Source organism: Camellia sinensis, chromosome 2 (assembly GCF_055761805.1).
Source record: "Camellia sinensis isolate YWXY chromosome 2, ASM5576180v1, whole genome shotgun sequence".
In the NCBI taxonomy this organism is placed as follows: Eukaryota; Viridiplantae; Streptophyta; class Magnoliopsida; order Ericales; family Theaceae; genus Camellia; species Camellia sinensis.
Genome location: NC_138962.1, coordinates 73,682,950 through 73,755,038, shown reverse-complemented (window position 1 = coordinate 73,755,038; position 72,089 = coordinate 73,682,950). Strand labels below are relative to the sequence as shown.

Here is a 72,089-nt window from a genome sequence, read left to right as displayed (position 1 = left end):
TATTGCTCATATTATGTTTAGCATATCTCTACTGGGCGTTGGCTCACCCTATATGGGACATCATTTTCAGGTACAGGTGGGAGGCTTGAGATATAGACTCTTTTGTTGTTTTTGTTGTATTACATGTATATCAAGCCAATGGCTTATTTGTGTAGAGTTACTACTCTCTTTTTGTAACCAAGTGTTGACTTGGAAAGTTGTAAGCCTATAGGGCGTTTACTTTTATTGTCAACATGTAATACCTTTTGTAAGAATACTCTGATGATTATAATATGAAAACTCTTTTATTTCTCGTGAATGTCTGCTATAATGGGTTTATTTTTTAGGGCGTTACAACTTGGTATCAGAGCGTACCGGGTTCGAATATTTTGGATACGCGGGAAGTGGTTAGTACCACAATGGGTTTGTCTCGCTTGATAGAGACTTAGATGTAGTGTTATATGCTTATGTGATAACATGTTTATGTGACTATTTGGGTATAGGATTTAGTTTCTAGGATGTTGATTGGATCCTTGGGTTTCTATGAGTCTTGTTGGAAAAGCACTTGATCAATGCTGTTTCTAACCGGAACTCTAGTAACGCTTCGGGACTATCATTATCCGGAAGTGAAATTCGTAGGTGCCTATGTGATTATGTGCTTACGTGGAGTGAATTACAGTTGTCCATTGCATTAGGACGCGAGTGTTATAGCTTTGGCACATTTGTGAATGTGCTAATGTTCTTCATTACCTTTATTAGGATGTCAGGACGAAGACGTGGTGGTAGGCGAGGCAGGCCTAGGAGGCAGGAAATGCCTATACCGGATGATATTCTAACGCAGCAGGAGGGGGTTGGTCAGGCCAATGTGGCCGAGCCAGCAGGCCAACAGGCTATGGGCGCTTTAGCTCGTGGGATAGCAGATGCTTTGAGAGAATCCATGGGCATTCTTAGAGCTGAGAATCCAGTTCAGGCCCCAATTGCTGATGCAGGGCTTTCCTTTCAAAAGAGGGAGTTCTTCCGGTCTAATCCGGATGAATTTGTTGGGGATCCAAAGGAGCCACTTAAGGCTGATGAGTGGTTAGAGCAGATGACCAAGACATTTGAGATGATTGGCATCGAGGACGTGGTATTAAAGGTGACCTTGGCATCTTTCCAGCTTAAAGGGGATGCGGGTCAATGGTGGAAGTTCACGAGGGGCCGTATTAGTGACACTTGGGAGGCTTTTATAGATGCTTTCCAAGAGAAGTACTTAGCCCCAGCTATCAGGGAAAAGTTGAGGAACCAGTTTTGCCAGCTCAAGCAGCTAGGTTTGTCAGTGGTCGAGTTTGAGGCCGCCTTTACCAGTTTATCCAGGTTCGCATCTGAGCTCGTGGCGTCAGAGGAACGCCGTTGTATTGAGTTCGAGAGGAAGTTGAGGCATGGCCTCAAGACGAGGGTTAAGGGATCCATGATCTGGGAGTATGGGCGTCTTATGGATGCCGCGACCCATATGAAGTCTATGATGGAGGAGGAGGAGAGGATGAGGGGCTCCAAGAGGAGTCAGGAAGGCCAGGGGGATGGTAGGAGGCAGAGGGGTTCTAACCCTCAGTAATCCTAGAGTGCTTTAGCGAGATCTACCTTTCCAGTACCGGGTTCGGGTTTTAGGAGAGGTAGCCAGGGGAACTTTACCTGTTTCAAATGTGGTTAGCTGGGCCACAAGTCTACAGCTTGCCCGCAGAGAGGAGGAGGTCAGGGAGCTGCTTCATCTTCAGCTCGAACTCAAAGCCAGAGTCAGGGCAGAGGCCGATCGTCCTCTTGTTATCAGCGTGGTCAGGCAGGACACCTGAAGAGGTTCCGCCCACAGTTGGGTGGTACACCCGGTGCGTCTAGTTTGAGACAGACACAGAGTTCGTAGCCAACATAGTCTGTTCAGGCCTCGAGGGCCAATCAGGGGGCTTCATCGTTTCAGTCTGTGCATCAGTCCTTTGCTCCGACAGGTGAACAGGTAGATCAGGGGCCTACAGGGTGCGTATGTGCTGTTACTGCGCAGGATCTTGTACCGGCTCCATCTGTTGTGAGAGGTACCTTTTTGTTTTGCAACTCAGTTGCCAATGTGTTAATTGATACGGGTGCATCTCATTCCTTTATATCTGCTGCATTCGCATCTGTTTTGGGATTAGAGTTGGTACAGCTAGCATCTCCTATTTGTGTTATATCTCCTGCTGGGGGTGAATTGATTTTGAAACACGGATGTAGAGGTTGTGACATAGAGGTCGCCGACCGCCGACTTCTATGTCCTTTTGTAGTTGTGCCCATGTCGGGTTTAGATGTTATTTTGGGTATGGACTAGTTATCGTCATACCGGGTAGTTATTGATTGTTACCGCCAGAGGGTCACAGTTTGTACCGTGAGCGGGGAGTGTTTCCATTTCTTGGGAGATCGGGTTGGTAGTGTGTTGCCACCGGTGTATGATCTGCGAGGGCAGAGTGAGCTTAGTGGTCTTCTCGCTAGCCTTATGAGTAGTGAGTGTAATGAGACTAGGGTTGAGTTACCAAGAGTTGTTTGCGAGTATTTGGATGTTTTTCCAGAGGATCTTGTTAGTTTGTCACCACATCGAGAGATAGAGTTCTCTATTGATTTAGTGCCGGGCACAACGCCGATTTCTCTGGTACCTTACCGTTTTGCCCTAGCCGAGTTGAGTGAGTTGAAGGTTCAACTCCAGGAGTTGCTAGATAAAGGTTTTGTTCGCCCTAGTGTTTCACCGTGGGGAGCACCGACCCTCTTTGCTAAAAAGAAAGATGGTGCCTTGAGACTTTGTATCGACTACCGGAAGTTGAATCGGGCTACGGTTAAGAATAAGTACCCTATGCCCTGTATAGATGACTTGTTTGACCAGTTAAAAGGGTCCCATTGTTTCTCTAAGATAGACTTGAGATCGGGTTACCATCAGTTGAGGGTTAGGGAGGAGGATATTCCGAAAATGGCATTCCGTACGCGGTATGGCCACTATGAGTTTCTGGTGATGCCTTTTGGGCTCACCAATGCACCGGCAGTGTTTATGGATTTGATGAATCGAATATTTCGGGAATTCTTAGATCGTTTTGTAGTCGTTTTCATGGACGACATTCTAATTTATTCGCCTTCGGAGGAGGAGCACGAGGAACACTTGAGAGTGGTGCTCGAGTTGCTTAGAGCCTATACCTGCAGCTTTTATGGACCTAATGAATAGGGTTTTCAAACAATACCTTGATGAATTCATTGTTGTGTTTATTGATGACATTCTGATTTATTCTAAAGACAGGGAAGAACATGGGAACCATCTGAAAAGAAACTGTATGCTAAATTGTCCAAATGTGAATTCTGGCTTGATAATGTAGCATTTTTGGGACATGTGATCAATGAGGATGGTGTTTCTGTTGACCCTCAGAAGTTTGAAGCTATTGTGGATTGGCCTAGACCGATGAACGTAACGGAAGTTAGAAGTTTTTTGGGACTTGCAGGTTACTACCGAAGATTTATGAAAGGCTTTTCCAAGCTTGCCATGCCATTGACCCAGTTAACTCAGAAAAATGTGCCATTTGACTGGAACAAACAAAGAGAGGCAGCCTTTCAAGAACTGAAAACCAGGTTAGTCACCGCACCAATCTTAACTTTGCCTAATGGTATTGATGGGTTTCAAGTGTACAGTGGTGCTTCCTACAAAGGTTTGGGGTGTGTATTAATGCAAAACAGAAAAGTGATTGCCTATGCTTCTAGACAACTCCGACCGCATAAAAAGAATTACCCAACGCATGATCTTGAGTTAGCAACTGTGGTGTTTGCTTTGAAAATCTGGCGTCACTACTTGTATGGGGTAACTTGTGAGGTGTACACCGACCATAAGAGCTTGAAATACTTCTTCGACCAAAAAGAATTGAACATGAGACAGAGGCGATGGTTAGAGTTAATCAAAGATTACGATTTGCAGATCTTGTACCACCCAGGGAAAGCTAATACCGTAGCGGATGCCTTGAGCCGAAAATCAATGAGAAGTTTGTCATGTCTGTTATCCAACCGGAAAGAATTGCCGAATGACCTAGAACAAGTTGGGCTGTTAACCGCTATCTTCGCTCAACCTATAATTCTTGATGAGATCAAACAGAAACAGTGCGAGGATGAATACTTGAAAAAGATCACGGAGGAATTTGATTCAAAGCCAAGGCCATGATTTGTGTCTGAGAATGATATGCTAAAATTTCAGAACCGTCTTTGTGTACCCGATTGTGGTGATTTGAGGAAACGTGTTATGACCGAAGCTCACAGTGGTAAGTTTGCTATGCACTTGGGGAACACGAAAATGTACCATAATTTGAAACAGAATTTTTGGTGGCCTGGAATGAAAAAGAGTATTGCAGACTTTGTGGTTAGATGTCTACATTGCCAACAGGTTAAAGCTGAACATCAACGACCCGCTGGTTTGCTACAACCACTCCCAATACCGGAATGGAAATGGGAGCACATTACCATGGACTTCATTGTGGGATTGCCTCGCTCTTCTCGAGGTATGGACTTTATCTGGGTTATAGTTGATCGTTTAACTAAGTCTGCCCATTTCCTGCCTGTCAAAACTATTTATAACGCTGATAAATTGGCCAATATCTATATGACTGAAATTGTGAGACTGCATGGAGTGCCAGTATCTATTGTGTCTGACAGGGATTCAAAGTTTGTATCGAGATTTTGGCAGAGTTTGCAACAGGCTTTGGGGACTGAATTGAGACTGAGCAGTGCCTATCACCCACAGACAGATGGCCAAACTGAACGAATGAACCAAACTCTAGAGGATATGCTCAGAATGTGTGTGTTAGATTTCCAAGGGAATTAGGAGACCTACTTGCCATTAGCCGAATTTGTGTACAACAACAGTTACCATTCAAGTATTGGAATGGCTCCTTACGAAGCTTTGTATGGAAGAAAATATCGTTCTCCGATATGTTGGGCTGAAGTAGGTGATAGACCTTTGTTGGGACCGGAACTTGTGCAAGAAACAATCAAGAAAGTGAAACTGATCCAGCAACGCCTGAAAACTGCACAGAGTCGGCAGAAAAGCTACGCTGATGTCCGAAGAAGAGATAGAGAATACGAAGTTGGGGACCATGTGCTCATAAAGGTGACCCCGATGAAGGGTCAAACTTGGTTTGGTGTTAAGGGCAAGTTGGCGCCAAGGTATGTTGGACCTTATGAGGTCCTTGAAAAGATCAATCCAGTGTCGTATCGGGTAGCCTTGCCTCCAATAATGAAACATATGCACAACGTCTTTCATGTATCGATACTTCGGGAATATTTGAGAGATCCACTCTACGTCATTGAACCGACACATGTGCTTTTGAAAGATGACTACACCTACGAGGAAAGACCTATTCAAATTGTGAACCGCAGGATCAAGAGATTGAGAAACAAAGAAATACCGTTGGTAAAAGTGGATTGGCAAAACCATGGAGGAACCTATGCGACCTGGGAAACAGAAGAAGATATGATGAAAAGATATCTGGAATTGTTTCCATTGAACCCGATGTTCTTCCAGAATGAAGGTAATTCGAGTTTGGGAACCAAACTCTTTTAAGGAGGGGAGACTGTAATAACCCCGACCCCAGATTAACGTTAATTCGTGCTTAGTTAAGCCTAACAATAATTTAGGAAGGATTTGGAACTAATTTGCATGAGTATTGCATCATCTTTGTATTTCTATCTGTTAGGCGTAGAAAGATCTGTTCATATTTTAATTTCGGTTCACGAATTGAGAGCCTTATCGGCGTCCGAATCAGGAATCGGCTTGTGTTATGTGCTAGTTAGGATTTATAGAATTTTATGGCAGATTTAATTAAAGTTCGGTTCGAAACGATTAAACTAGATTAAAATAATGCTATTTATTTACTTTTTGATCAATTACCACTTATGGACTATTTTAGACTCCACTAGCTCACATTTTCATTCCACTCCTCCATTCCTCTAATGCAAAACGTGAGAGAGAGAGAGAGAGAGAGAGAGAGAGAGAGAGTTGAAGGGAAGTTGGATTCAACAAGGGATTTGCTTGGAGTTTAGGAGGAATAGAAGGATTTTCATATTAGAGCCTTCACATTGAGGAATTCAAGACTTAAGGTAGGCATTCACCCTATTAATTATGGAATTGATTTGTTAATGTAAGAATTCTAGTGAATTAAAGGGACTCATGTTAGGTTTAAGCTAAGCTTGGTGAATTGAAGCTCAATACATACATGCATGTGTAATTCATAGCACTTGAGTTGTCCTTCTAAGGAATCCATGCATGCATGCACAAATTTCCATGTTTTGAGTTGGAATTCTAAGATTTTTTCCATGCATGTGTCAATTTCACTCATATTATAGCCATTCAACTTATTTTCCATCAAATTATTAAGTTTGGTTATGTTTTGGAAGGTTTGAATTCAAAGAGGTTGTTGCATGTTGAATTAATAGCATATTCATAAAGTTCATGTTGATTTTGCACAATTTGGTTTACTCTTGGGCCATGATTTCTCGAATTGAAGCTTTAAACATGTTGTTTTATGGGTTACCAAGTGTTTTCCAAAGTTTTGGCCCAGGAAATTGAGTTTTGGATGGTTGAATGTTGAATTTCATGTTTGGAGATCAATCTGGATTTTCCAGAAATTTGACCCACGCTCGAGCGGGGACTTTCAAGCTCGAGCGGGGAGCGTGAAGCTTGAGTACATGCTTTTCCGCTCGAGTGGCGAGAGTCACGCTCGAGCGTGAAATGCGTATACCCAGAAGTTTGTGTGTTTTGCAGTCCGCTCGAGCGGGGGAAGCCACGCTCGAGCGAGGGTCTGTGTCACACGCTCGAGCGGGGGTCGAGCGCCCGTCGAGCGTGAATTTCATGCATCCAGTACTTTTGTCGATTTTATAGTATGCTTGAGCAAAGAAGTTTACACTCGAGCGGAGACCCAATATCTGCATGTCCGCTCGAGTGGGGTAATCCACGCTCGAGCGTGGACCTTATCTTCAGCAAAGTTTAAGAAATGGTTTTCAATGCATTTTGCATCCTCAATCCATCCTAGGCATTCCTAAGCTATGTTTAAGACCCCATAATGAGGATAAGAGATTAGAGACACACTAGGAGCCAACGAAATAAGTTTTGTACAATTAGAACGTGTATTTCAAGTGTGCATTTGTTATGTGTTGTGTAGGTCATGTGCCACGTATCGTTGACCAAGTTGACTCCGTCTGTCCGTCTTAAGGCCCACTGTGAGTAATAACTTTGTAAAGTTATGTTTAACTTAAGCATTTTCTGACTGGTATAGTATGATCTGTTTTCTGAAATGCTATTTTACGAGTTATGAATGAGTGTCCAATTTTCTCAAATGCTATCTTATGAGTTATGAATGAATGTCCAATTTTCTGAAAAGTATTTGTGGCACCCTTAGTTCACGTGGCCCTCGCCCGGGGGTAACAATACCGTGGCCAATCTGTACGTGGCCCTTGCTTGGGGGTAACAATACCATGGCTACTTACGCGCAAGATATGGACCTTTATGGTCGTTGGTACCAACTATGCATGTGGGTCTCTGGACCAAATTCATCTGATAGCTAATAGGTGTACCACGTATGATCTTATGCAAAATCTGAATATGAACATGAGTGTGTATCTAAATCTATTTCTGTTTTGATGTCTGAATATGTTCTGATTTAATTACTGGATCCTAACTTGTGCTGGACATTTTTCATAAAACCCTTTTACTCTGTTATTATTCACTGGGCTTTCGCTCACAGTTTATATTATGTATGTAGGTAAGCCGGCGTGTGACTAGGGCCAGAGTTGACGGCCTTCTGTACTATTTTGTCAGCCAACCATTGTGCCTCCCGAGGAGGTTCCGATCGAAGTCCAGTGCCACAGCTGTTTTTGTTTCCATGCTAGTCTTTGTAACTGTTTTGTTAAGTCAGGTCTTGGGAAGTTCACTTCTGTGAATATCTTGTATATATTGGGTATCTGGACTGGCATGGTTATATAAATAAGTTTTTGAAATGTTCTGTCCCATGTACGTTATCACAGCTCATGGGACGTTATCTATTTTGTATTGTTGCTTCTGCGGCCCCTTATTATTTGCTAATCTCTTCAGAGGCCTTTGGTAATCCACAGATTACTGGCCAGTTACGGTGCTAAACCTACAGGGGCGGGTATGGGTCGTGACAGGTGTTATGCCACCTCCAAGGACGTAGCTTGGGAGGCTTGAGACTGTTAGACTCTTTTTTTTTTTGTTTTTGTTTTTGTTGTATTACATGTATATCAAGCCAAGGGCTTATTTTGTGTAGAATTAGTACTCTCATTTTTGTAAACAAGTGTTGACTTGGAAAGTTATAAGCCTATAAGGGCATTTACTTTTGTTGTCAACATGTAATACCTTTTGTAAAAATACTCGGATGATTGTAATACGAAATCTCTTCTCTTTATCGTGAATGTATGTTATGATGGGTTTATTTTTTTGAGGGCGTTACAAATCTTAATATAATTTTTCATATATATTAAAGTTAATTTGTTACAGCTATAGTTGTATATAATAGCATATTATACAGAGATAATCTCTAAATATAATTTTTATTTTTTTATGTGGTTAAATAGTCCATCTTAAATAGTATATAGAAAAGTTAGATGACTTCTTTTATCTCTAAAAAATCCAATCTATTTTTTTTTACTTTCTAATTTTTTAAATTGAAACATCATTGTTTATGTCCATAAAACAAAACTGATAAACACATATCCAAAAGTTACACATTTTTTTTCTTCTTTTTTTAATATATAGGATATTTACAAATGGAAGTGTTTGACACCTCAAAATTTTTCCATAATCTGACTTATAATGATGTAGTCGTGAGTGTCGATTTTTATACAAATATGAGAAAAGAATTAATTAAATTATACATGTCAACCAACCACATACTCGAACCTTGATTATTTCAAGATGTTATTTCACTATAATTCCAATTAAGAGAATCTTCAACCCTTAATATTTTTTTAATCAAATTATAATTTGACAAAAATTTAAAAAGATAAAATCAAAATTGGTGACAAGAAAAAAAAAATTGGGATAAGAATGAAAGTTTCTTTAAAAATTGATAAAAATTTAATGAAAAAGTTAAAGTAATTCATATTAAATTAAATTTTTTATTCAAATTTAAAATCGAATTAGATAAAATAAATTAAAAGAAAATGATGAAAGTTTGAAAATATTTTAAAATTTTCTTATTCTTAAAGACTAGAAAATCAGTATGTGTATTATATTCATATTTATAGCGATCCCGGTTTCCCTTTCTTTATTTGTTGTATCCGAACTTAGGCTCCGTGAAGTTGGTTGTTGTATGTGTCTTGTTTGCATCCTTTACTCTTTATATTTGAGTCTTGGGTTGTGTTGGGCAGGTTTGAAAGAGGTTAGTTGAGCTTAGAAACCAAAAGTAGTTGCCCAGAATTTAGCCTTTACGCTCGAGCGGAGATTTTGATGCTCGAGCTAAGCCTTTTTTGTTCCTTCTACGCTCGAGCGGGGGTTTTGGCGCTCGAGTGGAAATATCCATCTCCTAGTATTTTCCTCTGCAGTGTTGACGGTCGAGCGGGCGTTTCGACGCTTGAGCGTGAGTTTGTATGTGACGCTCGAGCAGGGAGTTTTACGCTCGAGCGGGGACCTAGTTCTGCAAAAGTTCTGGAAGCGTGTATCCGGCGCTCGAGTGGGTATTTGGACGCTCGAGCGTGAGTCTGTGTCTGACGCTCGAGCGGGCAGTTCCACGCTCGAGCGGGAAGACGTGTATATCACTCCGAGATTTAGCTTTTTGGATCACTTTTTCAATTCCATTTCTCTCTCTTACTTTTCAAAACAGCCATTGGAGAGCTTCTCTCACTAAAACCTCCACTTCTCTCTAAGGTTTGATCTAGTTAGAGTAATCTCTCAACCTTTGGCCTTTGTAAAAATTGTGTTGATCGTCGAGGGCTACATTTTGATCCGAGAGTTTTGGGATTTGGAGCATCTTCGTTTTCTTCATCTCCGTCGTTGGGTTTCATCTTTTGAGGTAGGGATTCCTACTCACTTTTATGGGATTTGACCTAGATTTTTAGCATGTTGTTTAAATGGTTTGATTTTGGGACTTAGGGTTTCAAAAGGTATAAAAGGGGGTTTTGTTATTTTGATTCTTAAAGATGCATTTTGGGTCTCAAAATGATGTTATTGTTGTTGGTTGTTGATATTTGAACCATTGGGTTAATATTGAGAGATGGGGGAGAAAGCCTTAATTTGTGTATAAATTAATTAGTATAATTAATTTGAGAAAGTTATGTGTTTATGAAATTGAGTCGAATATAATGAAATTTGCTCATTATGAAATAGAATGGTGGAGTTGGATTTATAAATCGCTCACTTTTGAAAATGTCAATTATATATCTGTTGAGGCATTTATTATCTGTTTAGAAATAACTGCTTTGGGCTATCGGTGGAGGATAGTTTTGATTGTTGTAGACACTGCATGATGATTAAGTAAATTGAAACTAATCAAGTTATGTATTTGAATACATGGGTGCCGAATCCCGCGGATGAAATTTCCGTAAAATGGCCATCTGAATATCTATACATGGGTGTCGAATCCCACGAACGCAATTTCCGTAAAATGGCAATCCAAATATATCTATACATGGGTGCCGAGTCCCGCGGATGAAATATCCGTAAAATGGCCATAAGAGAATGAAAATACATAGGTGCCGAATCCCGCGGACGCAATTTCCGTAAAATGACAGTTTGCAGTATTATTGGCATGAGATGTAGTCTCCCTTCAGTTATTTGGCCAGGTTCTGAGCCATGCTTTTTAAGTTGAGTTTTGTTGAGTTAGACATTTATCAAGTGCTAATGTTTTAGTTATTGCTCATACTATGTTTAGTATATCTCTACTGGGCGTTGGCTCACCCTATATGGGACATCATTTTCAGGTACAGGTAGCATGCCACCTCCAAGGACGTAGCTTGGGAGGCTTGAGACTGTTGGGCTGTTTTGTGTTTTTTGTTGTATTACATGTATAGCAAATCGAGGGCTTATTTTTGTGTAGAGTTAGTGCTCTCTTGTCCTAACCAAGTGTTGGCTTGGAAAGTTGTAAGCCCATAGGGCATTTACTTTTGATGTCAACATGTAATACTTTTTGTAAGAATACTCTGATTTTGTAATATGATATCTCATTTCAGTATCTTGAATGTATGAAATTATGGGTTTATTTTGAGGGCATTACAATATTATATTTTTAGTTATGAAATTGAAATCAAAAGAAATGTAATGTAAATTATTGGATTAATAATAGAAATATCATATTAATTATTGTTAAATATCACTTCACTTCTCATTTAATAATAAAATTGTATATTTGTCTTAATTATAAATTTTAAATTTGTGTTTTTTCATAATAAAAAGAGATATGCTATAACTCATTTAATCGCATTTAATCAGGTTTAACTTTTTTTTAATACAAATTGTCAAAATTGTACTAAATATATATATATATATATATATATATATATATATATATATATAATTTTTTTAAACTAATAATTTGAAAAGTTATAAACATAAAAGTTAACTTATAAATTTAATGTATATCATAGGACAAAATATAAAATTCCTTCAAGATAATTATAATAATTTTTTTTTAAAATTTATAAAGTCCCGTATATAACACGGGTTACCACTAGTATTATATAAGAAAAAGAGAGTTTTTAACCCACAAGTCTTGTGAGAGTTCCAATATCTCAATCTTAATTTTTTAATTTTTTTTATTTAAAAAAAAATTCAGCATTTATTGACTTCTTTCAACCTGCATGCCTTTTTGACTTCTTCTATACCTACTACTACACCATTTTCAACTTGGCTCATATACTATGATTAGTGATAAGATTGTTAAACTATTTTTATAAAAAATATATAAAAATAATTTGTATATTAAAAAAATATCTAAAACAAATACAAATATAAATTCCATTTTATTGAGTGTATAGCACATCATTGTGGGTACAATCATGTGTGTTTTTTTATGGATCACAAACAGTTTTCTTATTGTTCGTCTAGATTTTTTTAGCATTTGCGAAACATAGTGGATCCGGTTCTTATTTTTTTTTTAAAATATCAATTGTCAATTAAACAAACTAAAATAAAAAATGATTTTTTCTTTTTGCTCAAATTGCTAAAAAGTAAAATTTGTTGAAACAAATAGAAATAAATGTTTTGTTTTTTAATATTAAAATTGATGGTTTGTGAAATATCTTTTTTTATTAAAAAAATAAGGGTTATAGGCGATAATTTATTGGTCATCTAAAATTATTTTCAGATCAAATGAGAATACCACTCTAAATTTTTTTTATCCAAATACTTTTATTTTGTAAGAACTTTAATTTGATTATACTTAAATTATTTTATGCCATTATAAAATGTAATTTTTTCAATTAAACAAATTAAAATAAAAAAATGGCTTAAATAGTTAAGAAGTGACTTTTGCTAAATAAAAAAAAATAAACATTATTTTTTTTTATTAAAAGCGATAGCTGGGGAAGCTAGGAGCTATACGTGATAATTTACTGTTCTAACAATGAATACAGATACACACTTTCACCTATAATGATGTGGCAAGAGAGTTGAACCCATTTTATTGAATGTATAGCAAATCAAGAGTTGACACATATGGCACACTACATCTTTGTGGGTACAATTTTGTGTTTTTTTTATGGGTCTCATACATTTTCTTTATTGTTCATCTAGGCTTTTTTAGCAATTGCAAAACATGGTGGATCCTGTTTGTGTTTGTGTTTGTGTTTTTTTATTTTTTTATTTTTAAAAACTCAATTGTCAATTAAACAAACTAAAATAAAAAAATAATTTTTTTTGGCTCAAATTGCTAAAAAGTTACTTTTGCTAAAACAAATAGAAATAAATGCTATTTTTTTATTAAAATTGATAGTTCGTGAAATATCTTTTTTTATTAAAAAAATGAGGGTTATAAGTGATAATTTATTGGTCATCTAGCATTATTTTTAGATCAAATGAGAATATCATTCTAAATTTTCTTCTTCTCCAAATACTTTTATTTTTTAAAATTTTATTATATTTAAATTATTTTATGCCATTATAAAATGTAATTTTTTTAGTATCAACTCATTCGGTGATCCCTTTCTAAAATGTGTATTTTTTTTAAACATAATAAAAAATTTCAATTGAAAAAACTTAAGCATATTGCTTTTGCTTTTGTTCATTAATATTAAAATATTAATTAATCTTATTTATTATTAAAAAAATAAATTGGCAAATAATTATATATATTTATATATATAATTTTGTTTCAATTACTTAGGTTATTTAGTGTCTCTACCTAAGCCCACTAAAATTTATTTGAATTTCTGAATTTTACATATATCCTTACCAAATTAAAAATTATGTTACTAATATTTAAAAAAATCCAGACTTGACTGGAGTTGTTTGAATTGAGCTCGCCAAATTTTACAACTCTAGCGAGATGGTTGAAAGTTACATTATTTGAATTGTGACAAATTAAAATTGATATATAAATTGTGATAAAATTATAAAACTTAATTAGTTTCAATATTTTTTTATTTTCATAATTTACATACAAAATTTAACTATTTATATAAATTTTTTTTATTAATTTTGCACATCCCGTGCATATCACGAATTTTCAATAGTACATTAAAAAAAGAAAAACACAAATCTCATCTCATAATAAAGTAATTATATATTAAAAAGAACATAAAATCACAATTGTTAATTTTTGTAATTTTAAAAATATTTAAAAATAGTACTATTGGCTAACAAAGTAACTATAAGATTCGTTTGGGAAGTGGATTGGTTTTTGACTTTTTTGGCTATTTTAGCCTAAGGCTAAAAAACCTCTTTTGGAAAAGGGCTTTTGACTTTTTTTTTATTTTTGTAGCTTTTTTTGTGGGAGAAAGAATGTAATGATTATGGATTAGATGTGATGTTTTATTTTTTGTGACTATTTTAGCCAAAAAAAAAAAAACCCAACCTTTGGTTTCCCAAACAAAACCTATAGTTTTAAAATAAAATAAAATAAAACATTACAACCTAAAATTGTTAATTTTTGTAATTTTAAAAATATTTAAAAATAATACTATTGACTAATAAAGTAACTATAGATTTAATAAAAATAATAATAATTGAATTACAAGTTCCTAAATCTCTCCCCTAATATTTATCTCTTTAATTGAATTACAAGTTCCTAAAATTTCTCCCTTAATATTTATCTCTTTCCTAAATCTCATAATCTATTTATCTATACTATATATTATACCAAAGTACTTTTCATCTTAGAGGTGTTTCAAAACCTTAAATCTAATTTTTTTAATTTTTGATTTTTATAAAAGAAAATTAAAACATCTATTAGCAATTTCAAGGACATAAATATTAATCTTCAAAATTATTTAATACAAATTTATTGCCGGTCAATACCAAAAAAAAAAAAAAAAAAAAAGAAAGAAAGAAAGAAAAAAGCACACAATTCTCAACCCCCCTTTTCCCTCTCAAAAATAATCAAACCTTTATTTAAAAAGAATATAAATCTCATATAATTTTCTCTCTCTTAAAAATCTAATGAAAAGGAAACATTCTCACCTCTCATGAAATATATACTATTAATATCTTTTCACAACTGTCTGATCTATATAACCTAAAATTAAGCCTAACATAAAATAAAAATTAAACTTTATATTTAGATTCTTGCTCTATTTCGTAATTAAAGATAATTTTATTCCCAAATAAATTTTAGAATATCTATACCATATATATATATATATATATATATTATTTTTTATAATGATTCCATGATTTGTAATTTAGAAAAGAAAAGATAAAAAAAATTATTCTTGTGCACTATTTCTCTAACCAATTCTTTATTCTATCCAAAAACCTTTGCCATCATACATTATACTTTTTCCAAGCCATTTATATATTCCTCCCCTATAACTATTACATTCATGGAATGATGAAACTCATTGTTTTTTAATTTTCTTCATAAAACAATTTGGAGGTTATTTATGTTTAGTTTATTGTATTCTTTAAATACACTCTTTCATCTTTAGGGACATCATTTTTTCTTCTTCTTTTTTATCAATGACCATTCTTTATTTTTGTATTTCATATTTTGTGTGTCATTTCTCTCTCCTCTCCCTCCTCTCAAAAACCATTATCTGTTTTTTTTTAATTTTTATTTATAACTATTTTTTATTGGTTAATATTGTTTTACTAGAATTTTCATACTAAAATTGTGTGATAGGATCATTTGTATAATAAAAAATATGTCACTCATTATAAAGTGATAGATCAAAATACAAACAAAATCATTATTAATAAATTTTTTGTATTGATTTTATGTTTGGATGTCATTACTTTTTTTTTTTAATTTTTTTTACTTTTAACATTTTTTGATATCATGATATGTGTTAATTGATATTTGATGCAGAGCATTACTTCAAAGGCATATAATAATTTTTCAAAGCTATAAAAAGAAAATATTATTTTTATTCTATTTTTTCAAAACTATTAAAGGTTAGTCAATTATTTAATCATTTATCTTTAACATGTGCAGCTCCTCTTTTCCTTTATAGTACTTTTCTCTATACTCTACTTTGATTTCATATGCTTTTAGAAAAAAATCATATGTAATTTAAAATTTTGAATATTTTTATATAGGAAGTTAAAAAATAAATTTTGAAATTTAAAATATAACTATACAAAACCATATCCTTTTAAATATAGCTATATTTATAATTAATTTTAATCTATCTATTACCTATTTTTATTTATATTATTATATAAATAATAATGTTGTATGATAATTGAAGTTGAAAGTCCTAATTTATTTATTTTTTTCAAAATTTAAAATTGTTAAAATACATATGTTCAAATTATAAATTTTATTTTAAAGAATAATGCTATATGTATCAATTAATGTACAGACTAGTGTACTAACAGATGATGTGGCATCATTTGTATGGTTTTTGATATTTGTAACTTGTATAATAAATGTGATCAAGAATAATATCATAACATTAATTGGTACACTAGTGTGTATACTGATTGGTACATGTAACACTACCGTATTTTAAATCTTATAAAATTTGTTCAATGACTAATATTCAATTTTTGTAAAAAAAATCCAATATATTCCTTCCAAAAGTTAATATATCAAGTCTACAAAATCATATTTTAAGACTCAAAATTATTAATATTTTTATTTGTTTTTATTTTTGTTTTGAATAAGCATTTAAAGTATGAATAGATATCCAAATAAAATTATACTTATTAATAAATATGACATTATTTTTAATTGTAATCACATCTTTTTAAAGTCTTAATTCATTTTTTAAAATAATACTTATTTTCTTTTGAAACAAAATTCTAAATTTATATATAACATTTTATTTACGAGAAACAAAATATAAAAAAAAATTAAATGTAATTATTGTATTTATAATAAATAATATATTATTTTATTCTATTTATAACACATGGGTGATATACTAGTATAATATTATCACAAAAAGAAGCGGGAACAGTACAAAAATTCTGAAGGGCGGCATGACAGTTGGTCACAGCTTATCAGAGTTTGCCACGTGTCACTGGAATGGGAAGCGTTACAGTCGCTGTGATTGAGGAGACGTTTTGACCGGACATAGTGATACCCGAGGTAAACTTAGTTCGGCTGGAAAGGCTAAAAGGGTTTTTTAGCTCGGCTGAAAAAGCGTAACAAACTCTAGCTCGGCCAGAAGGCTGGTAATCCCAATCATGTTGCACAGATGGAATTAAGGGGCAATTGAGAGGGTAATTTTTGGGAAAATTGGGCCGAGCTTCGAGTTGGGTTTTGAGGCCCAAAACGCAGAGGACTAGGTAAAAAGGCCGTACTGAATACTCCGGCCTAGAGGGCAAGGTTACTCCGGCCTTGGGGAGACAAAGTTACTTCGGCCCAAGGAGGTGAGTTTATTCCGGCTCAAGAAGAGATAGTTGCTTCGGCCCAAGGAAGAGTAAGGCTACTCCGGTCCAGAGACAACTCGGAGTAGGGCCGGTCTTAGAGTTAGTCCGGTCGCAGTATGTTCTGGGAAGACCGGTTTCAGAATTAGTCCGGTCGTGACACAATCTGGTTAGGTCGGTCAAAACTTGTTACTTGGAAGTTTGATCTAAGCACACCAAGGTTGAACAGGGGCAGCCGAAGTAATGAGTTAAAGGAGAAGACCGAGCTAAGGATAGTTCGGCCTTCTCTGTGGCTCAGCATAGCCAGTGTTATTTCGGCCGTGTGGTAGTTCGGCTAGGGAGAAAACCATCCCACTTGGTTTAAGCAGTGGGTGAGGGTGTGAAAGGATAAGCATTATCCTTAAGAGTATGAATCCTAGGAGGACTCTACATGGAGAAATACAAGTCCTACTAGGATTGTGCCATATGAAACTTATAAAAGCTCACAAGCATCACCTTGGAGGAGGTAATTGAACACAATCTTTCTGAGAACTTAGAGCTTTGTCTATTTGTCAAGTTTTCTGACTTAGGCATCGGAGAGGTTTCCGGCACACACCCGCCGGCTAGCTCACGTTTGTGTTTTCAGGTGACAAAGCGACGTCGTACGGAGAAGCGTGGACTTGGTCAACAGGATTATACGAGGAGAATTATTTCCTCCCCGTACAATTGGCGCCGTCTGTGGGAAGAACAGACAAGAACAAAAACCTCTTGACTAAGCTTCTCCTTTTCTCATTCAATGGCACACATTGAAGACTTGCCGCAGTCCGCCGTCGACGGACTAACTCCAGAGGGGGGCGCAAGGCGCGAAGGATTACCCTCTGTCCCTCGTATGGCGGATCTGGAGCCCCAACAACATAACTCCAGGAGGAGTAGCAGGGGAAGGCGGAATAGCAGCCCTCGTCACTCTCAGAGTCCTGACAGGCAAAGGAGGAGGATTGATCCTCAAGCCCTAGAAGATCGCGTGAAGGAACAAGATGCACTAATTCGAAGGATGGCGGCGGACATGGAGGCTTTAAAACGCCAGATGAAGACTAAAGATGTGGCGACAGGAGAGGGGCACAAGCATAAGACGCCCCCTCGCCACTCAGAGAATCGTAGTAGGAATACTACGCCCTCCCAAGGAGAGAGCAGAAGCCTCAGGACAGGCGACACTCACTCCTTGTCCTCAAGGACTCGTCACTCTAGGTCTGAGAGGACGAGATCCGAAAGATCATACACTGAAGGAAGCACGTATTGGCCTTCACATTCACACCAAACTAGATCCAGACAAACCGAGCTACCCAGGTCATCCGACTTACGAACCGTGCTAGAAGAAAAAGCACGATGCAAGGAGGATGCCAGGGCAAGGGATCCACACCGAGTTTCGGCCTTACAACGGTTGGCTCCTCGGACGCACGGAAGCGTCGAGGTTGGAATGCCAATACCGCGACCGGCCTACGAACCAACGGACAAGGCATTGGCAAGACTACAGACTTCGCCGTTTGTCCCAGCGATCGAAAATGCACCCCTACCATCAGGCTTCCTTCAGCCGAAGTTCAATACATATGAAGGGAAGACGGATCCGTATTCTCACCTGAGCCACTTTCGCCAAGTCATGGCTGTGTACAGGCGAAACGAGGCCCTAATGTGCATACTCTTCCCATCAAGTCTGGGCGACTTAGGCTTGACTTGGTTCGAAAAGCTCCCAGAGGGCAGCATAGCCTCCTGGGCCCAATTGGCAGAAGCGTTCGTAACAAGGTTTCGGACAAATACTAAAACACCGGTGGAGATAGACCAGTTACTCTCCATCGACATGGGTGAGAAAGAAACCCTCAGATCTTACAACAGTCGCTACTGGGAGACATTCAACCAGATTGGAGACTGCCCCACCAATCTAGCCATTGCGCAATATAAAAGAGGCCTACCAGTAGGGAACCGACTAAGGGATTCAATTACCATGACGCCACCCCTCACCATGGAGGCCCTGATGGAGAGAGTGCATCAGCACATCAGGGTAGAAGAGGATGGCGCACGTGCAAAGGCGAAATCTAGCGCTACCATAGTACCAGAAAAGAAGACCTCAGCAAAGGTCAATACAGTAGATAGACAGAACAAAAACGGGCGTGGCAGACGAGATAACGGAGAAGACCCAGACAAAAGATGGTTGAGAATCCGCACTGCCATAACAACGGTGTTCAAAAAACCAATATATCGGATTCTGAGCGAAATAAAAGACGAGCCATTCGTCAAGTGGCCAGCCAAGCTAGGGGAAGCTCAGAAGAATTACGACGACAGATCTCGGTGCACCTTCCACAAAGAAAAAGGACACCGAACTGAGAATTGCACGCCACTGAGGCAGCATTTGGAAGAATTGGTGGCAGCAGGCCACTTGGACGAATACATTGAAGGAGGAGCACAACCGGCCCCCCAAGATCATAATGACCAACCCAACAGAATGCCAAACGATGCACCACCACAAGGCATTATCAATGTAATTCATGGAGTTTTTGAACCTGAGCGCGTATGCGAGCTTAGAGGTTCGATCAAGAAGGCTGAGCACTTTAGGGAAGTATTAAGTGCCCAACCCGCCATCAAGAAGGGGAGGACAGAGGCAACAAACGTCATGTCCTTTTCGGATAAGGACTTGGAACGAATTTACTGCCCCCATAATGATGCCCTGGTTGTCACTCTCCGAGTCAAGGATTTTGACGTCAAGCGGATTCTGATTGACCAGGGTAGTTCATGTGAGATCATGTATTACGACACATTCAAACAACTAAAGCTGCAAGACAAAGACTTGGCACCTGCAGTTTCTCCCCTGATTGGATTCAACTCCATGCCAGAGTGGCCTGTCGGCAAAATAATCCTTCCAGTCAGAGCAGGAAGTGTATCAAAACAGGTGGAGTTCTGGGTATTGAAGGTCCCCTCCACCTACAACATCATCCTGGGCAGAACATGGCTGCATGCCATGCGTTCGGTAGCGTCATCATACCATCAGGTAATGCGGTTCCCCAATGACGCCGGTATAATCGAAGAAGTCTATGGCGATCAGATCATGCCAAAACAGTGCTTCGCCACAGCAAATGGAAGCCGAGCTGCCAAAGGATACGTTCATTCGGTGGAGGAGCCAGAAAGTAATGAACTATTCACTGACGTCGGCAAAAAGGCTGATCAGAAAGCGGTGGAAGACTTGGTGGAGGTAAAAATAGATGAGAAGAACCTGGATAAGTTCTTCTTGCTTGGCTCATCATTGTCCAGCGCTGAGAGATTAGAGGTATTGGAATTCTTGACCTCTAATATCGAAGTGTTTGCCTGGACACCTTACGACATGCCAGGCATTGATCCAAACTTCATCAGTCACCAACTCAATGTCCACCCTTCTGCCAGACCAGTCATTCAACGCACACGCAGATCGGCACTCCACCACGCCGAAATAGTGGCAGAAGAGGTAGGCAACCTGCTGGAGGCAGGAGCGATAAGGGAAGTGCACTACCCAAGATGGATCTCCAACACCGTTGTAGTGCCAAAAAAGAACGGTAAATGGCGTGTCTGCGTCGACTACAAAACGGTCAACAAGGCGTGCCCAAAAGATAGCTTCCCTCTACCAAGGATAGATCAACTGGTGGACCTAACGGCAGGGCATAACCGTCTCAGCTTCCTGGATGCATACAGAGGCTACCACCAGATCGCCATGCATGAACCAGACCAGGAGGTCACATCCTTCACAACACCAAGGGGGTTATATTGCTACAAGGTCATGCCCTTTGGCCTAAAGAACGCAGGGGCGACATTCCAAAGGATGGTCACCAAGATGTTTGAACCATTGTTAGGCAGAACAATGGAGGCTTACATCGACGACATGGTGGTCAAAAGCAAGGATAAGAATGACCATCTGAAAGATTTGGGCGAGATGTTCCAGATCCTGAAGAAACACAAGTTGCGCCTCAACGCGTCCAAATGCGCATTCGGAGTTGGATCTGGCAAATTCTTGGGCTTCCTGGTGACCAACCGAGGTATAGAAGCAGACCCCTCTCAGATCAAAGCAATCCAGGAGTTGGAGAGACCAAACTCAGTCAAAGAAGTGCAGCATCTCACTGGAATGGCGGCTGCACTCAACCGGTTCATAAGCAGGTCATTAGACAGGCTACGACCATTCTTCCAAGCTTTAAAGGCCAAGTTTGAGTGGGATGAAGAATGTGACCGAGCTCTGGAAAGCTTGAAAGAGTACATGTCTTCCCCACCACTACTTGTTACTCCAGTACCTGGTGAAGAACTCTTTTTGTACCTGGCAGTCTCTCAGCACTCAGTCAGCGCGGTATTGGTTCGTGCAGAAGGAATACAACACTTGCCCATCTTTTATGTCAGCAAGACATTATTGGGAGCCGAAACAAGGTACTTGCCATTAGAGAAACTAGCATTAGCATTAATGATGGCATCCAGAAAATTAGCGCACTACTTTCACGCCCACACCATAGTCGTCCTCACAGCCTTTCCACTAAAAGCTCTGTTTGAAAGGGCGAACTTCAGTGGGCGAATTTTGAAATGGGCAGTAGAGTTGGGACAATTCGACATCAAGTTCCAACCCAAGACTGCAATAAAAGCTCAATCTTTGGCAGACTTCGTCGCAGAGTTTACTCCTGGAAGTCATCATATCTGCCCAGTCGACCTGACTGACTCAACCGAACTAGGGACGGAAGTTGACGCCGGAATAGCGCAACCCCTAGTGGAAGGTAGTCCATCAACCGAACTAGGGACGGAAGTTGACGCCGGAATAGCGCAACCCCTAGTGGAAGGTAGTCCATCAAGCACAAAGGCAGACCATACTAAGGACAACAAGGAGGAGCCAAACAAAGGCTCACCAGCAGTTCAAACAGAGGACGAAGGGCAGACAGACAACCTGGACTTTGAAGAAAACACCATTCTTGACCTCATGACATCGTCTGATCCTTCCACTTGCTGGAAACTATTCGTTGGAGAGATGTGGAAGCTCTTTGTGGATGGAGCATCCAACCGACATGGTGCAGGGCTTGGCATAGTCCTCATCTCTCCAGATGGCATGGTTATAGAGCAAGCAATCAACCTTGACTTCCCAGCATCCAACAACGAAGCAGAGTATGAGGCGCTTCTCGCAGGACTCAAGTCGGCACACTTCATGAAAGCAACCGAACTAATGGTGTACAGTGACTCACTGCTGGTGGTAAACCAAATTTCTGGCGAATACGAAGCAAAGGATGACAGAATGGCCAAGTACCAAGAGCTAGTCAGAACGGAGATCAAGAAGTTTGATGTGGTAAGGATAGAACAAATTGGCAGGGAGGAAAACAGCCGAGCGGACGAGCTAGCAGGCCTTGCCTCAATGGCAGGTACATCAATCCCTCATCCATTACTCATCGACTTCTTACCAAAACCAAGCATAGAAGACCCCGAAGCAGAAGAAGTGTATTGCGCAGAATTAGGGCCCTCTTGGATGGATCCCATCATCCTGTTCCTAAAAGACGGCATCCTACCAGAAGAGAAAAAAGAAGCCAACAGAATAAGGGCGAAGTCGCAGCGGTTTTGGCTATCTCCATCTTTGGCATTATATAAGAAGTCGTTCTCTGGGCCTTACCTCAAGTGCGTTCATCCCAGCAAAGTAGAAGCATTCCTGTTCGAAATACATGAAGGGGTATGTGGAAGTCATCAAGGGGGAAGGTCGCTCGCTTACAGGGCTATTTCACAAGGATATTGGTGGCCATATATGCAATCAGACTCAGAGAAATACGTGAAGAAGTGTGAAAAATGCCAGAAATTCGCGCACCAAATACATCAACCAGCAAGAGAACTCCTACCTTTAACTAGCCCATGGCCTTTCGCAATGTGGGGCTTAGACATAGTAGGACCACTTCCAACAGCACCCGGAGACAAAAAATTCTTTCTCGCAGCAACAGACTACTTCACAAAATGGGTGGAAGCAGAAGCATTGACATCAATCAAAGAAAAAGATGTGAAGAAGTTTGTTTGGCAAAATATTATCACTCGGTTTGGCATACCAAAAGCACTGATCTCAGACAATGGAACTCAGTTCGACGGCAGAATCTTCAGAAGCTTTTGTGAAGAATACAAGATAGAGTTCTACAATTCCACACCGGCGTATCCTCAAGCAAATGGGCAGGCTGAAGCATCAAATAAAGTCGTCTTGGATGGACTAAAGAAAAGGCTAGAGAAAGCAAAAGGCAAGTGGGCGGATGAACTTCCTCATGTTTTATGGGCTTACCGCACCACACCTCGGCGATCAACTGGAGAAACACCATTTTCCCTAGCCTATGGCATGGAAGCAGTGATCCCACTAGAAGTTGGCCTCCCCACAATTCGAAGCGAAAATTTTGATCCAGACTTAAATGGAGAAGCCATAGCCTTAGAACTCAACCTTGCAGAAGAAAGAAGAGAAAGAGCGTTGGTCCACATCGCCTCATACCAACGAGAGTTAATCAAAAAATACAGCAAAAAGGTTCATCCAAGACAATTCAAAATTGGCGATTGGGTATTGCGCAAAGTAATGGGAAACACCTTGGTCCCAGGAGACGGCAAGTTAGGCCCAAATTGGGAAGGTCCTTATAAGGTGGTTGGGTTAGCCGGCAAAGGGGCATACCACCTAGAAGACAAGGATGGCAAGGCAATCCCTAGGCCATGGAATACGGCCAATCTCAAGATATTTTACTTTTAGCTTTTCTCTTTCAAACATTATGTAATTTTCTCTTCCTTCAATAAAATGAGATTCTTTTTAGCACGGATTACTCTTTGTAAAAGTTAGCTTTCAAGACTTAAGTATATTACAAGCATTCCATTCTAAGTTAGCCGGAAAAACAAACTTAGAGGTTGGCTGGATTAAACCAACACCCTTCCTAAGCCCAGGATAAGGATCCAGGCTGCAGGACATTTGGTCGGAATAACCAAATACTAGAAGTTAGCTGGAAAAACTAACTTCAATAGTTGGCTGGAATAAACCAACACTTTGTACTCCTTAGCCGAAGTAAGTGTAAGGCTGAAGAGTGGTTGGCTGGAATAAACCAACTCTTGTTACTCTTCAGCCGAAGTAAGTGTGAGGCTGAAGAGTGGTTGGCTGGAATAAACCAACACTTGTTACTCTTCAGCCGAAGTAAGTGCAAGGCTGAAGAGTGGTTGGCTGGAATAAACCAACTCTTGTTACTCTTCAGCCGAAGTAAGTGTGAGGCTAAAGAGTGGTTGGCTGGAATAAACCAACACTTTGTACTCCTTAGCCGAAGTAAGTGCATGACTAAGGAGTGGTTGGCTGGAATAAACCAACTCTTGTTACTCTTCAGCCGAAGTAAGTGTAAGGCTGAAGAGTGGTTGGCTGGATTAAGCCAACACTTAATACTCCTCAGCCGAAGTAATTATGTCGGCTAAGGAGTGGTTGGCTGGCAAGTATAGTTTAACCAACCAAAAACCGAAATAACACTTAATAGAAGACATTACAAATACAAGCATACACACAATAACCGGAACAAGAGAAGTAAAATTTTCATTCAAAAGAGAAGTCATTACAAGGGGGCTTAGTTCGGTTACAAAGAAAAGAGTACAAAATTAAGAGAAAAGTTCATCTATTTCGGCATCGAAGGCAGCATCGGCGTCAACCCGAAGACCGATTTCGGACGCAACAACATTTTCAGAAGGAAGAATGGGTTCGGCTGGAGCCACGGTTTCACTTGGTTGATCAAGAGTCAGATCTTCCACCATGGGCTCCGACCGAACTACCTGATCTGCATTCACAACCGAAGTATCCTCAGGGGCAGAGTCTTCATCAGAGTCTTCATCATCTGAGCCCTCAAGGAACTGCTGTTGCATGGCCGTGGCATATTCCATCAGGGAGTTCGGTATAAAGTAGGCTGGAGGGTTGAAAACCTCGGTCTGAGGATCATGACCGAGCTTCTCAACGGCTCTCCTCCAGCCGCACTTAAAGAAAAGCTCCTTGGCAGCATTGCATTGTTGGGCGTAAGCATCTTCTGCCCTCTTGAAACCTTGTTTCTCAGCCTCCTTCGCCTTCTCCTTCATTTCGGCGTCTTTCTTTCTTTTAAGCTTTACCAGCTCACGCAAGTACTTGTCCTTCAGCACAATGGCATTCTTTTGTTTTTCGGCCTCGGCCGAACTAACCATTCCGGTCAAACGACCGACCTCACCTCGTAGTTCGGCCATTTCCTTTCTGGCTTCTTCGAGTTCGGCCGATTTTCGCCTCTGCCTCGGCCGCTGCTTGCCTAGTCACTTTCCTCAGCTCCAGTACCTTCCTGTGGGTGATTTGGTTTTTCTGAATAGCCTGCCAAAGCAAACAACTTCCCTTTAACCGAAGAAAGAGTTAAAAAGAAAAAGAAACATAAACAGAAAAGCAACCGAAGTCACTAACCAGAATCATGGATTTAGTAGCAGACCGGATGGACTTCAGCTCGGTGGTTAACTGTTTTTGGTGATGTTCCATGTCTTTGGGCAGACACACGCTCTTGGCCAGGTTGATGGCCAACAGGTGGTCTTTCTCAGCAACGACCGAGTCTGTGTCTTGAATGTCTCGGTCGTTAAAGGTTAATTTCGGTGCCCAGCAGCCGATGGTTCGGTCGGAAGACTCCGGTTGGGGGCTCGGTGGTAAGCTCGGCTGAATAGGAGTTTCTTCATCAATCAAAACTCGTTCGGGTTCGGAAGTTCGGGCACGTTTGGTTCGGCGGGAAGAGGATGGCTGTTGGGAAGGAAGGGCGACAACAGCAGGCTGCGGTTGGCTGGGAGGCGCCACTTCGGGCCTAGCTGTTTCGGTGAGAAGGGCCCTGACTCTGCTCCTTTTCGCCATCTCTTCTTCTGCGGTTAGAGGGACAAGTCTTATCTCGGGCAAAGTTGGGTCCGGCTCCGGTGCCTCTTCAAGAAGGAGGTCAGTCACCCTTGCTTTTCGGCGACCGCTGTAGCGATAGGTCGGCTCAAAGTTTAGAAGCTTGGCCCAATCTCTTTCTTTAATCCGAAATGCGGCTCGCAAGACTCCGAGGTTGGGATAGCTATACAAGGAATGGAGATGGGCGAAATCTGCACAAAAGAGAGAAGTGTTAGTTCGGCTAATAGACTAAACAACCGAGATAACACGAAAAGCAGGAGACCGAAGTAAAATTACCAGGCTCTCCCATTTTCCAATTTATAGGTCGGCCAGGAATTTGAGCTTGAAAATCCTCAAAGTTCCCAGAGACCCAAAAGAAATCATCATCGTTAAGATCCTTGTCCGGAGTGTGCTTAATTATCTTCTCTCGGCGGCGGCGAATTCTAAGGTAGTAGACCCACCCAGCATTCTTTGAGCCAATAGAGTATTGGTGAAAGATCTCGGCCAGACCAAGATTTAGTCCGGTTTGGTGGTTTAATGCGGCTATCCCCATTATAATACGATATGTATTGGTGGATAGTTGGGTGGGACATAACCTAGTCTGTCTAAGAAATTCGCAGATTAGCGGTTGGACAGGAAACCGTAGTCCGGTTTCTATTATGGATTGAAGGGTAAAGGGGACGAAGCCTTCATTGTTCCAGGGGGTAGCATCTTTTTCGGCCAACGTCAGATGGACATCATTAGGAATCTGGTAATCTTGCCTAAATTCGGCCATGCCACCAGGGGTTTCGACTAAATATCTATACTTACCCATTTGTTGTATAATTTATGAATAAATTATTTCGGTACAAAAACTAGGCTCAGTAGCTCGGTTGAGCACACGCAGGAGTGCCTGGGCAACCTAAGTCTGCAAAGTAGAAAACAAAGGGGTTAAGCACAGATCGTTGGACCGCGCTACAAATTATAAGTAAGATATACAAATCCTACTTCGGCTTAGTGGGCTGGTTCTACCTCGGCTCATCAGAAGGTTTCTTAGCTCGGTTTTGAGCAGTTTAGACCGGTTTAACGTCTGGGGGCAGCTTTCTGAGTTCGGTCTAAAAAACTAAGAAAGCTGGTTTAGTCCCAAGGCCTAAATCGGTTGCGGTGTGAGGAAAGTTACTCCGGCTGAGCCCCTAGGGGCGGCTTTCCGAGTTCGGTTTCAGAACTAAGAAAGCCGGCTTGGCCCCAAGGTCTTAGCTCGGTTGGAGACCGAAGTACCTAGTTCGGTAAGTGCAAGCTTGTTCGGTGAACTTATCTTGGCTCGAGTGGGTCAGAAGAAACTACTGACATTCCTACAAGTTCTAGTTCGGTCATTCTCTGAATCTATCTACATACATAACACAAACAGTATCCTAGTCCGGTTGCTAGGTGATTTTGGATCTAAGACTATTTTCCTACAAAATAGTTCATACATGCATGGAGTTCTACTGGTTTCTTCATAAAAAGTACAAAAGCAAAGCAGATAAATGGAGAAAGATGTTTGCAAAAAACATACAAGGCATGGAAAGTAAAATACGAAAACATAGAGAGCAAGATGATTAGATTTTCTTACCAGAAAAGAGAGAAAGGAGACTGGAGTCGGAAACGGTGGCAGCAAGAACACAAGCTTGAGTATGGAAGTAGAGGCACAGAAAGAAGATGAAGACAGAGAGAGAAGGTAGATGCAGGTAAATGATTCAAAAGAGTAAAAAGGTTGTTTTGTGAAAGAAGGGAGAGAAAAAGGCGGCAAAAAGAAGCGGGAACAGTACAAAAATTCTGAAGGGCGGCATGACAGTTGGTCACAGCTTATCAGAGTTTGCCACGTGTCACTGGAATGGGAAGCGTTATAGTCGCTGTGATTGAAGAGACGTTTTGACCGGACATAGTGATACCCGAGGTAAACTTACTTCGGCTGGAAAGGCTAAAAGGGTTTTTTAGCTCGGCTGAAAAAGCGTAACAAACTCTAGCTCGGCCAGAAGGCTGGTAATCCCAATCATGTTGCACAGATGGAATTAAGGGGCAATTGAGAGGGTAATTTTTGGGAAAATTGGGCCGAGCTTCGAGTTGGGTTTTGAGGCCCAAAACGCAGAGGACTAGGTAAAAAGGCCGTACTGAATACTCCGGCCTAGAGGGCAAGGTTACTCCGGCCTTGGGGAGACAAAGTTACTTCGGCCCAAGGAGGTGAGTTTATTCCGGCTCAAGAAGAGATAGTTGCTTCGGCCCAAGGAAGAGTAAGGCTACTCCGGTCCAGAGACAACTCGGAGTAGGGCCGGTCTTAGAGTTAGTCCGGTCGCAGTATGTTCTGGGAAGACCGGTTTCAGAATTAGTCCGGTCGTGACACAATCTGGTTAGGTCGGTCAAAACTTGTTACTTGGAAGTTTGATCTAAGCACACCAAGGTTGAACAGGGGCAGCCGAAGTAATGAGTTAAAGGAGAAGACCGAGCTAAGGATAGTTCGGCCTTCTCTGTGGCTCAGCATAGCCAGTGTTATTTCGGCCGTGTGGTAGTTCGGCTATGGAGAAAACCATCCCACTTGGTTTAAGCAGTGGGGGAGGGTGTGAAAGGATAAGCATTATCCTTAAGAGTATGAATCCTAGGAGGACTCTACATGGAGAAATACAAGTCCTACTAGGATTGTGCCATATGAAACTTATAAAAGCTCACAAGCATCACCTTGGAGGAGGTAATTGAACACAATCTTTCTGAGAACTTAGAGCTTTGTCTATTTGTCAAGTTATCTGACTTAGGCATCGGAGAGGTTTCCGGCACACACCCGCCGGCTAGCTCACGTTTGTGTTTTCAGGTGACAAAGCGACGTCGTACGGAGAAGCGTGGACTTGGTCAACAGGATTATACGAGGAGAATTATTTCCTCCCCGTACAATATATAACATTTTATTTACGAGAAACAAAATATAAAAAAAAATTAAATGTAATTATTGTATTTATAATAAATAATATATTATTTTATTCTATTTATAACACATGGGTGATATACTAGTATAATATTATCACAAAAATTTCTAAACCACCTCCAAACTGCTGCTAGTTGCCCACCACCTTTTTTAGGATCCTTATTTCTTTGAACTTTTACCATTCAAAATATTTTCTAAAATATCATTTTCTATCACAATTTATCCTCTAACGTATATTTACTCCCGCCACACCCACCTCCAACGGCCCTCCCCATCACTCCCCCGCTACCCCAGGCCCCTCTTTAGCCACTTTTTTGCATCTTTGTTGTTGCTCAATAGCAACCATCCATCCCTTATCCCAGCAACCCTATTGAGACCTTTTTTTTTTTTTTTTTTTCTACATTCAAATTTTGGTCGAAAAACTAAGGTTTGTTCGACTCTAGCCAGCCTTAGGGGACAAAATTGGTGAAATTAACATCGTTTGACCTTACTAATTCAAACAGCCTTAAAATATTCGGATACCAAAGACCAAACAATCTTAGATTGCGTTTGGTAGAGTTTTGTAAATATGATTTGAGAGTATGAGTTGTATTTTGAGTTGGTGAGTTGTGAAATTATGATTTGAGTGTAGAAAATTTATTTGGTGAATTTGTGAGTTGTGGAACTATATTTTGAAATCTAAACCAAACATAACCTTAATTTTTTTAACAAATTAGAGTGGAATGGAGCTTCAAATTTTTTTTTTTTTTTTTCAAATTGCACAAAACACATTGAAATGATAACCAGTCATACTTAAACATTTCTTAAACACCAAAATCTTATGTATAATTTATTACAAGTATCATATTTTGAACTATGAGTTTTTTTTTTTTGGCATTCTGTATTATTATTATTATTATTATTATTATTATTATTTGTTCTTTATGGTGATTGCCTTTTGGAGAAGAAGAGGGATGGAGTGATAGGTCACTAGAAGAGAGGTAGCAGGGAGACGGAGAGAGGCTATGGAGGGAGGGCAGCCGTATGTGGTTAGGGTGGGGTTAAGATTTGAGGGGTTAGGGATGATAATATTAATATGGATAAATTACATTTACCTCCCTTGAGGTTTTTGACAAATATAGAGACTTTTTTTGTAATTTGAATAATTACAGTAACATCACCTGCTTTACTTGACAATGTTAAGATTCCTTCCTTCTGTCAAATTGTTCCAAATGATGTTACTTTTGAGGGCTGCTATTAGCACCTACCTTTTTCCTTTGGAACCCCACCTCTTCTATTTTATTTTTTTTTCCAATTTTATCCCAACATAAAATTTCACTTTTACCCTCATCCCTCATCTTCTAACCCTCATTTTCCAAACCCTAACCCTAACCCCTTTCAACTCCGGCTACCACCTTCATGGGCCGCTGGCTAGCCCCTCACCGCCAGTTGCCACCTTCATCTCCATTGCAATCGCGATCTCCACCCCTACCAATCGCGAACCCTACTACTACTACAATCTCTCTCTCTCTCTCTCTCTCTCTCTCTCTCTCTCTCTGCGCATGGTTGGGTCGATAGGGTTTGAAGGCGCGATGGCTACGGGAACGACGATCCATGACCTCAAACCCTAGACATCTCCATCGCCGTTGCAATCTAAGATCTCAACCCCAGTCGCCGTCGCGATCTGCAACCTCAAACCTTAGCTGCCGTCGTGATCTTCGGCCTCAAACCGTAGTCACCTTCGTTGCCGTCGCGATTTGAGTTGGGATGAGTAGCGACTGACAATGGTGGCTAGGCGATAGGCGTACGCGAGAAAGAGAGAGAGAAAGAGAGAGAGGGGGCTCGTGGCGGTGGCTCGCGGCAGCGGCTCTGGACTGAGGTTGTCTGAAGCTGCTGGGGGTGGTCGTCTATGGAGGTCGCGGTGACGTTGACCGAAAAGTGATGGCCAGAGCTGGCAATTGTTGGTTTGGGAAGGTGGGTTAAAGTAAGGGTGTAGTTGGAATTAAGGTGGGGCTTCAAAGAGAAAATAGAGGGGTCTCATTTAACTGGGTAGGGGTTCAAAGAAGTGGGGGGTCCAAAGAAGAAAGGAAGGTGCTAATAGCAGCACTCGTTACTTTTTTCTGTAGTAAATTACCTTATTGCCATTCCTTTTAAAATATCAAAAAATGTTTTTGGATTGGAGGACAAGTTTAGAAGAAACAAACAGTGTTTAAAACAGTATTTTTGGATATATTTTTTTAAAATATTAAAAAATTTTATTTTTTATTTTTTATATATAATTTTTATTAAATATTTTTAAATATTTTATTCTATTTTGTAAATATTTTAATTTTTTTAATTTTAATATTTTAAACTCAAAACACAACTTCACACTCAATTCAAAATTATTTTCAAACACCATAACAAAACACATAACTTGACACTCTACACTACTTTTAAAATTCTACACTCAAATCGTAACCAAACGCATAACAAAAATTAAAATATTTAAAATAAAAACTATATATTTAAAATAAAAAATAAAATTTAAAAAATTTAAAAAATATATTTAAAATATTAAAAAAAAAATACAACACATAGATGTATGAAATATAATGCACATTAAAATAAATAAATAAATAAATATTTAAAATATAAAATATTTACCCTAAAAAAATAATTTCAAAAAATTTCAAAATTTATAGCCAAACAAATTTTTTCTTTTCAAAACTTATAACTCAAAATATGACTCCACACTCAAATCATGATGCTAAAAATAATTTTAAAAAATAAAATAAATTTTTTTTGAAGAAATTTTTCTTTTAAAATAGAGTTTTGAAAAAGTTTGGTTTTGAATTTTGAAAAGAGTTTTGAATTGAGTTTTAAGTTTGTGTTTGGTTATGAGTTTAGAAAATAATTTTTGAATTGAGTTTTGACTAAAAACATGTTCCGAAAAAAGATTTTTTTTAGAAACATGTCTAGTTCTCTTTTAGAATCACAATTCCAATTAGAAATTTTCAAAAATCTTTTCAAAACTCATTGAGTCTTAACCAAATACACAACTCAAAACTCAATTTAAAAATTATTTTCAAAACTCATAACTAAACACAAACTTAAAAAAACACAAACTTATGTTAAATATATTTTTTAAATATTAAATTTTTTTTAAATATATTATTTTATTTTATAAATATATTTTTAAATATTTTAATTTTTTTTGTTATGTGTTTGGTTACGATTTAAATGTAGAATTTTGAAAGTAGTGTGGGGTGTGAATTATGTGTTTGGTTATGCAGTTTGAATATAATTTTTGAATTGAGTTTTGAGTTATGTGTTTGGTTACGATTTAAGTGTGAAGTTGTATTTTGAGTTTAAAATATTAAAATTAAAAAAATAAAAATATTTACAAAATAAAATAAAATATTTAAAAATATTTAAATAAAAATTATATATTTAAAATAAAAAGAAAAATTTTAAAAACATTTTTTAACATTTAAAAAAAATAAATCCAAAAATACTATTCCAAACACTGTTTGTTCCTTCCAAATCTCAATCCAAAAATATTTTTTAATATTTTAAAAGGAAGGGCAATATGGTAATTTACTATAGAAAAAGTAGCACCGTTTGGAACAATTTGACAGAAGGGGAAAATTTTGACATTGTCAGGTAAAGCAGAAAATGTTACTGTAATTATTCAAACTACAGAGGAGGTAAATGTAATTTACCCTATTAATATTTATGTTAGGATAAATTTATAATAAAAATAAATAAATAAAGTCGGGGCCCTAAGATAAATTGTAAGTATAGCGATTTTAGTTTAGACCTGACCTATTATACGTTCTGGATTTGGGTCTCTGTATTTTGTATTGTTGTTCATGCCTCATTTTCCCTTATTCCTCTTGAGTTTAGCTTTTGAGATGTGTTGGTTGTGTTTGGAATATGTTGGTACCGTTGTTTTTAAAAAACCTTATTGCCTAGAATTTGGCTTCTACGCTCGAGTGTAGCTTATTGCGCTTGAGCGATCTTTGACAACTCCTAGTATTTTGGCAGGCTTGCAAAACTTCTCAAAATTTGTATTTTCTGTTCGAGCATCACTTCTTGCATTCGAGCGGTGAAACCTTTTTCCTTGTGTCTTGACGCTCGAGCGTCACTTCCTGCACTCAAATAGTGATTATTTGTGTCTGGACGCTCAAGTATCACTTCTTGCGCTTGACCAAGTCTGTGCATATATCAGATAGCAGAACCACAGTTTTGGATCACTTTTTCATTTCGCTCTCTCTAAACATTTGAAAAACCCTAGATCTAGATATTCTCTCTCTTTAAAACTTACCTTCTCTCTACAAAAACTCCAAGATCTAGTGATTTCTTCACCTTACTCCCTTTGTTAAAAAGGTAGAACACTCCGTGGGTTCTCTTTTAAAAATGTAGAACACTCCGTGGGCTCATTTGAACAAAAGTAGATTTCGACTTCTTTAAAGTTTTTCCACTATCTCCTTGGTCTTCTAGCTTTGAGGTGGGGTTTCTCAACACTCTAGTATGGGTTTTACCTTTGCTATTTGTTATTTCATATGATTATAGTGGTTTGGGAGTTTTTGACAAAAACCTAGGGTTGGAAATCAAAGTGTAAAAGAAGAATTTTCAAATGGTTTCTTGAAAAATATTGTGATTATGAATTTGTGGTTGATATTTGTTGAAATGAGATATTTCTTGCATTAAAATGGTTTTTTAAAGAGAAAGAGATTTTGCCCAAAAATGTAAATGTTGAGATTGTAAAGAGAAAATTGGAATATTGAGAATTGTGAAATTGAAATGATGATAATGATGAGGGTGGAGTTGGATATGTATTATCACTCCCATTTGATATTTTGAAAAAGTGTATTTTTAATGGAAATTTATTTATCTATTAGAGATATTTATTTTGGTCTATCGGTGGAAGATAGCTATGATTGTTGTAGAAATTACATGAGAATTAGGTGAACTAAAACCTAATTTCTCATCTATTTTGTATCGAGTATTGTTGCATACTGATTAATACATTAAAAATGTATATGATATTGAGTATTTTTTTTTTTTAAACTGCACCAAATACATCAAAATGATAATCAACATACAACATTTCTTAAACGCCAAAATCATATATATAATTTATTACAATCATCATATATACGTTTGAACTATGAGTTTTTTTTTTTTTTTTTTTTTGTGTTGTATTATTATTATTATTTGTTCTTTATGGTGGTAGCCTTTTGGAAAAGAAGAGGGATGGAGTGACAGGTCACCGGTAGAAGAGAGGGCTGAAGAGGTAGCAGGGAGACAAAGAGGCTATGGAGGAAGGTTAGCCGGATGTGGTTAGGGTTAAGATTTGAGAGGTTAGGGATGATAATATTAATATTTATGTTAGAATAAATTTATAATAAAAAATAATATAAAAAAGTGGGGACCCTAAGATAAATTGCAAGGGTTATTACACTTATTTTATTTTTTATTATAAATTTCAAGTCCTTAATGATAATTTTGTAAGGATAGCATTAAAATAAAATAAATAATGGAGAAGGAGGTGGCTGAGTAGAGAAATGTAAAATTTTACAGTTTGAGTCTGTAATGATAATTTTGTAAGGACACAAGTATAATAAAAATAAATAAATAATGTGGTATAATGGGATGAATTATGAAGAAGCTCCCACATCCAATCCAACTCAATCATTTAAAAAACACAAGCCTCTCTTGTTGACTCTTTTGTTTTTTTGTTTTTTTCCTAGAAGTGATTATTGCAAATTGGAAAAAATAAAATAAAAAACATGACCCATATACCATGGGATTAACTTGTTGACACAATCACTATAATATTATAATTTCTCTAAATGGGATTTGATTATATGTATGTTTAGAATTTTTTATTATTATTTTCATAATTAATAATTCCATATCATTCTGCATCCAATAACTTTTATCATAAACATGGCCCATATACCATCATTAACTTGTAAAAGTTAAGGGGGGAATTTATTTTAGACACTTTATTTTAGACACAACTAACAATTTATTTATTTTTTAGATGAATTACACTAACTTCTTTTAAGATTTAGAGAAAATACAGTAAGCTTTACACTTTTAACATAATTAACAAAGACTCTCTACTAGTAATGTTAAAGAGATCAAAACTAATAAGAGTGTATAAAAATACAAAGATATACGACAGAAAATATATATTTTAATATAAAAAAGATGATAATATTATTTTTTTCATTCATACGACTAACGAATTTATGATGAAAATAGTGTCAAGTATTATATGAATTAATATTTTAAGAGAGTCCAATATAATTATCCAAACCTCATGACGTAATTTATCCTATTTTTGATATAGTATTTTAATCCCATATTAATGAAATGAGCTATACAATTATCCCATTTGGTGCAACTTTATGACCAAGTTTGGCAAGTGAATTTTTGAATTTTTATTTGGCTAAAATTTAAAAAAGATAAAATAGACTAAAATAATCAATAAGATAAAATGTCACATCAAATTCATAATCATTTTATTTTTTTTTCTTACAAACATCACATTCAATTACAAAAAAATCCAACTATCTTTTCAAATACAAAAATTTTAACCTAATAAAATAGCTTGATGAGTTAAAAATTAAAAACACCTCCCCCCCTATCTCTTCAAAAATATTTTTTGTAACTTATTTAATACAAATATTTGTTTTCAACTTTCCAGTTAGAACATTACCCATTAATTAAATTACTCACAAATGCTGGTAATAATGTCAAACCAGAAGACATTTTTGTCAGTGGTTTGCTACAGTTTCTGCTTTCTAATCATTTAATTTTACACTTTATTCTCACCAATCAAAATAATGCCCAAATTGTATTTTGATTCTAGGTTTCGAGCTTGAACTCGAATGTCAAGCCATGATTAAAGTCCATTTTGAAGAAGAAGCGCATGCAATTTCCTTGTGTCGTACCCTACTTTTTGGGGCTCATATAGGTCCCTTCCTCTCTAGCTCCCACCGAGTAAGAATTCTTTTGGTCACGGCTAAACAAAACTACTCACATAAAGTATTCATCTAAGTATCACGTTTAAATCAAGCTTATTATGAGTGTGACCTATACTATGAAAAGTTTAGATTTAAGTTATACATTTTTTTTTTGAATACTTTTTTTCAAGTGTATAACATTTCTCGAGGAAAAAAATTGCCAAGGATATTAACAAATAGTTTCCCTATATAGAAATAATTTATGTATAGGCCTCGTTTGGAAACATGCTAATTTAGTAACTTTTTGACTATTTGACTAAAAAAAGTAGGTAAAGAAAACTTATATGTTTGAGATGACTTTTTGACTAATTACGAAAAGATGTGCAAAAAGTAGAGAGAAAAGAAAATCTTTGACTTTTTGATATGAGTTGTTGACTTTTTGGCTAAAATGGTAACTTTTTGACTTTTTAGCTAAAAAGGTAAGTCCCCAAATAGGGCCTGAGTACGACATGTGAACACAATAACATGATATAGTATTCTACTAATTAAAGTGAGACTAAAGTTTAATGTAACTGAAATGTCAACACTTTAGCCAAGCATGAAGTGATTTTTCGAAGGTTAAACTATCACCCAATTCCAATAGTTAGATTTAATTTCCATCAAATCTTATTAAAAATAAATTCTTTTAAAATCATCGCTAAAAATAAATTTTTGTAACGATTTTTTACATGTCGCTAAAAATTAACTAGTAATTTTTTTTTATCACAATTTTTATAAATTATCATTAAAACATACAATTAGTAATTTTTTCTATGACGGATTTTACAAACTATCGATGAAAGTTGAAAATTAAGAATGTTTTTATGACAATTTTTTTTAATTGTCACTAAAACTTATAATTAGTGACATTTTTTATAACAAACTTTTTAAACTGCTGTTAGAAATTAATAATTAGTACTTTTTTTAATAATATTTAATAAAAAATATCATTAATTCTCACAAAATATATTAAACAATAAATTTACATATTAAGGCCTTGTTTAGAAACAAGTTACTTTAGTAATTTTTTGATTTTTTACAAAAAAATATATATATATAAAATAAAATAAAAAAAATAATATGACAATTTATAATAACTTTTTAACTTTTTAATTAAAATACTTACTTCACGAACATAGCCCCCGACATACTTAAATCCGTTTTTCAGAGTCCCACACCAGTAATAAAAAATAGAATGGAAATAGCTATTGTATGTGACATACCCAGTGGATAAAATACGTTATTTATCTCCCAAGGCAGGTGGACCCATGTAAAAGACCACTCGTGGCATTCTGCAGCAACTTTCGTCAAAGTACAAACAGATTGTGAAACCACCAGTTAAATCATGGGCTCTCAGAAAAGATACATCACAATTACTTACTATGACACCAACATGGTCCACACCCACCACCACTGCAGCAAAGTGCCAGCCTAAAAAAAGTCTCCTGCTGTTATATATCTCGGAATTAATGATAGATACCTCTACAAAACACAATCTCACAAGTCTTAAAATGATCTAAACTATTCATGTCACTGTCAGATACAATTTTTTTAAAAAAATTTAAACATATCAATGGTCAATACATCAATGAAAGTCTGGAGATTCTCTTTTGTGGGTCCCAAACATTTTCCATATCCCTGCGAGAGGGTTCCTTTCTGCAAGTTGCTGTACCATTCTTTAAGAAAACAATAGACAACACTGCCACAAGGTTTTTTTTTTTTTGGTACCTCGTACTAATGTTGAACAGTGCATTAAAAAATGTATACAACAAAACTTAACAGTAATAATAATTCAAGAAGATTCCCAAAACAAATATATAAGAGATGAAAGACCGACCTCAATGGGGAAAGCCAAATCCTGCACCTCTGACCGACTAGTCCTGTTGGTTCAATACGACCACAAGATGGAGAGATTTTTATATGAACATGCATAAGCATCTGTTTCCAACAAGAACTAGTAATAAGTAAATTCAAATTCAGTTAGATTTGTGATGTTTTGATGCAGATAGAATGAGATTTGTAGTGTTTTGATACAGATAGAATGAGCGTAAAATTTCAAAACATGATTCATGTAGCCGACTCATCAAATAAGTAGGACAAGGGTTGATTGAGTTAGAATCTCAAGAGGGTAGAATAAGAAGTGTGGGACCCCATCTCATAAAATATATATGTCAACTGGTTTTCATCCCTAGGCCCTTGAGGGGTCACAGCCCACAGTTTCCTTGGGCTAACCTAAATCAAATGTGTGGGGGTGTGTGCATACAGGCAAGGACAACCCATGAGTCTTGACCACCATAAAATAAAAAAAAAAATATACTTGAGAATGGCTTTAGTAACACCATGTGTTAAAAAATAAAAAAAATAAAAAAAAAGGTTGTTTTTTGGCTAAATAAATTAAAAAAACAAAAACCTGTTGTCTTAGCTATAAAAAAATAAAAATAATAATTAAAAAAAAAACTAAAAAAGCTAAAAAAATGTGAACTTTCCAACTAATAAAACAACATTTTTTTTTTAACAATTACCAAACACATCAACTTTTAAAAATTTAGTTAATTTTTCTTTTATTTTTTTTATTGTTATGAAAGTGAGATCAATCTCTCTCTCTCTCTCTATACATATATAATATTAGATATTTATATTAAATACATGTAAGAATAGAAAACATTCCATTTCTGAACACACCCTAATTCAGTTTACTCCAATCATTTAGCTAGCAAACTAGTTTTCCATCTTCACTATGACCAAGGATTGATGAATCATTACACTAAACATTGAAATTGTTTGAAATGACCTAAATAAGTATACTTTTGTCTTTTTACGAAAAGATGTGCAAAAAAATAGAGAAGTGATGTGATGAAAAAAAGATAAAAACATAAAAAAAAAAAAAAAAATGAATTATTTTGTAGTTGCCAAACTTGGCCTAAGTTAGAATTTCAAACTTGAGCTCTGTAAAATTGTTAGAATACCTAAGTGAAAGGTGTGGGGGCCAAAATCATAACTTACAAGGGTGATACACATACATACACTAGTGTAATGCAAGAAAGCAAGTTCTAAGTTCAGCTGTCAGTGGCTTAAAAAAATTCAGCTGTCAGAATCGAACAATTATCCTTTTCTCATCTTCTGTTAAAAATCAAATGTAGCAATAACTTTTTAAGATTTCTTTAGGATCAAATACTCGGATAATTAATGATTAGGTCAATTAGTGACATTCTTAACAGTTTGGAAGAGGGAAAAAGGACCCCAGGCAATTGTCCAAGTGGTCACTTAGGTGTTAAGGTGAGTGAAGTTTCAAGTTTGAGTCTATGGAAAGACGTTGGCCAGCGTAATCTAACTACTAACATACTAACCGCTATCTTATGGGAAAAAAAAAGAAGAGGGAAAAAGAAAAGAAGATAAAAGAAAAGCAATCAGGCGGACTTGAGTTCCTATTTACGGATAATCAAGAAACCTCCAAAGATATAATCAAGTTTGAGTCTATGGGGAGACATTGGCCTGCGTAATCTAACTACTAACATACTAACCGCTATCTTATGAAAAGAAAAGAAGAGGGAAAAAGAAAAGAAAAGAAAAGAAAAGAAAAGAAAAGCAATCAGATGGACTTGAGTTCCTATTTACAGATATAATCAAGAAATCTCCAAAGAATAGAGGAAAACCAAAAATACAAAAAAAAAAATCAAAAAAGGAACACACCAATTTTTGTCGAAGTCATTTCTGAACCTCTCAATCTAAATCTACCCTACCATCCTACTTTTAAAACCACATCTTTCGTTAAAATAGAATCAGTATTATGCCTCCATCTAAACCAATACCCATTTACAATCTTCAGTATACCCATTATCTTTGTTAAGGCTTTCATCCAACAACAAACAAAAGATCCGAATAATTTCAGTATACAGCCCAAGTTAGGGTAGTGAATCAATTCCAAATTTCTAGTACAACAAAAATGAGAAGGCATTCATGGAACACTACAAAAATGATTGAGTCAAGATGCTAAATTATCATTTCACATGCTACACTGTCAAATATGTACAAAAATTATCTCAGGTCTGCAGGAAAGATGACAAAAACTGAAAACAGGGAATTCAAATCAATGTAATTGCCAGGAAACAAATGAATCAACGCTGGAGGGTGCTCAGATGTTTGTATTTTGTACAGATTGAGGCATTAGTTAAAAAAAAAAAAAAATCATAAAACGAATTACTGCCAACTGCTAAAGATTTGGAAACTGGTAGACAAGGTTCCATGGATACAAGCTTTGCCATTCTAGTGTTGATATAATACAAAGGATGTTAAATGATTTATGATAAGCCATTTAACCATTACAACAGTGTGTGATGAAGAAACTGAGAAAAATATACCTTGGTAGGCTTCTTCTAGAATTGATATAATTGTTGTGTTGCCATTGAAAATGGCAGATAACAATATCTTTGCTCTAGTCAGTATATGTTAAGATTACCACCTGTGCAACTGTTGACAATATAAAAGGAAACAAATCACATATAGTATTATACCAACAAAAGGGTACAAAATTTGGAAAAAATGAGTGAAACAAAAGGTAGAAATAGATAAGCTATGCTGCCAGCAAATTAAGCTTTTTCCCAAAAGTTATATGATCTGTAACAAGCTTCTACAAAACTGTTAATTTGAGCCTGACATACAGGCCAAGAAGTATATTCAGAAAAATGGCCGCAGACAAATTTCCTTGATTAGTACTTTTGGTCTTTATAGCAACAGTTACCTAATTGTTCATGGGATATTTTCTTCTCACATTTTTCTTAGTTAGTGGTCTTCAACATGAAACCAGCTTAAATAATCTAGAAGAAAATTAGAAGTATATCTCAAATGTTCCACCTCAAGAGAATATAAGGCAATTATACCATTTTCAATCAACTTCTTTCTAAATTTCTAATGTACTGATAAAAAAAACTTCTTCCTTCTAATGTATTGCTTTCCTTAACATGAAAAATCTCTTACAGCTAGATTGTCTAATTAACAATAAAATCTTCAGGTGCAAGATTTTATGAAGTACAAGTTCAAGCAATAGATTTTCTGAGTTCTTCATTAACAAAAATCAACTAATTACTCTACACACCAACTAGATTATATGCTCTAATGAATGGTATGGTATGCAGACTCCTAAAAAAGAACTGCAACATGGACTAAGAAGAAATTTAGCACATCCATTGGCCCATTAATTTTATGGAGCTGGAGTGCACAAATTTTGATCTCATATTCACAATAATAATTTATATTTTGTCAATGTCTCACGACATCTGAGAAAGACAATTAACAATTAATTTGCTGATGATAAGTCGCGCAGCTTCAATTGACTTCACATAAACCCTATAATTTTTATTTTTTTTTTTTCAAGGAACCAATGTTATGAATCTTTTACCAAACGCTTGTCCATTTGGCTTAAACTAATCCGGAATGAATGCTCACCATCTTAAGCTAAGAAGCACAAACACTTCATATCTGTGTTGGATACCGACACTTGTCGGACACTTTTCGACACCTGTTTGAACTCGTCCAAACATATCCTATTTTTTTAAAAAAATTTTTAGATCCTGACTTTGGATACTCGTGTCCATTGTTTAAACACACATATCCACTGATTACACACATGAAACTAATTATAAGTTTGAACTAAATAACTTAGGATACAAATAATAAAAGAACAAAAAATGTACATTTATAAAATAAGTGTTATATTACATTTTTTTTATATTATCTTTGAATGATATATTCATATATATAACATATAATAAATATATAAAATTATACATTTCGTGCGTGTCTTCCAAGTGTTGCGTCCTGCATTTTTTGAAACTTGGCGTGTCGGCATCTCGCATGTCTGTGCTTCTTAGATCTTAAATATAAAGACACAAATCCTGGTAGAACTTCGTCAATTTGGACAGAACTTGTTACAGATGATAAAAGTCAGGTTTATCAAAATCATCTTAAAATGAACAAATTTGGACAGGACTTGTTACAGATGATAAAAGTCAGGTTCATCAAAATCATCTGGAAATGAACAAGATCACAGATGTGATGGAGAAAACTTACTCTTCCAAGCTAATCAACTAGAGAAAATGGAGAACAGAACACTTACATGTGGAATCAAAAGAGAGGATCAAAAGAGAAAAGACTTCTTTGTGCATCTGTAGGATTCACCAGCCATCGGCAGAACAACCACGTTGCACCAACCACCGATAAAAGCGACAGCATCGCAAGAAATCCAAAAGATGAAACATCATTTGCGATTATTGCAACTCCCAACATTACAGACTCTGCCAGACTTGAAATTGAAACCTCTGTTGTCCCAATTAGATTTGCTTTGGATGCTGGGATCCCAGTTTGAAGAATCTGTGCCCCTACGACATCATATGACATGTGACCCAATCTTGACAATACCTGCAAACAGAAAGTATCCACTTTTCTTAATTTTCAGCAGAATGGATTCAAATAAAAGATATAGGAATTTATAAATATTTTTTTTTAACTTAATTTATCAGAATGATAACATAGATGATGAGAATAATACAGGCAACAATAAATGCATAATACAAAACCACAAAATACATAAAGGTATACATCATGCTGAAAACAGACATACTATACATGTAACATGCATATATCTAGAATAGGGCATTACATATTGTTGGTCCCCATTAAATGAGGGTGAAAAGAGGAATGGTGCCACATTGATTTTTCCTATAGCTTGTGTTATGTACTTATTCACAAATTTTGTGCTGATATTGCAATAAATTGCAAAAACATAGACAAGCCAACTACAATGGACAGGAGACCGAATAAATACCGGTGTCATCAGTGAAAGCCATTGCACGAGATGCAGTTAACTGTGCAATGGCGAGATGGTGTACATTCACAGTGAGAGAGAGAGAGAGAGCTTACAATCAAACACAAGAAGAATAGAAGTGGACTCTGTGAAGTAAAAGGTCCACTCCAACATACAGCAACAGCAATGGTAAGAAGTAAAGACTGTAATATCAACCCAACTGCTCCAGCCTGGTAATAGAAATCATTGAGAATTAGGACTAGAATATAAACAAAAACATGTATTTTAGCAGATTACTAAGAGCTTAATATATATACAGAGTACCACCTTCAGAATACCAAGTCTCTTGACCATGTATGCAGATACAAATGTCGCTGCAACACCCATGAAAGCACATAGTCCACTAAAACCCCCAATGATCGATGGATTTAAACCTGAAACAATCCGAATGACACATCTCAGACTTCAAATACAAATTCAAGCTCAATGAGGATTTGTAAAGATCATCAGCACAATTGATTAGAAACTTTGACTTGCATAAAAATATATAGAAAGCAAAAAGGGGGGGGGGGGGGGGGGCGCTTGGGTAGTCACATAAAAACACATTCACAACTCCAGCATTACCCTCGGCAAACACATACCCAAGTGGTCTACTGTTACTAAGTAAATTCAAATATGCCAAATAATAACATACACATTTTTTTGTCTCAACTTTTACAAGTAAATAATCACACAGCAAACAGATGAATGACATCAATGTTACAAGGTCAAAGGGTCAAGTCTTTTGACACCTTCCAATCAAAAAAATCAAAATGTCTAAATTTTTTCATATAACAGAAATCAGACAACAATTTAGTTTATAGTTTTTTGTGCTCTTATAACACTTGTGTGTAATGTTGATAAAACTTCTTGAAACTCCACAAGGTTCTCTGAAATTGAAGAATATATCTGAATCTCCATGAAATCCATCAAATATATATATATAATGGTGACATTTTCTAATACTTGAGAAGGTGGTTTCAATTAACAGGGTTGCAGCATATTCATCACTGTGTTGTTCACATTGAAGCAATGGTCAATAACTCAATATATGCAAAGTGTATAAGATCATTTCTAAACCACTAAGTATTGTTTTTTCTCATTTACAAAATAATTTTCAAAAATATAATTTTAGAAGATAATGAAAAGACGTATAACTGACCTATATAAAATGTTTTATCATGAGTTTTTTTTTTTTTTTTTTTTTTTGGGGGGGGGGGGGGGGAATTTATATTTTCAGATCATTTATACTGAAATTATTTTAGCCCTCCAATGCACTTAATTTGTCATATATATATATATATATATTTATCTGTTAATTTAAATCAGTTTTGTTTCATGTTTCCAAGCATTTCCATGTGTTTATCAACTTGTTTCAAATATAAGGGCAATTTTGATTAACTGAAATTTAAGTACCTAAAAATTTTAGTGCTGGAATTTTAAAATTGAAAATTTAAGGATAATTTCTTCTATCAAGATCAAAATTTAAAACTACCTTCCACAAAGCATATTTAAAATTAAATGATAAGTCAAATCTAACTTAAAATTCATAACCTTTTTGAGTGATCTTCATTTTTAAGTGGTAACAAGTTGTAGGTTATGAAAACATAATTAATAATTCACTTAAAATTTTCAGATTTAAGCACTTAATGGAGTCAAACATCTCCTTTATCTTATTTTGAAATTCCAAAATGGTTCCAGTTATCAGCCAACTAAAACCCACACCCTGATGTGAAGCTTTGAACCATGACCATTAACAGGGTTGAGTTTCAATCAAGAAATTTCGGTACACATGGAGGTTGTTACAAACCCCTTTGATCTGTGCCACATTTGTAATGAAGTGTAAATTAACATGGAATTTCTTAATTCCAAATATAAAAATTTCATCATAACTTGTTGTATGATAGAGTCAACCAATAAAACAATGTCTCCCAAGCAACTGCAGGTGAAGAGTTTAGAAGTTTGGACAATACCACGTTGTGTTAAAAATGCCGTCATCAACCCACCAGGAGCAAGGACAACATTAAAGCAAAGAAGCACATATGCTAGGCTAGCAGGGAGCACAGGCTGCTGCATGTACTCAACCCACCCATGCTTGATAGCCTCCACGCTCATTTTCACTGTTTATGAAAAGGTGAGAGTTAGTTGGTGTATCAAGTTGAGATACCAATTTAAATTACGGAGGACAAACCTATATTCTCAGTATCCAGTTGAGGTCCTCCCATGGCACTTGTGCAACATGTTTGTGGAGATTTGGCTCGGTCAAGAACACCCATAGAAAGCTTGTTGGTTAACCACATGAGAACAACCTTAAGACATAAAATATGAATCTCAGAATAACATAGAGTACTACTTATGACAAAGTTCCATAGACAAAACAAGCAAAACCAAACGACAATTATATATGTGTGTGTGTGTGTGTGTATAGAGAGAGAGAGAGAGAGGAACAGATACCACAACAGGCAGTGCCCATATCATTAAACCAGCAGCAAGCTTCAAGCAGGTCACAGGTTCATATTTAGATAGAAGAATGCCAAACAATGATGCTCCAGCAATCTGCAATTTTTATGTAGAGATAAGTCTCTTCTATCAGAGTTTTTCCCTAAAACATTCAAGTATGAATCTTTGAGATTAGTAATACTATAGAACACACTCATTGAGATCCACTTTCATTTGTATTCCACATCACAGAGAAAGTGCTTTTGTTATAGCATTAGTTTGAACACAACCAAAAATGTGAGAATAATACCACCCGAGAAAATATGACCATGCATTTGTAATTCAATACAACTAGCTTTGTCATGAGATCATGATCACATAAGTGCATTAACCTCACAGAGAAGATCAATTCGACTAAGAACAGCATTTGCCTGGGCAAGAGCAATAGGCCTATTTGTTCCCGCTAACTGCACAGATGAGAAGGCTAAATTAGGAAATCAGTTAACACCCCGGATAAATAACATAAAAGCTGTCAATATATAATAAGCACTACCTGTACAACCCAATCACGCTCCATTGCAACCCCTAGAGCCAATCCAGATAGCCTCTCGACAGCACCAGCTAAAACTAATACAACAAACCAAGGACGGGGAAGCATTGATGATGCAGGGGAGGGATGAACAGTATGGGCATGAATTATCATTCCAACTGACAACAGCTGAGCAGCTGCCTGACAGAAAGGGAAGTATTAGAACACAACTTCGAGTAGAAATATTTCCACATCCAGATTAAATCATTGATCTTATATGAAGACTTACCTGGACAATAGTCAAACAATTATATGCAGGTACTCTGGGAAAATGATCCATAAGTTTACCGACCAAAGGACCTCCAACAATTACTGCAACCTGTTCAATGTAGAGCTTGTTAGAAATCTTTCCTTTTGCCCTTTACTTTATATTTTATTGTTATCTCAATAAACCCATTGAAACCTTAGTGAAGAAACCCATGACCACCACTGGAAGAAGGCTTGGATGAAGCAATGCAATAGCAGCAGGCCAAGCAAAATTCCAAAGCTGTTCCACCAGATTCCCAATCATGCAACCAGCATACAGGGCTGATTAAAACACAAGACTTTTGGGGTTAGAAACTGTTCAAATGATCCAACATCAGTGTGATATGATATTGTTTAAAAGAAACATCAGTATATTCTAAAACAAAATATATCAAAGTGAAGGTCAGAAGCTAAATCTAGGATTCTACAGTCTCAGTAGAACAACACAGAATATTTTTGGGGACCAAAATAGATGCAATTCTGGACAGAAGTAATTAGCCAAATTATAAGATGGGTCTCAGAAAAATGAGCACTCTTGTTAAGACAAATTCACATGAACTTAATGAGACATCTTGGAGTTGTGAATGGAAGTAATGTTCTCATAGAACAAAGAAGCAGCAAAAATAATGCAAGCAACTACATAGATGACAATTAAATATACTTAATCACCGTGTATGGAAATTAGCTTTCTTTGGGGTAAAAAATTCAATGTGGATATGTTCAGAGGACAAAGGAAGAGTTTGACAACCTCGCAAACCTTTTACCTCAGAACATCCACTGAAAATAGATTAGATGTCTCTAGCTCTCTTATATGTGCATTCTTCATGTAAAACCTAAACCTGATCAGGTCTACTAAGCTCGAAAATATCAAAATCTAAAAAACATGCACTTAGAATTGTCTCAAATTGAGTTCTGATTCTGAGACCTTCAAAAAATTGGACCCCAAATCCCATTGTACATACAGAAAGGGTCACAACAAGAGGGATTTGGGAAGCGGAAAGGTTCCATATTGAAAACATTTTTATTCACCTAATACACAAAAATCATACAAGTGGTTATATTAAATGCCTAATACATTAAATTCATTGTCAGTTATCATGGAATACAAATGCCTACAGTGTTCTAGGGCTAAGAAGCATAGACAATGATACGGATGTGGACACGGACACGGATGTAGACATGGGACACGGCGATTTCAAAAAAATGGGAACACGAACACAGCAGGCACATGACAATAAAATATGTTTTCATATATTTTTATTTGCTATTTAGATTAATATTACATCCACAAACAATCAATATTAACAAAAGCTAACTATGATTCTATATTTTAAAAAAATAGCACTTTTAAATTAACACTTGTAGTTTGTATCTTTTTTATAGATGATCTATTAAGTAATTAATTCTAAGAAAAAAATAATAAATATTTAACATTCAACATTCATCAAAAACACTAAAAAAAATGGGGGAAAAGACAAGTTGGCATATCCCTAGTGTGTCCCTGAAGTGTTCTTGGCATGTCCCCTGAAAATAAATTAATTAAAAAAGGGACACGCCACATGACGTGTCCCATACGTGTCCCTGCCATGTCCGAGTGTCCCCGCTATGTCCATGTGTCTCACACAGCTATAACATTTGTTTTGAAGTGTCAGTGCTTCATAGCTCAAGACTATGTGCTCTTACCGTACAACCCCGCTGGATGGGCAGGAGTTGCAGCAAGAACATTCTGCTCCTCCTCTGATAAGACCTGACAAGGGAACAACAAAATGATGCGAAGATGAGAAGTCAAGACTCAAAAAGTTTTTCTCATCAACAAAATATTGGTGAAAGGGAAAAGAGACAAAGAGTTGTTAGCCACTAGAGGTCATACTGGCAACGTTGTCAAAAGAGTGTCAACAAAAGTGTCTTCAGCCAGTAAATTCAAAGATTCAGTCTCGAGGATATCAGATTTGATATGAACAATTGGGACTGAACAATTCGAAGCAGCAGTTGAAAATTCTGCCTGAACCTCTTCATCAGTGTCAACATGATTGAAGACTTCAGTGTCTGTGATTGAACATCTATAATTAAAACTTTCCAGCCTGTATAAATCAGCAAACAAATCCATCCCAAATTGTCAGATATAGTTCTCTCGTGAGATATGATTCAAGAGCATAATCAAAACTATAAATTCTTGGCTGACAAAGCAGTTCCACAAGCTCATGGAAAGAAGTGCAAAATTAGCTTCAAAAGAAGAATATCTTCTTCACCTTCATATTGGTTTAAGTAGCTATCTAACACCCTTCCTCACATTCAATCTTGTCTTGCACTAAGAAGCACAAACATTTCTAAGAAGGTAACGTATTCGTGTCATGTCCGTGTCGGACACCGACACTCTTTGGACACTTCCCCGACACGTGTCCGACACTCTTCAAAACATGTCCTATTTTTCAAAGACCCGGACACACATTAGACACTTGGAGGATACGTGTGTGTATCTCTCAAACACACGTCTATTGATTAGACCCATGTAAAACTAATTATAAGTTTGAACAAAACAACTTAAGATACAATAATAAAACAAAAACCATATAAATTTATAAGAATTAGTGTCATATTGCATTTTTTATTATCTTTGAATGATATAATCATATATAAAATATATAATAAATATATAAAATTATATATTTCATGCGTGTCCCCCACATGTCGTGTCCTGCATTTTTTAAAAATTAGCGTGTTGGCGTCTCCTTATCGTGTCACGTGTCAGTGTCCATGCTTCTTCTTAGGTCTTGCATGTTGAGATGCAAACATCTATATATAGAGAGAGAAGCATAAAACAAACAGAGAGACCTAAACCCAAGACTTCCTCCAACCTGACTCTGATACCATGTTAGATCACAATTGTCCCAAAAATTAAGTTGTGAGGAAATGGACCCACATTCAGTAGCAAGCAAAATAGATGTCTTACTTTACATCTTTGACACTCAATTGGACAATGTTAAGTCAGACATTAGCTTCTTACCAAGTGAGATGTGTATATTGAGAAGAAAAAGTGCTACCTAAAAGCTTGCTTAAGGTCTATATTACATTGACTCGGGTATGGGTGTTGGGGTAGGGTATGTGTCTTAGCGTTAAATTCTTCTAATTACTATGTCTAATAACACAGAGGCACTAGTAAATATTTATCTTTTGTTTTCTAGAAGTTATTTAAAGACCAAGGTATTTTAAAGGCCAAAGTCCTGAGCAATTCAAACATGACTACTAGTACCTCAGTGCTCCTCAAACTTGATGGAAACAATGGAATTGCTATATACAAGATCTCGATGCCATGGAGTTTGTGTCCTGTTCTATCACTAATTGCGACACACGCACACACAGAGAACTATTCCAATGACAACTTTTTTTTATTTTTTATTTTATCAACAACAATTTTTCTTTTATTAAAAATAGGAAAATAAGACATACAAAGAAGGGTGAGAATAAGAAGTCCGCCGAAATATTAAAAAAACAGGGAAAACAATACATTATATATCAAACATGCCTCTCCAATCCCTATCAATAAAAAAATAATGGAATACCCTTGGAAGGGGAATACATTGAAACCCAAAATGACGATATATGACAAATCTTTTCCACTCAAGATCCTCAAATTTTCTATCTAAAAACCATCGCATCCCTTTCCAACCACATCTCCCGAAATACAACAAATTTGACACAATCCCACATAACTAGAACTTCTTTTTCTTTTTCATTTTCTTTTTTCGTTGTTGATAAATAAGATGAATATTATTAAAGAAACAACATCAAGCTGATGCAAGAGACTACAAAGGATGAATCCCTAAATCGGGAAATGCCCCTGAACCAATTAAGTCATCCAAAAAAGCAAAAACATCCAGATCCAGCCTCCCCTCAACCCAATTATATAAAACTATTAATAGCCAATTCCCCAAACAAGAAACAAGATGAACCACCCCTTGAAAGATACGCTGATTCCGCTCTAGCTAGACCAATCACATTAAACACAAAAAAGCCGACGGCCAAGCCTTCTGTTGTTGCTTCCCAACCTGACCCCCCCCCCCCCCCCCCCCCCCCGCTTGTAAGAACGTCTAACACCTCTCTCTGTTGCACCCAACTCACCCTAAAAGTGGAAAAAATATAGCCCCACAATCGAGAAGCTATCAGGCAATGAATAGGCAGATGATCTAGTCTCCGCATCGCTATAGCATATACAACACCAATTCACTAAAATCTGGCGACAACAGACCAAATTGTCAAACGTAAGAATCCTCCCTAAGGTTGTCCACACAAAAAAAGCCACATTGGAAGGAACACCTAGCAGCCAAATACGCTGCCAAGGAAAATCCCCCGCCACACCACCAGCCAATGCTCAGTAAAATGAAGAAGCTAAGAAAAGCCCTTTTTGCACCTGGCCCACACCACACCAAACAATCCTCACCCACCCCCACCCCCACCCCCATCGAGCAGGCCATATAAGAAAGACAACAAATCCACCAATTGTCCAACCTTCCAATCTTGAGTCTGCCGTTGTAACCTAATATCCAAAATCACACCACTAGTCCTTTGAGGATAAGACGCAACCAAAGCCTCCCAATCTACAACATACGAAAGATCAAAGGAAACAATAACTCTAATGGAATCTTGCCACACCATCTATCCCACGAAAATCTCACCATCTCCCCTGTCCCAACCCTAAAACTAACCCTTCCCCATAACTCCTCTTGACTCAACCAAATCCCCTTCCATAAACCTCGACCACGAGTGCCACTCACATCCCCCTAACTCCACTTCCTCTTCCCAACCCCATATTTCACAGTCACCACCTGGCCCCAAAGTCGATCCCTCTCACATGCAAAGCGCCATGACTATATGTCAAATCCCCAATAATCAACCAAAGCATCTAAATAGCAGTTGCAACAAAATGAAAAAGGCCACGGGGCAATACAATAATAATGGTAAATACTTTTCACATCATTTACAAAAAAAATCAACATTGTGGAAGCAAAGAGAAATTCGGTCTCCTTTTCTGAAACAATAATACATCCATTCAACAGAAAGATAACAGAAGTATGAAGTATAATTTCCTTTCATTAATTTCTTCATTTCCATTCTTCCTTGCTAAAAATTCAAATTTTATGATTTTTATTTTATTTTATTTGATAATCGGGTGTCAGGGCCAACTTACGTGCACTGTACTGGTTACATTAAAATAAATAACAGAAATATAATAGAAGTCATTCAGACTACATTTTGAGCCGGTAAAGTTTTCTAGGAATTAACTTGCAATAAAACCAATAGAACCCAATACTGTTAGTTTACTCCACATACATGAACAATTTTTGAATTAAATTTCTTGTGAAAAATACAAATCTTTTTCTCTCACTTTTAAGTCTTACATTAGGATCCCCATTATTGGTCACTAAAACACAAAGCTCTTTGTTTTTTTTTCTTTTTTTCCCGGGAAGCCAAACAAAGCAAAAGCAAAATTAGTCGGTAAGTTTGGGGGATACCTGCGTGGGGTAAATTGTGGATTCAACCATCGACGAGCAGAGAAGCGACGGCGTAAAGAAGAAGAATGAGATTGGGGAAGAAGTAATGGAGAAAGAGTGAAGTGTACAGACGAAGACGGTGGCTGAGAAATGATAACCAGACCCATGGTTGCTTGCCCTTGAACCACCACCGATCGTCCTCTAGCTGAATTACCTGACTACTCATACAGCTTCGGATGATGATGATGCTGAAAATGGTTGATTCAGTTTGCAGAAACGTAAGTTCTAGAAAGTTCTTTCTAGGGTTTGAGGTTGTTCTTCTTGTTCTTCATCAATCAATCACCAATCATAGTGATGTATGTAGTCATGGAGATGTAGCCTTATCTATGCCTACGATGATGAATGTGAGGCCGCCGGTGGGCTGGGCGGATAGTTCAATTCTCAAGCGTAGGCCCGCTTCTTCTCATCACGAGTTTCCATTTTTCTCCGGTTCTTTTTATCTGCAAAAGATTTTTTTTAAAGGGCAAATTACAAACACCGTCGAGCTCTGGTAAAAATATACATTCTCTCGACATTTGAGAAATTACAAATTATTTTTTTGAAGGTCAAATTTTCATAATAAATTAAGAAAATTAAGAAAAAAATTATATGAAAATAAAAATTTCAGACAACAATTTATTATGAAAATATAAATCTCAGAAGACGGGATATAATTTTTCAAACTTCAAAGAAAATCTATATTTTTACAAAATCTCGAGAGGAGTGTTTGTAATTTGCCTTTTTTTTTTTTTTTTTTTTTTTAAGAGGGAGTACCAACAGAAATGTTTTGTTATTTTTAGTTTTCAAAATTAGATTATGAATTTTTTAATTTGTATTTTTTATGAATTTTTTTCATATTTTTTTACATGTATTTAATTTAGATGTATTTAAAATGCAAAATGTTTATGAATTTTTTTAGGAAAATTTATTAAAAAATCTTTCTTTAAGTGTTTATATCTGAATTAGTTCATAAGATATTCTTATATTCTAGTAAATCTTATTATTTGGACATTTGATCTATCAAATCCCAATTCTCATATTTAAGGTATTTTATTGATATTTTTATTCTTACAAATATTTTTTGAACGGTTAGTAATTTGAAAATGTGAACATTTATATTTTATAATGTGAATATTTACATTGACGTGTGTAGACACCCCATTTTTTACCGACCTTAAGACTCAGATGTCACCGATTGAGTGCTTGGTGATGTTGCATATCGTGCTCGTTCAGAGGTTTCGGAGTCTCAGTTGCGAGCCTTGCTTCTGGACTTCCGGACTCTTTCATGCTTTGCCTCGGTTTACGAACCAGGCTCTGTTTTCTCTGTTTTCTCTTTCCGAAGGGAGGAAGAGGTCTCGTAGATCATCTCTTAGTGACAGTAGGCTACATTTCGTGGTCGTAGGCCATTTTGCCCGTTTGGAGTCCGGTTTCCGATTTTTCGGAGCTGTTGGTCGTGTGCCTCGGTTCGGAACCGCCTAACCACCTCCGTTTGCTCCGGTTTTTGGCATACTTCTTATTTGCTCCCTTTTGAGGGACACTGTGGTCCGAGAGACCGACTTCGTGGTCGAACACCACTCTCGGTGCCTAACAGCCCGTTTTCGGGGCCCCAAACTGCGTGTTTCGGCCCCCGAACCTTCATTCTGCATTGGTTTTGGTTCATTTTTGGCGAGGACCTCTGTTTCATTGGTAAGAAGGCCGTAGAAGGGTGGGAGGCCAGTAATTGTTGTTGACCCTTTCGAACCCCTTTGAAAAGTGGGTTGTTCTCTCTCCTGGTTCACTTTTTCCAGTGCTCAACCACAGGGTTGTGTTGTGCACACATCAGAGGCCCTTTTTCTGTGGTGGCCGGCCATTAATTCTCATTGACCCTTTTGACCCTTGGCCGGCCGGCCATGGGAAGTAGCCGGCCGGCCACCTAAGCCCAAGAAAACTGGCCGGCCATGTTCCTTGCTACAGGTACATCTCAAATATGCATCTGTTTTCCTCTCAGATTCTATATTCGGGGGGTTGCATTTTGGAGGGAAACTTGGCATGTTTTCCCTCCATTTTTTCCTCCATTTTCCCCCCCATTCTTGCCTATATATCAGAGGCTCCAGCTCTGATATTAGGGTTGGAACATTTTGCCTCAAACCCTTGCCTTGTCTCTCTCTTTCTCCATACTTCCAAGCTCCAATCCTTCAAACCTTACACCATTTTACACTACACCACCTAGCACCACCCTTCCATCCTTCATTCCAGCAGCTGGAGGTTATTCTTCAAGGCCTAAGAGTACTGCAACTCAAGCCAAAAGGGTGCCAAAGTCAAGTCTTCAAGGGTAAGCTCCATTTCCCCCCTTTTGGTCCATATTTTGTTCAATACATAAGTCATATTTGCTTGCTGTTTTGGGCTCCGACCCTAACTGAAGTTAAGCTTATTTTGAGCCATTTTTCATGTTTCATTAAGGGCCTCTCACTGTTTGAGGCCTCCTTGGTGTACTTACTTCATTATCCCTCTTGTATGCCATTTTCTTGTGTAATATTTTTGGCCTGTGTATAAACTATTTTGAGCTCTATCATGAACTGAAAAGTAGCTTATTTTGAGCCCTTCTTCAACATTGTTGAAGGGCTCATTGCTGTTTGAGGCTCCTATCTTCCACTTGCCTTTATATCTCTATTTTGGCTCCATTTTTGCATGATTTGTTAGTCTCATTTGCTTCTATTTTTGGGCTCTCCTCCGAACACAAAATGGCATTATTTTGACCCCATATTCATGTTTCATTAAGGGTCTTTCATGGTTTGAGGCATATTTTATATACTTTGTGTTATATCTCTCTTTTTGGCCTTATTTTGCATAGCATTTTGAACATATTTGCATACTGTTTTGGGTCCGGCCATCAACTGTAAAATACATTATTTTTGGCCCCTCTTCAATATTGTTGAAGGGCCCCTTTGTGTTTAAGGCCAGCAACCACCACTTGCTTCTTTGACCCTCGTTTGGCCCATTTCTTGCATGTGAGCTTAGCCATACCTGTGCTGGTTTTTGTGGTTTTCCATAAACTATAAAAGATCATTTTTTGGGCCCCTCTTCAACTTTGTTGAAGGGTCCTAATCTGTTTGGGGTCAGAAGCTGTGAGTTGCTTCTTTATCTCACATTTAGGGCTATTTTTGCATGCTAGTTTTGCCCTATTTGTGTTTGCTGTTTGGTCTTGCTTAAAACTGTGAACATGATTGTTTTGGGGCTGCCTTGAATCTGTCTTCACATGTCATGATCAAATAATACATGCTTGATGTAGCTACAAGTCATTTCATGTGCTTAATCTTGCATTTCGGGACCATTTTCATGCATCGGGTGCCATATTCCTATGATTCGGGGCTGTTTTGGGTCATGTTTTGCTGCTGAAATTTGCATGCTTGTATGCCATATTCCATGCTTTGCCATGTCTTGTTAGAGTGGCATTTCGTGCCTTAGGGTCGGTCCTCGGTTTGCGTGCATGCGTGTACGCATCTCGAGTGTCTCATTTTCATCTCATGGCCTCTTATGTGAGTGTGGCTGAGGTCCACTCATGTTAGTGTAAGTCCATTGTGCATTGTGTATGCCATTTTATTTCATAGCATAGCATTGCGTATGCTAGATTGTATGTTAGAGCATTGTGTATGCCATGTTACCTCGTGCATCGTGTATGCCATTTCATAGCATTGTGCATGCTAGGTTGTATATTAGGTGCATTCATGCATGTCATGCATATTGCATTGTGCTTGGGATAGGAGTTAGCCCGGGCACGGGAAACGAGGTACGTTTCATTCTCCGAGTGACGGAACGTATCTCAATTCCCAGTCACCGACACTCCGGATTATCCATGATGGAGTTAGGTCTTGTTGTGTTTATATGTGCATTCATTCTATATTGAGTTGCGCAATTCGACTCCTCGGCCATCATGCATCGAGATGCGTGATTGGTGGCACGAGGATCGAGGCATGCATACATTTGTGAAAATACATTGCTATGCCCCTTTTCTGTTCTCTGTTGCAGCAAATCAAGAACTAGTAACCTTCTGGAGCTTGGCGCACTTTCTAAGAATAATTGCAAAACAGCGGCTAATTGGGGCATCCCAGTGGATTTCCGCGCAAGGCAGCCCAGACATGCATCATTCATCATCCGAAGAAGAGTCAAGGCAGTCCCTGGCTTGCATGCCAGTATACAGCTTTCTTAGTTAATTTGTAAATTAATTAGGAATTTGTATATATTTGGACTGTACTATTTGGACTGTATTATTTGGACTGTACTATTTATTCGGACCCTCTGCGCGAGGGCATAACTGTAATAAGTGTGTGTGTGTGATGTATGTCTTCCAACCCCACGTCTTTCTCCCTTTTATTTATCCGCTTATGATGGTTAGATTAGGACATATTTCAATTAGCATACAGTATGATAGCATGTTTGCATTTATTCATCTGTTTTGCATGCACCGGGTTCGGCGCATCATACTAACTGCATTTGTATTTCAATTCCAAATTGAATACATGTTAGCTGTAGAATTTCATATGCCATGTCTAGAATAGCCGAGCCTGCTATAGTTACATTTTTGCATGTGTTGCATTAGGCATTTCTGCATAATTAGGATCATACATGGATTTCTAATTAGCTTTTGTTTTGGCTTGGAGTACTCGGTGAGTTTTTATGCTTTAGCATCCTTGCATGCGTGTGAGTGACTGCCATGAATAGCATGCTTACCATGAGACTATTTGCTTATGTGATATAACTGCCTGAATGCCTGTGGGTGAAGGTTGGGTTACTTAAATTGGAACAAATCATTGACTGTGAGTTTTAAGCCCACTAGATAGTGGCAAAACCATCTTTTCTTAAGCCCACCTGAGGGGGCAAAATCTGCATTTTAAGCCTACTTGCGAGTAGCAAACCATCTTTCAAAAATAAACATGAAATGTTTTGTTCCAATTCAGGCGATCCAGTCTATACTTGTATGTTGCGCGCATCACATAGTAAATCTAGGCTAATAACCGGAATAAGAACACATAATGTTTTCAAAAATAGATATCATGGTTAGTAGAGGCCGATCTTTGATCGGGCGAGCGGGGGTGCTCACGAAGTGCCCTTCCCCAATCGTACCCAAGTTCCCAAGCTGAGGCAATTTTGGTGATGACGGACACGTGGCCTTAGGCAAACGAGTCAGGGTTTCCTAAATTTCCCAAAATAAAACATTTAGGTGGCGACTCTGTATCTGGTAAAGCAGTCCATGTTTGGCACTTCTTTCAAAATCTGTTTTATCAAAACGATTTGCCGGATTTGGACTCTTTGGTTCAGATTTAGAACCGTGACAATTTGAGAGTCCGAACTGTAGTTCACCCCAAATGAACAGACCGGGACTCACCCTCCCGAGGCGTTCGGGGACGTCTACAACGTGTGAATGTTTACATTGACATGTTATCATTTATATTGACGATATTAACATTCACATTGATGGTGTAAACATTCATATTACGGAACATTTATACTGTAAATGTTAATATTATTATGGATATTTTGATAATTATGTCACCTATAAGACTTATTAAAATATAAGAAAATAATGTGGATTAAATGGAACATAAGTGGGTGAAAAGGGATTTATGAAAAAATGTCCCATTTTTTTTTAATTTTAAATTTGTAAATACTACAAAATATTAAAAATATAAAAAATAATATTTTTTTTGTATTTATTGAATTTCTAAAAAAAATTATAATATTTTATTTTTAAATATATATAAAAAAATAAAATAAAATAATAATCAAATATATTAAAAAAATTCATTAAAAATGAAAAAAAAATACGAATTAAAAATTTTAATTTAATTTTGAAAACTAAATAACCATACAGGTTAATTTCATTAAAAACCAAGGATTTTGCAGTAAAGGTATCTCAATTTTTATTTATTTTCTTGGGTAAATTACACTAACCTCCCCTGAGATTTATCTTAATTACAGAGACCTTCCCTATAGTTTAAAAAATAACACTACCCTCCCCTGCTTTTGAAAATAATATACAGATTTTCCCTTCCCGTTAAAAGAGCATGGACGACGTTAAGTTCACAACCGAAATGCCCATGATACCCTTGAACCATTTTGTGAAAAGACATAAGTGACCTTTAATATAAAAAACCCCTAATTCATTCAATTGCCAAGGGTTCACGATCAAAACTTCAAAGAGAAGAGAAGAGAAAAGTGAACAACAAAGGAATGAAGGAGAAGATGATGGCTTAAGGATTTTTTCGAAGATCTACTTCGATTATCTTTCACAGTGCAAAGTGTGAAAAAGTTTAATCGGTTTGTTTTGTGATTTACGGCTTCGAAGAAAGTTCATTAACAAATATATTCAAGATCAAAATTTCTGAAAGAAAAATATGCAATATGTGGGTTTAAGGTTTACGAATGAAGGATTTTTTAGAGTTTTGGGAGTTTTGTTAGTTTAATTTTGAACATTTTTTTTATTTTTTGGCATTTAGGGTTTTTCTAGTTCTTAATCAAATGTTGTAATTTTTTTGGATTATTCAACATTATTACTTACTAGATTTGGAGTATAAGAATGTTTGTTAGATTTTATTGAATTATTTTTTATTTAGGGTTTTTGTTCGATTTTGTTCAATGCAGATAGATTTTGTTCAATGCAATGTTTTTTTTGAACTCGTTCAATGCAATGTTGTATGATCTGTTTAATGTTGTGAAAAATATATACAAAAATTGTAATTTTTTTTGGATTAGTAAACATTATTACTTAATATTGTGCATTATTCATTATTATCAATTTGTTTATCTGGTTGAATCATGATAGCTTTTGAATTACTTTAATCTGTTTTGCTAAAATTCATTGAATCGGTTCAATTTGTTCATCTGTTCAAAACAAATGTTTATCTGTTCAAATTTGTTTATTTATTGAAATTAAATGTTTATCTGTTCAAATTAAATGTTTATCTGTTTAAATTAGTTATATTAATCAAATATTGTAATGTTTTGGATTAGGATTTTTTTATTTATTTATTTTTTAAATATTTTGTTCAATGTGTATTGATTTAGGGTTTTGTTATCTGTTTTATTATCATTTCAGCTATGGTTGCATTTCCTTCATTTGATTTAGTCTTCCATTACAAGAGTAAAGTGAGCAGGGTATACAATGTGGATCCTAATATGTATTGTCATGTTGATTTGTTGAAGGATGTACATGATTCAGTTCTTAGTAACATAGGTTTGATTGAGGCTATTGCAATTCATTTGTACTGTGACATACCTGGTACTGATAAGAGAAGAATGTTAGAAAATGATCTTGATGTACTAGATATGTTTTACATACAAAGTGTGAGTAGAACTGTGAAACCCCGTATTTTTCAAGTATTAATATTTTAGTGAGAGGTATTGGTGGTAGTTTGGTGGTGAGATTCTTAGATGAGAATTTAACTTATTTTTTCCTATTTATTTTATCTCTTTTTCTCTCCACCTCATTATTATTCATCTCCTTTGTTTTCTAATATTTTTTTCATTAATCTTGGGCACCAAGTAAATTTTATTTTATTATTTTTTCATTATTTCCTTACTTACCAAGTAATCTTTTATTTTTAATTTCTTTAATCTTTCTTTCTCTCCAAGTTACTTTGTCTCCAAGGAAGTTTCTTTTCTTGTTCTCCAAGTAAATCCCTTTCTTGCCCACCAAGTAAAGTTCCTTTCTTTGGGCCCAAGTCTTTCTTTTCTTTTGCCCCAAGTATCATTGTCTATAAATTGAGCTCACATCTCAACTTCTTTCTATGGTTCTTCCCATATCTCTCCCTATTTGTTATATAGCTATAGAGTTTAGATCAAGAATGTTTAAAGTGAGAGTAAGCATTTTCATAAAGGAGGAAAGTTGTAGATTTTGTGAAACCTTACATACCGTATGCCTTAGACTTTTGGAGATCCATGGAGAAATATCAAAATTTGAGTGTTGGCGACGGAGGAGATTGATTTGAGGTAATTTGGGTAGTATACAATATGCTTCCTTTAAATATCTTTGCAAAGAGTTTCTATCTTAATTACTTCACATTTGTACTCCTCTTGATTATCATGGTCATATGTTAAATTCTGTGAAATCATTCTTGTTGATACGTTTAAGTACTCTGGTCATTTGATAAATTCTATGAAGTTGTTTTGTGTAGTCAATGTTGATTTATCTGGCTAAATGACGTGGAAATGCTTCGTACATGGATCGAGTAGACCTTGCCAATAGCTTGGACCAATAGCCCAGATAAGCGGTTGTGCTTGGAGGAGGTGGGTGAGGTCGGTCACTGGTCATGTACTGAGTAGGACCGGGTATTTGGTTCTGGATAGATTATCATATGTCGAGTTGACTTGTTTGTGCAATTTGGTAAATTGCTTAATTACCGAATCTAATCGGTTGTGAAATTGTTGGATCCCTGTTGATTTATTCTCTGTCCGAGCCTTGTTATTCTTGTTGTATTGTATACTTCCCGAATTAATTTATTTTTCAGGTGTGGAGCAAATTTATTGGTGATTGGAGTTGAAGCATCTAAAGAGATTATTTGAGTTAGATTTTTTTTAGTCCACAACTATATATTATTTTTGGAGATTTGTATAGTTTATGTTTTGGAGACTTTTGAGTTAATTATTTTGGAGCCAATTTGTATTTTTGAGGTTATTAATTAGTTAGAATTTTAAATTTGAGATTGATTTAATTTATTAACGGCTCAGAAGTTGGGGCGTTACAAGAACAATTTACTTGTATGTAGATGTTGTTCATTTTATTGGGTTTGGGGGTGAAGAAGTTAATGCTAGGGATGAGGATGTTGTAGAAATAGATCAATCAGTATATGATGGTGATGGTGATGGTGATGTAGAGGGGGATGATAAGTACCACATGGATGATTTTGTTGGGTTTAGTGATGAAGACTTAGATTTGAATGAAAATGTGGATGTTGAAAATGAATCTGACAGCACAAGTAGTGAATATGTCTTAAGTCAAGATGATGGCTTAGGTGAAGATGATGGTACACTTAGTGATTACCAATCATGAGATGATGTAATGGTGTATGATGTTAGTACTGATGATGACTTGGATGATGAACCTATTTGTAGACCTAAGAGGAGGGATTTCAAGGGAAAATAGTTTCATACTCCCTATGATGATAAAGAGCCATATTAGAATCCAAAAAAGGAAATGATATTGGAAAAAGGGGATGATTTTTGCAGATGTAAACAGCTTCAGAGCTGCACTGAAAGATTATACAGTAGAAACTGGCTTCAAGATTGTGAGGGATAAAAATGAGAAGTCTAGGGTAACTACCTACTGTGCTGCTGGGGGATGTCCTTGGAGGATTCATGCATCTCCTCTGCCAGATGGGATAACTTACAAAATAAAAACCTTAGTTCCCCAACACACATGCAGTAGGCTGAACCAAAATACTGAGGCAACTTCAAATTGGATAGCCAAAAAATTGGTTGACAGTTTTAAAGAAAATCCAAACATGAGGTTGGATACAATGCAAGGCAAGTTGAAAAAGAGGTATGGGATTGATGCTTCAAAGATGCAGTTGTATAGAGCTAAAAAAGATATAGAGATGAGATAGAAGGTAATCATGGCAACCAATATGTGCTACTACCAACATATGCTGCAGAGATTAAGAAGACAAATCTTAGTAGTTTTGTGAAGATCAATTATGATAACCTACTCAAGCCAATATCAAAGGATGAACCCACACTAGATGAAGATAGCACAATCAGTTCTAACCCAGTGTTTAAAAGAATATTCATTCATTTAAGGGAATGAAAACAAGGTTCATTAATGGATGTAGACCCTTCATAGGGGTAGATGGTTGTCACTTGAAGGGTCCTTGTGGTGGAGTGCTAATTTCAACAGTTGGTTTAGATGGGAATAATGGGTTGTTTTCACTGGCAGTAGGAGTAATGAAGTGTGAATGTAAGGAGAGTTGGACATTTTTCCTACAACACTTGAGAACAATACTGAGTGATGCATTGCCTACTAGGCCTTGGATCATCATGTCTGATGGACAAAGGGTCTTGACATAATTGTGTGTGAAATCCTACCTGAGGCTAGCCATAGAAGATGTTGTATGCATTTGTTTAACAACTTCAGAGGTAAATTTCCTGGAATGATCTTGAGAAAGAACTTTTGGAAGGCAGGAAGAGCTTGGAATCAAAGGGCATATGATGAGGCTATACAAGCCATTCAAGGTATCTCAAAAGAAGCATATGCATGGCTGCAAAAAGTTCCTATTGAAGCAAGGTCTAAGCATGCAGTTGATGGTAGGATAAGAAATGATCATATCACAAATAACATAATAGAATCATTCAATAATTGGTTGGGGATTTCCAGAAGTAAACCAATTTTGACAATGTTAGAGACCGTAAGATGTAAGTTAATAGGTAAGCTTCAAATGAGATATCAAAAAGCATTGCAATGACAGTCCAATGTAACTTTGAACATTAAGAAGAAGCTTGATAAGACCCTGTATGAGTCCAAAAAGTACAAAGTAGAGTATGTAGGAGAGCAAGAGTATGATATTAGGGACAATGAGGGACTGAGACACATTGTGCATATAGGTAGCATGAGTTGTTCTTGTAGAGAGTGGGAGATTTCTAGGATTCCATGCATGCATGTTATGGCTGCTCTCTCATATAGTAGAATGAATGTGGAAAACTTTGTGCATCCCTATTACTCAAAGCAAAAATATTTGATGGCCAATGATGGGATTATACATCCAATATCAGACCCCACTATGTGAACACTAATAGATGAGGAGCCTTTGTAGCCACCACCTCTGAAAAGATTGGTAGGAAGACCAAAGAATTCCAAGAAGAGGCCTGCTTATGAGCCTCTTACAGGCACAAGTTAGGCCAAGAGGTCTTTCACTTTGAAATGCAATTGATGTAAGGAATTTGGGCACAATAAGAGGACATGTCAGAGAGGTCCAGTCAAGAGTAGCAGAGGAGACAACATTTCATCTGGCAAAGGCATGAGTTTTTCATCTGATAGAGGTGGCAGATTTGTTAGTAGATGAGGCACTTCATCTGGGAGAGGCAGAGGCAGCAGAAACAAGCATCTTTTGTTTGCTTTGCCTTTGCATTTTTTTTTTTTTTACTATTGTTATTATGGTACTAACTAATTTTGGTTTGCAACTCAGGATATTCGAAGTGGGAGAGTCAGAGGAGGCACTTCATCTGGGAGCAGCAGAGGCAGAGGAAACACTTCATCTGTAATTACCTTTTCTTTTTTGTGCCTTTGTATTTTTTTTTTTCTATTGTTATTATGGCACTAACTAATTTTGGTTTGCAACTAATTTTTGTTTGTAACTCAGGATATCCCAAGTGGGAGAGACAGAGGTAGAGGATCATCTAAAAGAGGTATTTCACCTACGAATGTTTGGTTAGTGTTCTACATTGTTTGGTTTGCAAGTTATGTACTCTAAATTGTTTTTTTTGTTTGTTTTTTTTTTTTTGGTTGGTTGTTTATTGCAGATAAATGGTGCACTTAGTGATGGTTTTTGGGTACACATGTATGACAATGAACAGGTACAAAATATATAGACAGTGCATAGTGCTTATAGGATGATGCACTCAATTTTGTTTTTTTGTTGTGGGCATCTTGATCATACTTTTGTAACTATGATGTAGTGATAGATGAGATGCATAGTGGTAAATTGTGAGATAGTGATTGCTTAGTTTTTGAGGATGTAATGGCAACACTCTTATGGGATGTAAATTTCAAGTAACTATGAATCATCAAATGTAACTATAAAGCATGGATATTTGAACTTGTTTATATATATCTGAAGCACTCATAATTAGAACACAATTTGGGATTTGCCATGCTTTCATTCCAAGAGAAAAGTAGTACAAGCTTGTTGTTTTACACTTACATATTTCATTACACAAAAACTAGCACAATACTAGGATATCCTTGCATTACATATCCATAGAACAAGCTTTACATATGATAAATAGGTCATTTCATAATGGCAACAAACAGGGCAAACAAACTTATCACTAAACTTATGATTATCAATGGTTTCATATATCCTTGGTTGTCTTCAACTACTTGCAGTCTTGTATGCACATATCCATGAAATTGCCTTAAGGTATTGGCCTTTGAACAGTATCAATAGTTTCATCAGTTGAGTTAACAGGTTTGCACCAATCCTAAAATTTGCATTTTCTTTCTGCACAAGCATAGTACAACTTTCCTTTGTTTTTGTTTCTTTCAGATTGTGTCACATTGATTGCTGCCTTGTCACCACACAGACATGTGCTTCTATATTTCAGTATGTTGCTTTCGTTGTTTGATGATGCAATATCACTAAACCTGTGCATGCATACAAAAAAAAAAAAAAAAAGTTTACATGGTTTACCCATAAATGACACGCAATGTTGTAGAGAGAGAGAGAGAGAGAGAGAGAGAGAGAGAGAGAGACTTTGGAGGGAAGCTTAACAGGAGCTTTGAGAATTGGTGGAAAATAGTTAGTATGGGGGTGTATTGTTTTACAAAATACAACAAGGGTATTTTGGCCATTTGCATATCTATGGAGGCTGATATCATTGATTTTGTTACTTTATTAACATCAAGTTAGCAGTAGGAGGGAATCTGTATATTATTTTCAAAAACAGGAGAGGATAATGTTATTTTTAAACTATAGGGGAAGTCCCTGTAATTAAGGCAAACCTCAGGGGAGGTCAGTGTAATTTATCCTATTTTCTTTTATATATGCATCTTGCCCTTTCTATATATATATATATATAAAAGAAATCATTGAATTTTACCCAAAAATAAATTTAATCCTCATTTTTCATTTTTGAATTAAACCCAATTTTCAAAGGAAAAAAAATAAAATAGAAATACCTCATCAACATCTATGTGAGTTGGAATCTTACTTAAAATTGTTTTATAACTAAAATTCCTAGATTTTAAATTTTAAAAGTTTAAATTTACATTTTAATTATATATATTTTGGATTTCTTTTCTTGAGATCCTTAATAATACTTATGTAAAAAATAAGAACAAATTTATTTTTGGGACAACTAAAAAAAAAAAACCTTAGGATTTGAGACTTTCAATAAAATAAATTCTGAATTTTTAATTTTATTAATTTAATTTTTTTTAACATAAACCATTTGCTTATTTTTGTTAAATGAAACCGACAGTAAAATAGTATTTTGATTGTATTTAATGTCTAAAATATCATTTTTCATTGATTTTAATTATTAAAATATTTATTCTTTTATCGATTTTAATTAACAAAAATCAACAAATAATTTAAATTGAAAACAAATAAAAAATTTACAATTTAAATTGACAAAGGTAAAAATTTAAGATTTATTTTATTATCAAAATAAAATTTTGAATTTTTTTTAATTATAATTTCCCCCTTTATTTTACTAGTCCAAGTTGTTTCTTCCACCCCAACTAACGATTTGCCTTTTCTATGTAACTTTTTTTTTTCTCCTTGAGAATAAGGGAAATATTATATTAATAAATAATAACATTATGTAAATAAGACCTCAAAAGCCATCTCAACAAAACAAAAACTAAATCCGTCAAAAAAATAGTTATGATCTAGAAAAAAATCACTGATCTTCTTAAAGATATGGTCTGGAAAGTATGATCTGCTTGAAAGTTTGTCATCCCCGTCGACATCATCCCCGTCGCTGCTAGCTAATTTTGCTGCCGCCAGTGCCAAACACTGAACACTGCCAGAAGTTAGAGTTGAGAAGAAAGTACACTCACAATAGTATGAAAGAAAACTTAAGAGAAGAGAGAACCATTGATGAGATATCATGATGATGATGTAATGTAATGCAATTTTTTTTTTTTTTTTTTTTGTTTAAAACTAAAGAGAAATTTGTCTAAAGATGCAAAAAGTTGAAAAAACATTTAAAACTCCCAAAAATTCCTAGAGCTACTCAAAACAAAAGACTTGTATCCTAAAAATGAATTAAGGTCCTTTCTATAAGACATGGGGGATTAAAAACTTAAAGCACGTCAATTAAATCTTTTTTTATTTTTTTTGTGTGTTTTTTTTCTCCTCATTGGGACATTTGATCCCACAAGCAAGCCATAAGCGAGATGCTCATTAGCCTATAAAGTCGTTAATGAGCTCTTGATAATGAAAAAAATAATTACCATATAAGTGGAGTGTTCAACCATCTAAGTAGTTCCTCAGTGAATGTAGCTCTCTAAAGAGTCAAAAATTCATGAGACGAACCGATGCTAGTGCTCGATCTTTCACCATGACACTCAATCGATGTGCACAAGGCTCAATCATTATTGAGTAGCGCTTGATCGCTTATCAAGCCCTCCATTCCATAAATACACAAATTTACCAATTTATTAGAAAATCATCCTAAGATCAATATAATACCTGTCTAATTTAAATATCAAATGGGTTGAACTTTCTTTATTTTATATTCACATATCAATATGAGAGAATTTGAGAAGTCTATGAGGTTCACCAAAGGTCTCATTTTGATAATCTGAACCGTTCATTTTGTAAGACCTCAGTGTATATTATCCATGAAAAAAAATTAGTTCGATCAAAAAATTGTAATATCGTCATTTTATCATATTTATCTTTGAAAAATTAGATGACAAATATTTATATATATATATATATATTTTTTAAAATAAGTCATAAATTTTTAGAGAAAAATACAATAAAATAGATATATTATGGTTATCAAATCGATTTATTTTTTTATGGAATTGAGGGTTCTACAAAATGAATAGTTCGGATTATCCAAACCAAATCTATAGTGAAATATGATTGAAACTCAACCCATATTGGGTTTGACTTCTCTCAAGTTGGCCATCTCAAATTGAAAAAGTGTTTGGGTTTGGTAGGGCCATTTTAAGATCGATTTCGGTGATTTGAACCGTTCACTTTTTAAGATTTGTTGAGTAGAATATTCATATAAAAAATCAAGATGCTGGGATATCAGTAGCTATATGTTTGAATCAAATTTGTATTACAAAAAATAGATGAGTATTTTTGAAATTATATTTGTCGTCCATTTTTAAAACAAATATGATTCAAAGATATAGTTACCAATGTTCAATTATCTTTATTTTTTACATGAATATTCTACTCAATGAGCCTTAAAAAGTGAATGGTTCGAATCATCGAAATCAGTTACTAAATAGGCTTATCAAGCCCAAACACTCTCTCAAGTTGAGATGACAACTTGAGAAAAATCAAATCCATTTATATATATGGTATTAATCCTTGTAGGTCTTTTTTAGTGCTTTTGTAACGCCCTCAAAATAATACATAAAACCCAACAATCTTGACATGCATAGACATATGAGAAATAAACATCTTTCCATTTATCAGAGTATTCATTACAAAAGCATTACATGTTGACAACAAAAGTAAATGCCCTACAGGCTTACAACTTTCCAAGCCAACACTTGGTTACAAGAAGAGAGTACTAACTCAAATACATATTAAGCCTTTGGTTTGAATTTGCATGTAATACATCAAAAGATAACAAAATAACAAAAAGAGTCTACAACTCCCAGAACCTCCCAAGCTATGTCCTTGGAGGTGGTATATCACTTGGACTTGAAAATAATGTCCCATATAGGGTGAGCCACAGCTCAGCAGAGATATTCTAAACCAATCATAAGCAATGACTAAAATAATAGCATTTGATAAATGGTTACCACTTAATAACTAGTTTATATCAATATACAGTTCCATGATAATCATGTTCATGTTACGTTCCACTTTCCCTTACTTAACCCAATCATTTCATAAACATGGCTCAGAACCTGGCTAATCATTCAGTGAGACTATATCTAAAGTTATAACATTTCCATACCTTACAATTCAAATGAGATCGCAACTCATATTAGAACACTTCCAATACTTCAAATAATACACATATTCCCTGTATTATCACTTCCATTCAATACACATATTTGCTGTATTAACACTTCAATCTGATACACGTATTTGTTGTATCTATGGAGTCTATCCCCTATCTCCTCCCAAACAGGTTTGAGAGTTCATCCCCTATCTTTCCTCAAACCATGGAGTACATCACATATCTCCTCCCACACAATATACATATTTCAAGTATATAAACAATTATCATATACAAGGATCAATCAATACACATATTTGATGTATTATTTCAACCGTCATAATCAATGACATATTCAATATGATTAGTTTCAATTTTCCCTAATCAACATGCAGTGTCTACAACAATCAAAACTATCCTCCACCGATAACCCAAAGCAGTTATTTCTAAACAAATAATAAATGCATCAACAGATATAATGTCAACAATTTCATTGGTGAGTGATTAAATTATCCAACTCCACCATTCAACTTTATAATTCTCCAATCTCATAATCTCCAACTCAATTTCATATTCCCACAAATTAATTATTCAAATTAATTTATCACATAACTAGGGCATTTTTTTCCTAATTTACAATATCAACCCTAAGGTTCATTTTCATCAATAATACAACAATAATTCTATTTTTCAATGTCTTACACACATATGGGTTTTATTATTTGAAAACCCCTTTTTTATAAATTAAACAACAACCCCAACTTTTCTCAAAATTTGCCAACATCACCAACTAATCAAAATGACCAAAATTAAAGACAAAACTCATAAGATGGAGTAGGGTATCCCTACCTCGAAATTTGAAGCCCAAAGGAGTAGATGAGGAAAAACTAAAGTGCTCCAAATCCACTATTATTCAGATTAAAACAAAGCCCTCGCGACCCTCTACCTTTCTTGCAAAGAACTTAGGGTAAAAACACACAAAAAACAGATGAAACCCTAGAGAGAAGTTAAGTGTAGAGAGAGAGAGAGAGCTGAATCTAGGGTTTTGAAATCAAAAGAGATGAAAAAGTGAAGTGTTTACCTGCTGCTGTCTACTGATATAACACAGGCTCGCTCGAGCGAAGGATTGGTCGCTTGAGCGACCAGACACCAAGAACCCTCGTTCGAGCGAAGAAAGCCTCGCTCGAGCAAACAATTCGAAGCTTTAGGTCTGCAACCCAGAAGCACGCTCGACCGAAGAACTCCAAAACACAGTCCTCGCTCGCTCGAGCGAAGGAAAGCTCTTTCGAGCCAAAGATTGCAACTCTCAGGTCCAAACCCAGATGCAGATGTACGCTGGAGCGAAGGACTTTTTGCTCAAGCCACCAGACACATCAACCAACTCTCGCTCGAGCGAAGGAAACATGGCTCGAGCGAAGGATCTAAAACAAAGAGCTCGCTCGAGCGACAAAGTCCTCGCTCGAGCGAAGACGCCAAAACCTGAGCAGCAGCCATTTGTTTCAAAACTCACCAAACCTGTTACAAACCTGTCCAACACATCCTATAACTCAACTATAAGGAATTAAAGGACGGAAATGAAACAAATGCAATAAGACTCAACCATGGAACCTAAGTCCAAAATACTATACATAAAGGGGAAAACCCGGGATCGCTATAACCTCTCCCCCCTTAAAGAATTTCGTCCCCGAAATTAGGTACGAGTTTTCAAAAACAAGTTTTTCTCAATTCTCAACAACATTACAATTCAAAATTCAACAACTTGACCCATTACCGGTCATTCCATCTCAATTCAAGAGGCATATTACAATATATATTACAACATGCATTATCAACATGCATTTCCTTCAAATCCAACAATTTCCAATATACAAGATTTACAATTCCATATCATATTCAATGTTCATGATATATTTCCATTTCTGCAACGCATTCAACATATACAACGTTAATACCATACTTGCATTTCTACAACATTTTAACATACACAATGTTAAAATAAATTTTCATTTCAAGGCAAGTTCTACAATACTTCCATAAACTGAAACATATACAATGTTTTATAACTTAAGACATATTCAAAACTCTTAAGGTTCATCAATACAACAAAGTATACGACATATGCTCAAACATCCACAAATAGGTCCGGATATTTCTCTCGGACCTCCAACTCACGTTCCCAAGTGACTTTCTCCACCCCGTGATGTTTCCACAAAACTTTTACCAATGGGATGATGTTGCCTCGCAAGACTTGATCCCGCCTATCCAAGACCCGAACTGGTCTCTCCTCATACGAGGCATCCTCATCAACCTCTAAGTCGGTCCAATCCAATACATGAGATGGATCCGGCTCATATTTCCGAAGCATACTAACATGAAACACGTCATGGACTCCGGACAACTGCGGCGGCAAAGCTAAGCGGTAAGCAATCTCACTGATCCTCTTAAGGATCTCGAAAGGGCCAATAAACCAAAGGGACAACTTCCCACTCTTCCCAAATCTCATGAAACCCTACCTAGGTGATATTTTCAGAAAGACATGATCACCCGTCTCAAACGCCAAAGGCCTCCTCCTACGGTCGGCATAACATTTTTGGCGACTCTGGGCTGCAACGAACCTCTTACGGACAAGCTTAACTTTTTCCGTCGTCTTACGAACTAACTCCAGACCCAACAAAGGTGCGTCACCCACCTCGGCCCAACAAACTGGAGACCTACAAGGTAGGCCATACAAGGCCTCAAACGGTGCCATACCGATACTCGACTGAAAACTGTTGTTGTAGGCAAACTCCACCAAGGGCAAGTTCATCTCCCACGATCCACTAAAGTCAAGAATACAACCTCGAAGCATATCCTTAAGGATTTGAATAGTACGCTCGGACTGCCCGTCAGTCTGAGGATGATAAGCTGTGCTAAAGGTCAACCTAGTGTCCAAGGCACTCTGCAAACTCTACCACAACCTAGCAGTAAAACGCAGATCTCTATCTGAGATGATCGACACTGGGACCCCGTGCAACCTCACTATGTCCCGAATATACAAGTCGGCAAGATGATCTACCGAATCTCTCACGCGCATAGGGATAAAGTGCGCCGACTTAGTCAACCGGTCTACAACCACCCAAATAGCATCACTACCCCGCTGAGTCCTTGGAAGACCTACAACGAAGCCCATAGTGACATGCTCCCACTTCCACTCGGCAATAGGCAAGGGTTGTAACAAACCCGCTAGCCTCTGATGTTCGGCTTTCACTTGCTGACAAGTAAGGCACTTAGATACAAAAGCTACCACATCTTTCTTCATATCCCGCCACCAAAACTGGCGACCCAAATCTCGATACATCTTAGTGCCTTCCGAATGCACCACAATGTGTGAATGGTGAAACTCTCAGAGTACCTCCTCTCGGCAAGACTTCGGTATAAACAATCGGTCTCAGTATCTCACACTCAGGTCGGGATACACAGACAAACCTTCCTCAACCTTCCCACTGGAGATCTTCTCTCGGAGGGATTTCACCTCAAGGTCACCTCTATGTGCTTCTGACACTCGACTCACCAGTATAGGTTGTGCAACAATAGAAAACAAGGCCACAACCTCAACAGATTCGCCCAAAAGCAAATCAAACTCGCCAAGTGCACCTAACATCTCCCATTCCTGGATGGCTATACAAGCTACATCACTAATGGATTTCCTACTAAGGACATCGGCCACAACATTGGCCTTCCCTGAATGATAATGCAACTCGAAGTCGTAATCCTTAATAAACTCCATCCACCTCTTCTGCCTTAAGTTCAAGTCTTTCTGTGTAAACAGATACTTCAGACTCTTATGATCCGAGAACACCTCGAATCTCTCACCATAAAGGTAGTGCCTCCAAATCTTCAAGGCAAAAATCACAGCTGTTAACTCTAGGTCATGTGTAGGGTAATTCCTCTCGTGTATTTTCAACTGCTGCGAGCCATAGGCTATGACATTCCCCTCCTGCATCAACACACAACCCAAACCCTCTCGTGAGGCATCACAATAAACAGCATAACCCAAACCTCTCTTCGGAATAATCAAGACCGGAGCGGTGGTCAATCTAACTTTTAACTCTTGGAACGACTTTTCACAAGTCTCACTCCATACAAATTTGACCCATTTCCGCGTCAATCTAGTTAATGGTGAAGCTAGCCTGGAGAAATCTTTTACAAACCGGCGATAATACCCAGCTAATTCCAGAAAACTATGGATCTCAAAAACACTCTTAGGCTGTGCCCAATCTTGCACTGCCTCAATCTTGGATGTATCAACAGACACCCCTTCCCCGGAAACCACAAGGCCTAAGAACTTGACCTCTCCTAGCCAGAACTCACACTTCCCAAATTTGACATACAGCCTATGGGCTCTAAGCAACTCCAGCACCACTCTCAAGTGTTCCTCGTGCTCCTCCTCAGAAGATGAATAAATCAGAATGTCGTCCACGAAATGACCACAAAACGATCTAAGAATTCCCAGAAGATCCGGTTCATCAAATCTATAAACACTGCCCGGTGCATTGATGAGTTGTCATGACCCAAACCCGCCCCTATGGGTTTATGTAACAACCCTCATACTATTTACCGATTAATGACTGATTGATTACCGATAACCATCGATTACCGTTAAACTGAATTGATTATGACTGATAATTGGACTGATTAAAGTACTGAACTGACTGACTGAAAAACTGGAACTGAATTGACTGAGTATGTGTGTTAATTTGTATTCTATCTATTTGATTGTTTCTTTGATCTGTTCACGTGTTATGTTTAAACTGCTAATTGAAGGCCTTATCGGCGGCCGAATCCGAAATTGATTAATGTTTTAGGATCCTCATAATTAATGTGATTTTATG

The 72,089-nt window shown here is 36.7% G+C and overlaps 1 protein-coding gene across 10 annotated transcripts; it reads right to left on the bottom strand.

The window, feature by feature from the left end:
* Positions 1-36,837: 36,837 nt before the first annotated feature.
* IREG3 (iron-regulated protein 3) lies at positions 36,838-52,001 on the bottom strand. Of its 10 annotated transcripts, none has more exons than XR_014361106.1 (17): positions 51,373-52,001; positions 47,733-47,943; positions 47,546-47,609; positions 46,020-46,144; positions 45,846-45,935; positions 45,581-45,757; positions 45,420-45,494; positions 45,043-45,144; positions 44,780-44,897; positions 44,562-44,708; positions 42,877-42,983; positions 42,666-42,779; positions 41,863-42,164; positions 40,109-40,217; positions 37,588-37,630; positions 37,132-37,198; positions 36,838-37,051 (listed from the first exon to the last, which is right to left on the bottom strand). XR_014361106.1 is itself a non-coding variant. In XM_028242434.2 (14 exons), the coding sequence occupies exons 1-13, from the start codon at positions 51,516-51,518 to the stop codon at positions 41,871-41,873; spliced, it is 1,770 nt and encodes a 589-aa protein (XP_028098235.2). In that variant the 5' UTR covers positions 51,519-52,001; the 3' UTR covers positions 39,728-40,217; positions 41,863-41,870. The 10 variants fall into 10 exon arrangements, 2 of the variants coding, with proteins under 2 accessions (XP_028098235.2, XP_082770949.1); XR_014361109.1 differs by having other exon boundaries at positions 37,132-37,195; XR_014361103.1 differs by having other exon boundaries at positions 36,838-37,198.
* Positions 52,002-72,089: the final 20,088 nt, after the last annotated feature.

Bases quoted from the DNA above. Each gene is read 5' to 3' on its own strand.
- IREG3 (XM_028242434.2), bottom strand. From the start codon at position 51,518: ATGGGTCTGGTTATCATTTCTCAGCCACCGTCTTCGTCTGTACACTTC. The intron at 47,944-51,372 runs GTATCCCCCAAA...TGATTTATACAG, and splicing joins CCACAATTTACCCCACGCAG to GCTGGAAAGTTTTAATTATA. The intron at 44,709-44,779 runs GTTTGTCCTCCG...TTTCATAAACAG, and splicing joins ACTGGATACTGAGAATATAG to TGAAAATGAGCGTGGAGGCT.